This window comes from Oncorhynchus clarkii, chromosome 1 (assembly GCF_045791955.1).
Source record: "Oncorhynchus clarkii lewisi isolate Uvic-CL-2024 chromosome 1, UVic_Ocla_1.0, whole genome shotgun sequence".
Classification (NCBI taxonomy): domain Eukaryota; kingdom Metazoa; phylum Chordata; class Actinopteri; order Salmoniformes; family Salmonidae; genus Oncorhynchus; species Oncorhynchus clarkii.
In genome coordinates, this window is record NC_092147.1 from 7,886,903 (window position 1) to 7,953,641 (window position 66,739).

The following is a 66,739-nucleotide window of genomic DNA, read 5'->3' on the forward strand; positions in this document are numbered from 1 at the left end:
ATTTAATTGTGGAACAAATGTATTTAGGGTGTCAGACTCATATGTTGTATTTCAAATTCAGGGCCACTTCTGAAATATTTTGGAGCACCCTCTGGCATTGGCCAGGATGAGGAGCCATCTACCTCCTCAGCCACACAGGCCTCTTCAGAAATGATCTCGGAGCCTCAGGATGAGGAGCCATCCACCTCCTCAGCCACACAGGTGTCTTCACAAATGTTGTCTGAGCCTGAGGATGAAGATCCATTTGATTCCACTTCTCCCCAGCAGGATTCCTCAGGTGTGTTTGTGCGCACACGCATGTGTGTTTATGTGTGCATCCCTGCATAACATAAACAAAATAAATAATTTCCCTTTTGCAAAGTTTTAAGTTTCCATATTGTAGGTAACAATGATGGTTTTATTATTAATGGGTTTGTATGTGGGATGTTCCACCACTATAAATGCTGTGAATAACATGTGTAAACTAATGCCCTTGTGCTCTCCATTAGAAATGCCTGTAGCATCATCCCCACCAAACCCTGCTGCTGAGGATGAACCACTGTCTACAGACCCTGCTACTGAGGATGAACCACTGTCTACAGACCCTGTCTACAGACCCTGTTGCTGAGGATGAACCAGTGTCTACAGACCCTGTTGCTGAGGATGAACCACTGTCTACAGACCCTGCTGCTGAGGATGAACCACTGTCTACAGACCCTGTCTACAGACCCTGTTGCTGAGGATGAACCAGTGTCTACAGACCCTGTTGCTGAGGATGAACCACTGTCTACAGACCCTGCTGCTGAGGATGAACCACTGTCTACAGACCCTGTCTACAGACCCTGTTGCTGAGGATGAACCATTGTCTACAGACCCTGCTACTGAGGATGACCCACTGTCTACAGACCCTGCTACTGAGGATGACCCACTGTCTACAGACCCTGCTGCTGAGGATGAACCACTGTCTACAGACCCTGCTGCTGAGGATGAACCACTGTCTATAGACCCTGCTGCTGAGGATGAACCACTGTCCACAGACCCTGTCTACAGACCCTGTTGCTGAGGATGAACCACTGTCTACAGACCCTGCTGCTGAGGATGAACCACTGTCTACAGACCCTGCTGCTGAGGATGAACCACTGTCTACAGACCCTGTTGCTGAGGATAAACCACTGTCTACAGACCCTGCTGCTGAGGATGAACCACTGTCTACAGACCCTGCTGCTGAGGATAAACCACTGTCTACAGACCCTGTCTACAGACCCTGCTGCTGAGGATAAACCACTGTCTACAGACCCTGCTGCTGAGGATGAACCACTGTCAACAGACCCTGCTGCTGAGGATGAACCACTGTCCACAGACCCTGCTGCTGGCCTTCAGTTCTGACTGACAGAATTAGGACACAACTAGTTTGCAGAGGACCAAGAGAGGTACCACCTAACTTTGTTTTCCAAGGAATGAGGAATGAGAGTGATGGAAGAAGATGCCACCACCAGTATTTCAGGAAGACCTTAGTGAGTGGTGAAACAATCCCTAGGAGTTGGTTGATGTATTCTGAAAGAAACAACAGCCTCTTCTGCTTCTGTTATAAACTTTTTTCTAAGAATAACTTTTATTTAACAAACTCAGGACTGACAGACTGGAAACATGCGTCCTGACCATAGAGAGCCCTTATTTTCTGTGGTAGAGTAGGTCAGGGCGTGACTGGGGGTTAGTCTAGTTTATATTTTCTATGTGGGGTTCTAGTTTTGTTTTTCTATGTTGGTGATTTTGTATAATTCCCATTTAGAGGCAGCTGGTAATCGTTGTCTCTAATCATATTTAGGTAGCTTTTTTCCACCTGTGTTTTGTGGGATATTGTTTATGTGTAGTTGCATGTTAGCACGCCGTTGTCGTCACGGTTTCGTTTAGTCTTTATTGTTTTGTTGTGTGGTTCACTTACATCTAATAAAAGATGTGGAAGCCAGATCACGCTGCACGTTGGTCCGAGTGTGCTTCCAACGATTGTGACACAGGCAAGTTCTTTGCTGACTTCACACGACAGCAGTCCAGAACACCAAAACTGCATGAAAACATGGAAAGAACTGGCAATGCAGATCAAAAAAGTGGAAACAATTGATCAGCATGAGATGGCACTTATGCAGGCTGAGAGGATAAGATGGAGAGAGGTGTTGACACGTCTGACTGCTTTTGTGCAGTCTCTGGCCATTACAAATCTGGCACTAAGGGGACACACAGAAACACTGTACTCTCCATCAAATGGGAATTTCCTCAAAGAGGTTGAACTGACGGCACAATTTGATCCAGTCAGGAAATAGAACCTTAACCGTGTCTAAAAAGGGACCTCGAGTCACACCTCCAGCTACCTTGGCCACCAAATACAGAATGAACTCATTGATTTGTTGAGGAGCAAGGTCATTTCAGTAATGGTGAGTGACATCAAGCTGGCAAAATTCTTCTCTGTCATTCTAGATTGCACCTCAGATGTCAGCCACACTGAACAGTTGTCAGTTGTGATTAGAATTGTGTCACTGAAGGAGGAGCCCCACATAAAGGAACATTCTATTGTTTTTTTTGGAGGCAGAGGAGTCCACGGACCAACATTTGGCATCCCTGATTCTCAAAAGATTAGAGGAGCTAAACATTCCTTTTGAGGACTGCAGAGGACAGTCTTATGATAATGGGGCCAACATGAGAGGCAAAAACAAAGGTGTCCAAGCCAGACTCCTGGAAACAAATTCCAGAGCTCTATTTGTGCCATGTGGGGCTCACACATTGAACCTGGTTGTGGATGATGCTGCTAAAAGTCCTGTTAATGCCACAGGTTAGATTGGCATGTTACACAAACTGTACACCTTGTTCTCAGCCTCCACACAGCGACGGGCCATCCTGAAAAAAACATGTGGACATCACTTTGAAGATGTGGACTGAGACAAGGTGGGAGAGTAAAGTTAAGAGTGTCGAGCCACTGAGGTGTCAGACAGCAGCGGTGAGAGAGACACTGATTGAAGTGAGGGATCAAACCAAAGACCATGTGATAAAGATTGAGGCCCAGTCCTTGTCAGAGGAGGTGGGATCATACCGCTTCAGCATCTGTACAGTGATGTGGTATGACATCTGGAGCCAGATCCAACAGGTGAGCAAGCTGATGCAGTCTCCCAGTATGCATGTGGATGTTGCAGTCAGTCTTCTCAGAAAGACAGAGAGAGGTCTCAGCAACTACAGGGCGACCGGCTTTATGACTGCACAAACGTCAGCCAAGGATATTTGCGAGGGTATGAATGTAGAGGCCGTTCTTCAACAAAAAAGGCTGAGGTCCACAATGCAGCACTTTTCCTACGAATAATTTTATCAGATCAAATCAAATCAAACTTTTTGTCACATGCGCCGAATACAACAAGTGTAGACTTTACCGTGAAATGCTTTACTGACAAGCCCTTAAACAACAGCGCAGTTCCAGTAGAGTAAATAAAATATTTACCAAGTAGACTTAAATAAAAAGTAATAATAAAAAGTAACACAATGAGAATAACAATAACGCGGCTATATACAGGGGGAAGGAAAGATTCTCCTCATTGGAAAATGTGGGAGAGAAGTTTGGAGTGCTGTCAACCTTCCAAAGTCTCTCCAATGAGGAGCTGACAGAACAATGTGAGGCCCTGAGTATGACACTGCACTATGAAGAACACTCAGACTTGGATGGCAGAGAGCTTGCACAGGAACTGAAGAACTTGTCTGACTTGCCATCGAAGACCATGACCCTGGTTGAGCTGCTGCTATTTAAACACGAAAGGGAGCTCTCAGCAATGTATCCGTATTTGTGGACTGCTCTCAGAATGTGTGTTACTCTTCCAGTGACCGTAGCTGAAGCAGAGAGGAGCTTTTCAAAGCTGAAGCTCATCAAATCCTACCTGACGTCCACCATGTGACAGGAACGCCTCAGTGGCCTTGCTGTCATCAGTATTAACCATTCAACTGCTGGGCAGATTTCTTATGATGATGTCATTGATGACTTTGCATCAAGGAAGGCAAGAAAGGTCAGGGTTCAGATGGCAGTTGTGCAATTTAGTTTTTGTGATTCTTGTTTTGAAGTTCAATAGTGTAATAATCAGGTTCTTTATAATCTCTTCTTTATAAGTGTGTTATTCTATTTGTGTATTTGTGTCATAGAGGATTTGTACAATTTAGTTTTATTTGTGTTTTTTGTTTGCAATAGGGTAATAATGTAATAATTAAATTCGCTTTTTATTTCTATTTATATACTACAATTTGTTTCTATTTGTCTTTACTACTTTTTGATATTTATGAATCTTATTTTTGTATATATTTTTATATTTATATAGTTTTAAATGTTATGATTATTTATTTGTGTTGTTCCAAATGTCTGAATAAAAATGACATTTAGTGCAGAATGGTGCTTTTTGAAAGGGGGAGCCCAGGGCTCCCCTACAAGCTAGAACGGCCACTGCATGTGAAATGGTTAAAGTACAAAAGGAGAAAATAAATAAACATAAATATGGGTTGTATTTACAATGGTGTTTGTTCTTCACTGGTTGTATTTACAATGGTGTTTGTTCTTCACTGGTTGTATTTACAATGGTGTTTGTTCTTCACTGGTTGCCCTTTTCTTGTGGCAACAGGTCACAAATCTTGCTGCTGTGATGGCACACTTTGTGGTATTTCCCCCAGTAGATATGGGAGTTTATCAAAATTGGGTCACTCTCACACAGAAACACACACAAACGAACATAAAAATATCCTCCTGTATTTTGCAAGCTTTTCATCCTTGTACCATGTGTGAACTTTATTCACTGTTACTAGCCGGTTACCACCTGGTAGTCTACCCTGCACATTAGGCCTGGCCTTGGTACATAGAGTCATTGAACACTGGTCACTAATAATGTTTACATACTCTTCTACCCACTTCATATGTATAGACTGTATTCTAGACAAGACTCATCCTATATAACTACTGCTGTACACACCTTTTCTATTCATTTACCGTCCATAAATGTTTATATTCCGGACTCTGACATTGCTCGTTGAATATTGTTATATTTCTTCGTAACTTTCTGTTAATAATTTGTTGGATTTTAATTTTTTTATATGAAGTATTTCTGGATCGTTGGCGCTAGGAACATAACGTAACATACACCCGTGATAACATCTGCACAATATGTTTGCGCGACCAATACAATTTGATTTGAATAGCTATTCCTACGCTGTAAGGGACACTGGCACTTTGTGCCCATCACTTGTTGCATGCTCTGCTCAATAAACTGTTGATATGCGTACTTCGCACACATACACGCGCGTATGGGCACACACACAAAGGATTGTGTCTAGGAGCCACACACATAATGAGAGGATTTGACATATTTACCTACAGGGCATTGCGTCTCGTTACTGGCCAGTAGTATAGCGATCCTAGCTACATGACCAACGTTACAAAACGTTAATCCTTCTGGCACAATGCGTAGGGTGTTTTGGCCTTTGACGGGGTCCACTTCCCTACCACGGTGATCACTACATTGGTGTAAGAAGTGCCATCGGAACGCATGGCCCAGATGTGTGAGGGAGCTGAGTAGTCAACGTGCCTTCTCGTTTAGAGGTAGCTGTGTGAGCCATGTTACAATTCCCACCAAGTGGGTTATTCACCTGGCACTTCCTACTTTGGTGACAAGAAATAAGAAAGGGCTATTAGTGTTATGTATCATATTTCTCCAGTAACTCTTAATCAACTTAATTCAGTAAGTTTATTTTGAGAAACTGTGTGACTTTCTAAAGACCACATAAAGAAACACATACAAAGATACTCACGTGGTGGCAACATCTATCTTTTGTATCTAGGGAAAAGGTCATGGATTTGTGTCAAATGTTTTACAAAGTTCCCACATGATAGCGCTATGGAGTCATGGCTCAATAAACTGGTCTAATAAACTGGTCTATGTAGAGACAGTAGTTGCTGTGGAGACAGTAGTTGCTGTGGAGACAGTGGTTGCTGTGGAGACAGTGGTTGCTGTGGAGACAGTAGTTGCTGTGGAGACAGTGGTTGCTGTGGAGGCAGGTTGGGAAAGGGTGGACATAAAGTCAGTTGCACAAGTGAATGCATTCAACCGAAATGTGTCATCCACATTTAACCCAAACATCAGGCCTATTCAAGTATGTGCATGAGAGACTGTAATGAACAGTGAAGTCTTTGACTAGCCGGTTTCTCCACTGAAAGTGTGCCTTAGTCATGGGCCTGTATTCACAAAGCGTCTTAGAGTAGGAGTGCTGATCTAGAATCAGTTTTGCCATATTACATTATAATGAATGTACCTTTGGGTACCTGGTCCTAGATCAGCACTCTTACGCTGAGGAACTGAATGAATATGGTGCCAGGACCATCCACTCAGACGTGCTCAAGGCCACACATCTTGAGGTGTTATGGACTACTGAGTGTTGAAAGACTTACACAATGATTTACACAACATTCACAGACACGTCCATGACAGTGTGAACGGTCACGTACTGTAATATAAGATTTTCTGCCATAATTACTGCATCCAACTTCCTTCCTCTATTGCTGTCAAAATACTTTTTGTACTATCATATAGTTTTCATAATACTATATTGTACCTAATGGTATCAACTGGCATGACAATCACCTTTATTCACCCAATACATTTGCATGTACAGGAATTTGACTGGGTGAAATGGTGTCGCCACAATAAACAGGATATACAGCCAGACTATAAACAGGATATACAGCCAGACTATAAACAGGATATACCGCCAGACTATAAACAGGATATACAGCCAGACTATAAACAGGATATACCGCCAGACTATAAACAGGATATACAGCCAGACTATAAACAGGATATACCGCCAGACTATAAACAGGATATACAGCCAGACTATAAACAGGATATACAGACTGACTATAAACAGGATATACAGCCAGACTATAAACAGGATATACAGCCAGACTATAAACAGGATATACCGCCAGACTATAAACAGGATATACAGCCAGACTATAAACAGGATATACAGACTGACTATAAACAGGATATACAGCCAGACTATAAACAGGATATACAGCCAGACTATAAACAGGATATACAGCCAGACTATAAACAGGATATACAGCCAGACTATAAACAGGATATACAGACTGACTATAAACAGGATATACAGCCAGACTATAAACAGGATATACAGCCAGACTATAAACAGGATATACAGACTGACTATAAACAGGATATACAGCCAGACTATAAACAGGATATACAGCCAGACTATAAACAGGATATACCGCCAGACTATAAACAGGATATACAGACTGACTATAAACAGGATATACAGCCAGACTATAAACAGGATATACAGTCAGACTATAAACAGGATATACAGCCAGACTATAAACAGGATATACAGTCTGACTATAAACAGGATATACAGCCAGACTATAAACAGGATATACAGCCAGACTATAAACAGGATATACAACCAGACTATAAACAGTATATACAGACAGACTATAAACATAATATACAACCAGACTATAAACAGGATATACAGACAGACTAGCATAAGGCAAACGATTCTGTGGTTTGATGAGACAAAAATGTATCTCTTTGCACTGAATGCAGAGCCCTATGTCTGGAGAAAACCAGGCACAGCTCATCACCGTCTAACACCATCCCTAAGTGAAGCACGGTGGTGGCAGAATCATGCTATGAGGATGCTTTTCGGCGGCAGGCACTGGGAGACTGGTAAGGATAGAGGGAACAATGAATGGATCCAAATACAGGCAAATTCTTGATCACGACCTGCTTCAGAGTGCAAACTACCTTTACGTTCCAACAGGATAATGAAAGTCTTTGAGTGGCCCAGCCAAAGTCCAGACTTGAATCACATTGAAAAACTGTGGAAAGACTTGAAGATTACTGTTCACCACCACTCCCCATCTAATTTAACAGAGCTTGAGAAAATCTGCACAGAATAATGGGAGAAAATCCCCAAATCCAGATGTGCCAAACTGATACAGACGTAACCAAGACAACTGAACGCTGTGTTTCTACAAAGTATTGATTCAGGAGTGTGAAAACTTATGTCAATTACATATGTCAGTGTTTCATTTTCAATACATTTGCTAAAATTTCTAGAAACATGTTTTTACTTTCTCATTATGGGGCATTGGTTCAGGCTGTAACACAATACAATGTGCAATAAATCAATAGGTGTGAATACCTTCTGAAGACACTGTATATATATGTAGAGTCAGGTGTATAGGAATGTGTGCAAAGAGTAATATGCAGTTCTAGGATGAGAATATCATGGTGGACCAGGTGGCCAGTTGGTGAGGGCCACGGCGCTGGGGAAGAAGCTGTTCAGGTGACGGGAGGTTTTAGTCGCGATTGACCTGAACGGTCCGTTTGCCAAAGGGGAGTCTTTGGAAGACAGGGTGTCCGGGGTGGAAGGGGTCGGTGATGATCTTTCCTACACGCCTCCATGCCCTGGAGTCGTACAGGACTCTCGATGGAGGGCAGATGGCAGCCGATGACCCTCTAAGTAGGACGGACAATCCGTTACAGTTTGCCCCGTGACCCCGTGGCACCGTGGCCCCGTGGCAGACTCATTCCGGAATCACACAGTGATCGAAGAGGTGAGGATGAACTCGATGATGGTTGTGTAGAATCGAATCGGTATTGTCCGTGAGAGTATTAATTTCTTCGGCTGACGCCTCATGGCTGGTGTCTAGATAGGGTCCTTGAAAAATAAATCTGCCATTTGTTGGAAGAGAACACAGATTATCTATCCATTGTCCATGTGGTAAAGTGATGTGGATAATTTATATAATATTATCAATTAGTCCATGAAATACCGAGACAATACTTTTGTGTAGTCCATGAAATACTGAGACAATACGTTTGTGTAGTCCATGAAATACCGAGAAAATACTTTTGTGTAGTCCATGAAATACCGAGACAATACTTTTGTGTAGTCCATGAAATACCGAGACAATACTTTTGTGTAGTCCATGAAATACCGAGACAATACTTTTGTGTAGTCCATGAAATACTGAGACAATACTTTTGTGCAAGTGATATTACCTTCATGAAAAATATGTTTAACTTTCCTGATTTTCCTCACTTTCGTAAAAATAATTGGAATACATTTTTTCTTCTCTATTGAGGATACATGGCCTCTCATCTGTCCCAGTGTGACATATCATTTAACCTATATATCCTATGTGTTTTGTGTAGAATAAGTGTGGTTTGTAATTATCATAACATCCAATGCTTCTACGTACTGTACCTGTGCAGTACAATACAGTCTGCTATTAGCGAGTCGGTCTGGATGAAAGCGCCTGCCTTCTACTGCGAGTCGGTCTGGATGAGCGCGTCTGCCTTCTACTGCCAGTCGGTCTGGATGAAAGCGTCTGCCTTCTACTGCCAGTCGGTCTGGATAAAAGCGTCTGCCTTCTACTGCGAGTCGGTCTGGATGAAAGCGTCTGCCTTCTACTGCGAGTCGGTCTGGATAAAAGCGTCTGCCTTCTACTGCGAGTCGGTCTGGATGAAAGCGTCTGCCTTCTACTGCGAGTCGGTCTGGATAAAAGCGTCTGCCTTCTACTGCGAGTCGGTCTGGATGAAAGCGTCTGCCTTGTACTGCGAGTCGGTCTGGATAAAAGCGTCTGCCTTGTACTGCGAGTCGGTCTGGATGAAAGCGTCTGCCTTGTACTGCGAGTCGGTCTGGATAAAAGCGTCTGCCTTGTACTGCGAGTCGGTCTGGATGAAAGCGTCTGCTAAATGACATCAACGGTAAACACACCCACAGCATAGGTAAGTCAGGTGCATAGGTGAGACAGGTGCATAGGTGAGTCAGAGAGACCTGTCTTGACACGTGCACCTAGGTGGAAACTAGGTTAGTGAAGGATGTGTAGCTACAGTCAAAACTCAACGGAAATATACCCATGTGCATTAGAAATGTTTCCTATATCAGGAAACCCTTAGTGGCCGACCTATTAACTGCAGAGTTTACTACAACCTCATTTCACTGGCATATATTTAGAAATCCCAGAGTACAATGGTCATTACACTGTGGAGTTTCGTTTCTCTGGGACGCAATGAAACAAGCAACACGTTGCAACCATTTGGTACCAGGAAATGACCGTGTTGCATTCTTAGAAGTATGATACAGTTAGGCACACATTACCACATAATTTCTTAGGAAATTCTAAGGAAATACTAGCTAGTTATAACAATAACTCATCACACCATTCAGTTACAAATGTAAAAACCCAAAAAAATGGTATGTTCAATGTAACCCTCTGGGCAGATATATAACAAAAGTATGTGGACACCCCTTCAAATTGGTGGATTCGGCTATTTCAGCCACACCTGTTGCTGACAGGTGTATAACATTGAGCACACAGCCATGCAATCTCCATTAACATTGGCAGTAGAATGGTCTTACTGAAGAACGCAGTCACTTTCAATGTGGCACTGTCATAGGATGCCACATTGCAAACAAGTCAATTTATCAAATTGTCTGCCCTGCTAGAGCTGTCGCGTACAACTGTACGTGCTGTTTTTGTGAAGTGGAAATGTCTTGGATCAACAACGGCTCAGCCGCAAAGTGGTAGGCCACACAAGCTCACAGAACGGTCCACCGAGTGCTGAAGTGCGTAGTGCGTAAAAAAAATAGTCTGTCCTTAGTTGCAATACTCACTACCAAGTCCCAAACTGCCTCTGGAAGCAACGTCAGCACAAGAACTGTAAGTCGAGAGCTTCAGGAATGGGTTTCCATGGCCGAGCAGCCGCACACAAGCCTAAGACCACCAAGAGCAATGCCAAGCCTCGGCCGGGGAGTTGTAAAGCTCACCGCCATTCGACTCGGGAGCAGTCAAAACGCGTTCTCTAGAGTGATGAATCACACTTCACTTTCTGGTAGTCCGACAAACTAATCTGGGTTTGGCGAATGCCAGAACACAACCTTCCCGAAGGAATAATACCCAACTGTAAAGTTTGGTGGAGGAATAATGGTCTGCGGCTGTTTTTCATGGTTCGGGCTAGGCCCTTTAATTCCAGTGAAGGGAAATCTTAATTCTACAGCATGCAATAACATTTTAGACAATTATGTGCTTCCAACTTGGTGGCAACAGTTTGGAGAAGGCCCTTTCCTGTTTCATCATGACAGTAACCCCGTGCACAAAGTGAGGTCCATGCAGAAATGGTTTGTCGAGATCGGTGTGGAAGAACATGACTGGCCTGCACAGAGACCTGACCTCCACTCCATCGAACACCTTTGGGATGAACTGCAGCAACACTCCAACGTCTAGTGGAAACCCTTCCCAGAAGAGTGGAGACTGTTAAAACAAAGGCGGGGGGGGGGGGGCAACTCCATATTACTGCCCATGATTTTGGTATGAGATGGTCTTGGTTATGTAGTGTACATTGGAAGCAGGCATGAACCCCTCTGGGCACTTTCCTATTCTGCTTTTAGTGCCAACTTTACCATATTTCGACGTGTGTGCAGACCAGACATTTGTCTTATTGGCTCAATCAGGATCCTATTTCAGAATCTAAGTCAACACACACAAATCAACCTAGCTGCGAAACAAGAGATTATCACACCTATATAAGCAAATATATCCTAGCCAAGTGTTAGTGTCAATTCAAAGTAAGATCGTACGGCATCATGTGTCCTTGTTGATCCTAGAGTGAAGTACATCAAGCAGAGACTGAGGTGAGATAGTTGACCGCTATATACCCTGGACACAGTATGTTTCGTACTTGTACGTCAACCAGCTTAAATCAATCTAAGCTGATCATTAGTCATTCATTGGAAGATAAAAAAAAAAAACATGTTTTTTTAAATGCACTGGGCGAGACATTGACATTCTTAATAAAACAGTAATTTATTTTTTTTACTGAAAACTGAAACTGTCAGAACAGCACATTACAAGGGCATTGTTAAGATATTTTCTCCAAGGCTCAGTGATAAATCACTTTCATACAGTACACCTGGCATGTGCACAGCATCTCCTTCAAATAAACAAAAAATAAAAAAAACCCCAACTGAAGTTGAAATCTAAATTCATCCTGCTAAAGATGACCGATTGTACAATTATAAGCCACAAAGAATAAACCAGGTCGCCCGACAACCGGCGATGGTGCAGGAGGCACAAAATACATGTAACACAGACAGGACATACGCTCATACAAGAATTTACCGGGTTCAAGCTGGAGTTGTGAAATGTGTACAAAGTTTCCGTTAAGTTAGAACGTTTCTTTATTGAAGGACAGATTGGTAAACTACAATCAGAATCTAAATGTTTGCATTCATCAAATACATTAAAACGTAACAAAAACTGTCTGCATATGAAATAAAATAAAAAATAAAAACACTGTTTACATGAACAAAAAGATGGGTCAAACTTCATTTTCTGCTAATGTGAGCTTCTGACTCTCCCTTCCTCTTATTCCCCTCATTCGCTCCCCCTCCCGCCCCCCCGTCCATTGCCCATCGTTCAGACTGAATAACTAACTATGCGTTACAATAAGAGCGTTGGATAAAAACCATGAGGTAAGAAAGTGGTTTGATTATAGATCATGCAGAACATGCTAAACAGCATCCCCAAAAAAAAACATTTGATGTGAAGGAGGAAGTGTAAAAAAAAAAAAAAATTTAAGTCAAAATACATAGAAGTGTGCATTCAAAAATAATAAAAATATATAGGAATTACACAGCTTTGCGTCTTTGGTTACAAAGTAGGTTGAACAATTTCACAGCTTTTTTTATTGTTTTTTACCCCCAGCCCAGAAATCAAATATGCGCAATAGAATTTTCAAAAAGGTTGGGGGAAGTATGGCAATTTTCTCTACATTTTTTTTCCCCAAAAAAGAAACTATAGCAAAGGAAATGAACAGTGTTCATCAAAATATAACCACCGAAAATTCATTGAAGAATATATATATTTGAAGAACTGGTGTTCACCTGTACAAACCCTCTACGCTCTCAATACTTTACACTCTCTACAAAATGTACATTCAACCTGGATTTCATCTCATTTAAATGAACTGCCTTTTAGTGTTAGCGGTGCTATGCCATAGGAAATTGCCATTTTAAAAGAACCTATTGCCTGTACGGAACTACTTGTTGCATTAGACTACCAAAAATGTCTGACCGATAATCATAAACAGAAAGTTATTATTTTCTCTTCTTTTTTTTGTTTTTAAATATAAGACATTTCTGTTACATTGTTCATTTACATTATGAAAATAGCAGCCCCAAAATAAATAAATGCAAACAGTAAAACTGAACTAATGAAGGTATGTTTTTTTTTTTTTTTTTTTTTTTTTACTTGGGTCAAAGTGTGGTGGCTCTGGGAAAACTAGTCTCGCTCTTCTCACGGTGAGAGACACATTCCTCTTATGGTAGGGTGAGAATCCTCTTCCCCACCTCAGTCTCTTTGTCCCTCTCATTTCCCCCGTTCTTTTCCACTCACCACCAACAGCCCAGTGTTGATTTTGGGGGCCCTTTGGCCCACCTCCAGTTATCCCGCCACAATACAGCCCATCACCTCTCTCCCCTGCGTGGGGACACAGGCTGCGATGTACTCGCCCCTGGCCAGTTCCCCTTCCACTGAACACGGGACGCCCGGACAAAACAATGCTTTCACAGGATGATGATGGTCTAATACTGGGAAGGCCCGACGACAGCAGCAGCACACTGAAGCATGACTCTTAACGCCACTCAAAAAGACAAGGGTGGCAAACAAAGGCCGATTTTGCTTCTCAAAAAAACATCATCAAGTGTTGATTATGTTATGGTTGGTTAGTTGGGGACTCCTCCTCGCGTATTTCGGGGAGGTGTTTTACAGAGGCAGGTGATCACGCCGAGGTGACGTTGGGCTGCTGGAGCAGGCTGAGAGCCTGGGCTGCACCCTCCAAGTGGGGTTTGGTATTGGCGGGGGGTTGCTGCTGAGGCGGGGAGGTGCTGCCGGCCGGGCTGATTTGGGTGGACGACAGCTGGGTGAGCTGATCAGTGTTGGCCAGGGACTTGAGCACAGCATTCTCCCGCTCCAGCTGAGAGTTCCTCTCATACAGCTCCTTGATCTGCTCCTTCAGAACCTCCACCTCCTCCCTCACCGCATACATCAGGTGGCTCTTCACTAGGTCCTGAGGAGAAAGAGAGGGGGAGAGCGTTAGTACAACAACTCAGGAGCATATAACACTACAGAGATGTGAGGGGTCAGAGAGCTAGCAAGACAGAGATACTGCCATATCATGGGAGGGGATACATCAGAGTGCTAGCAAGACAGAGATACTATCATGGGAGGGGATACATCAGAGTGCTAGCAAGACAGAGATACTACCATATCATGGGAGGGGATACATCAGAGTGCTAGCAAGACAGAGATACTATCATATCATGGGAGGGGATACATCAGAGTGCTAGCAAGACAGAGATACTATCATATCATGGGAGGGGATACATCAGAGTGCTAGCAAGACAGAGATACTATCATGGGAGGGGATACATCAGAGTGCTAGCAAGACAGAGATACTATCATGGGAGGGGATACATCAGAGTGCTAGCAAGACAGAGATACTATCATGGGAGGGGATACATCAGAGTGCTAGCAAGACAGAGATACTATCATATCATGGGAGGGGATACATCAGAGTGCTAGCAAGACAGAGATACTATCATATCATGGGAGGGGATACATCAGAGTGCTAGCAAGACAGAGATACTATCATGGGAGGGGATACATCAGAGTGCTAGCAAGACAGAGATACTATCATGGGAGGGGATACATCAGAGTGCTAGCAAGACAGAGATACTATCATGGGAGGGGATACATCAGAGTGCTAGCAAGACAGAGATACTATCATGGGAGGGGATACATCAGAGTGCTAGCAAGACAGAGATACTATCATGGGAGGGGATACATCAGAGTGCTAGCAAGACAGAGATAGTATCATGGGAGGGGATACATCAGAGTGCTAGCAAGAGAGATACTACCATGTCATACGATGTGAGGGGTCAGAGGGCTAGCAAGACAGAGATACTATCATGTCATACGATGTGAGGGGTCAGAGGGCTAGCAAGACAGAGATACTACCATGTCATACGATGTGAGGGGTCAGAGGGCTAGCAAGACAGAGATACTACCATGTCATACGATGTGAGGGGTCAGAGGGCTAGCAAGACAGAGATACTACCATGTCATACGATGTGAGGGGTCAGAGGGCTAGCAAGACAGAGATACTACCATGTCATACGATGTGAGGGGTCAGAGGGCTAGCAAGACAGAGATACTACCATGTCATACGATGTGAGGGGTCAGAGGGCTAGCAAGACAGAGATACCATACCATAGTCATACGATGTGAGGGGTCAGAGGGCTAGCAAGACAGAGATACTACCATGTCATACGATGTGAGGGGTCAGAGGGCTAGCAAGACAGAGATACTACCATGTCATACGATGTGAGGGGTCAGAGGGCTAGCAAGACAGAGATACTACCATGTCATACGATGTGAGGGGTCAGAGGGCTAGCAAGACAGAGATACTACCATGTCAAGCTTTACCACTGATATCAGGTCAAAGGGTATCGCCATCAACTTTTCAATACGTTAGTAGTGCCTAGGCTAGTGGGTAGAATGGTGCAGAACTAGAGATGCACTCACCATCGCTTGCTCGATCTTGTTATCGATGGCTACAACACTGGCTCCAGAAGAACTGTGGAGAAAGAGTCAAGAGAGAAAATAATGTCAACATACCGAAGGAATGAGGAAAAAGCCCCCCCAATTGCTTTGAAGAGAATCATCAATCCTCTACTACACATTCCAATGTATGTTTCTGTTTCCCCATGCAGGGTAATGCAGGAATTTAGGCACAATCCTGTTTTTTTTTTAAAAACATTTGGACATCTGTTGCTTTTCCAGCATGTAGAAGAATGCTGCCATGTCTCTTAATACTGTTTTAAAAAACAGGCTAATTGGGATTTAGGCTAGTTGAACATAAAGGGTTTAAGCAGCACAGATGTTTGGGGGGGAGATTAGGTTTATAGCACAGAACCCAGTGCTGGAAGGGCTATGCAAAATGACGCTCCATTGTGTGGAAAGTCATCGTTTCACGATACTGTACACTTCCAATAGGCCCAGGGCCAAAGTGAGCCGCACATGATGCATTTCAGCGGCACATTTACTCCAATATGATATCTAATCAAGTGTAAACATATCCTAAGGATAAGGGAATAAGCACATTTGCATAAAATTGTTCTACTGTAGAATATAAAAATGCGTGGGCAACTGGTCGCTGCATTCTAGCGACAGAATAACATGCCATACAAAACAGAACTGATCCCGTTATTTGAAAACATTATTTACGTTTATAATGTATAGCTCACAAAAGGTGCATTTCATGTTGATGCACGTGTAAAAACTGCGCATTGGTCACAACACCGTGTGACGTGAAAAAAAAAACGTTTTTAAACACCATCCTCCAAATAATTATGTCAGATGTATATAAATATCATGTTGTTTTGACATGCTCTTGTCTCGACATTGATTTGAGGATAGTATTTGTTTTCGCAATGTTTTGTTGTCTAGGCGACACACAGCATACTGTGTGTCCTTTTATGGCGGTTACCACCACTTCTCCTCCCTTGCTCCGTTTAGCGTATTACCCTTGTAGAAAATGCGTTATACTCACGTCGTTCAGTGGCCAACGTCTCGTAGACACATTAAATAATCTCACAAATCTCTATTTAAACCCCCAAAATGTTGCGTTTCTGATCCTTTTAGCAACGCCCGGTCGATGCCTGTCGTCCACTGACTACACCGCCCCATCTGAACAAAGGCGCTTTCACGCAACGCGCCGCTAGAAGGTGCACTGGCAAGCCAATATATTGTCCACGTCTGTAATTGTGTATTTTAAATATTTTACCGATCCTGTGGAATAAAATTTATTGTATTATTCCTCTATATGCATGTGTGAGGTGAAACTATACGATCTATTCTGCTCCAAATAACAGTGAAAGTTTTAGGTTTCCTCGCTATACTTCAAAACATGAACAGGATACAGAACATTCATTTGCTGATCTATGTTCATATGTATTAAATGTCCCTTTATAGTTAGGACTTCTAGCGCACCGTCGGCATAGGATAACTGTCTACATGTGATACATATTTGTGTGTGAGAGAGTTTGAGTGAGAGTGTGTGTCGGCATATCATAATTCAACAATTGCCCAAAATTATGCTGTCGCGCAATTTAACTAACAATTCGCCAAACGGTTGACAAGATAATTTTCAAATTAGGTCCTGATTACGCCATTAATGTCTTTGGCTCCTCCATTCAATGTAAACAAATCATCGATCAATGGTCTACGACCACTGAATCCCCACGGCTATGTAGACTACGTGACTGGCTGCAGCTCAGCAAGGCGACGAGAGGACGTGCAGAGAGGGAGCACTGTACCCCTAAGGCTATGTAGCCTACATGACCGACTGTAGCGCAACAAGACGATGTGCAGAGAGGGCGCACTGTACCCCTAAGGCTATGTAGCCTACATGACCGACTGCAGCGCAACAAGACGACGTGCAGAGAGGGAGCACTGTACCCTACATGACCGACTGCAGCTCAACAAGATGACATGCAGAGAGGGAGCACTGTACCCCTCAGGCTATGTAGCCTACATGAGACACTGCAGCGCAACAAGACGACGTGCAGAGAGGGCGCACTGTACCCCTAAGGCTATGTAGCCTACATGACCGACTGCAGCTCAACAAGACGACGTGCAGAGAGGGAGCACTGTACCCCTCAGGCTATGTAGCCTACATGAGACACTGCAGCGCAACAAGACGACGTGCAGAGGGCGCACTGTACCCCTAAGGCTATGTAGCCTACACGACCGACTGCAGCGCAACAAGACGACGTGCAGAGAGGGCGCACTGTACCCCTAAGGCTATGTAGCCTACACGACCGACTGCAGCGCAACAAGACGACGTGCAGAGAGGGCGCACTGTACCCCTAAGGCTATGTAGCCTACATGACCGACTGCAGCTCAACAAGACGACGTGCAGAGAGGGCGCACTGTACCCCTAAGGCTATGTAGCCTACATGACCGACTGCAGCTCAACAAGACGACGTGCAGAGAGGGCGCACTGTACCCCTAAGGCTATGTAGCCTACATGAGCGACTGCAGCGCAACAAGACGACGTGCAGAGGGCGCATTGTACCCCTAAGGCTATGTAGCCTACATGACCGACTGCAGCTCAACAAGGCGACGAGAGGACGTGCAGAGAGACAATCACAACTGCCCAGTCAAAACACCACATTGAAGCTACTAAATGCTACAAAGTAGCCAAAGCACTTACATCACTGCGGCTCTCAAACTTCATACAATTGCTAACAACGCCGTGAAGATAAGAGGTACCAACAAGCAGATACAGCAACTATTATCCAGGGTGCACTCGCAACTATGTCCTTCTAACTGACAATATAGAGAGCATGCGTCTAAATACAATCGTAAAGACAGCTACACAATGATGAGGGAATAGCCTCCAAATACTCAACACTATTACCTGCATCGTGCTCTGTAACGAACCACACGTCCTGAATTTGTGGGTGAGGATCCTGGCGAGTAGGGAAGAGTGTAGCTCATTTCGCAACGCATGATGACCAAAACTTCCCAAATTACAACTCTCGGAAAAGAGTTGAACAAGAGTCCACGTTCTCTCTCTGACTCGTAGGTGTACTTTCAGTGTTTTGATGGGAGTGAGTGTCTCCAGTCTTTAAAAGCCTTTTACGTCACATGGGACTTGCCTGGAAGAATGTTAGGGGAGGAGTTTGGTGCGTCTACATTCTAATTTGTCTACTCAGTGACAGGCTTATATAAATCATATTTACTTACTGCTGTTGCAAAACATAATCTCACACTGCATGTGTTAAACCACACCTTTATCAAATCAACTTAAGTTTACTCATGCTTTGCTTTATCTTGGCCAGGTCGCAGTTGTAAAATGGGAACTTGTTCTCAACTAGTTTACCTGGTTAAATAAAAGGTGAAAGAAATAAAATATATGTTTGTATGCATGTTTGATTTGTATCAAACCCAAATTATAGCAATTACTTTTGAATAACTATAGTTATCAAATATCAAGATGGTATTTCAGGGTGATACTATTTTCAGGTTGTGTGGGCCTGATCATTTCCATTGCCTAAACTTGACTTAATACCCCCTAAGGTCAATGTCCACGCCCCTGCGGAAATATTATATATAATTTTTAAAAGAAATCTAATCAATTTAAGATAGATCTGTTTCTTTGCATTGGATTCGTTTCAATCCACAGCATCCGCCTATGTAACACTTCTACTTCTGAGGTGAAAGGTGACAGAGCTAGAGCGGTATTTGTCAGACCATGAGACATGGCGAAAATCAGTCTTCTCACAAAATAGTCTGTAGCGTCCGAACGGTTATGACCCCAAACTTTAATGACCCCTTTACAGAAAGATGACTCTCTCGAACACGATGGCGTTCCCCGTTTCGCTCTACAACCCCCACAAGCGTCTTGGGACTTGTCTGAAGTCGGTACAGCCGATCTGCCAACTTCTGTCTGTAGCATCTGAACAGTTTGGGCTACACACTAATTTAACCCCTAATGCTTTGAGTAAAGAACATGTTATTTGTAAAAAACATTCAAGGTCTTGTTAATGACTACATGTTCAATTCGTATCACTTTAAAAAAAGGTGTAATGCAGAAATCACTCCGCCATTTCCTGGTTGGGTAATTGAGTAATTTGAGATGGGAGTTCCATCTCTAGCAGTAGCCGCTAGATGTGGTTGTAAACAGAGGTTTCTGTTTTCTTCCTACAAATGTGTCTCTTTTCAATGGTTTAAGCTACAAAATATTATGACATTATCACCGAGAGAGAAAACTCTCAGGAATACGTACATACAGTTAGGGTCAGAAGTTTACATACACCTTAGCCAATTACATTTAAACTCAGTTTCACAATTCCTGACATTTAATCCTAGTAAAAACTCCGTCTTAGGTCAGTTAGGATCACCACTTTATTTTAAGAATGTGAAATGTCAGAATAATAGCAGAGAGAATTATTTATTTCAGCTATTATGTCTTTCATCACTTTCCCAGTGGGTCAGAAGTTTACATACACTCAAATAGTATTTGGTAGCATTGTCTTTAAATTGTTTAACTTGGGTCAAACATTTCAGGTAGCCGTCCACAAGCTCCCCACAATAAGTTGGGTGAATTTTGGCCCACTAGTCCTGACAGAGCTGGTGGTAACAGTCAGGTTTGTAGGCCTCCTTGCTTGCACACGCTTTTTCAGTTCTGCCCACAAATTTTCTATAGGATTGAGGTCAGGACTTTGTGATGGCCACTCCAATACCTTGACTTTGTTGTTCTTAAGCCATTTTGACACAACTTTGGAAGTATGCTTGGGGTCATTGTTCATTATGAAGGCCCATTTGCGACCAAGCTTTAACTGAAGTCTTGAAATGTTGCTTCAATATATCCATATCGTTTTCCAACCTCATGATGCCATCTATTTTACGACGTGCACCAGCCCTTCCTGCAGCAAAGCACCCCCACAGCATGATGCTGCCACCCCCGTGCTTCACGGTTGGGATGGTGTTCTTCGGCTTGCAAGCCTCTCCCCTTTTCCTCCAAACATAACGATGGTCATTATGCCCAAACAGTTCAATTTCTCCAAAAAGTACGATCTTTGTCCCCATGTGCATTTGCAAACCGTAGTATTTTTTTATGGCGGCTTCCGGAGCAGTGGCTTCTCCCTTGCTGAGCGGCCTTTCAGGTTATGTCGATATAGGACTCGTTTTACTGTGGATATAGATACTTTTTTACCCGTTTCCTCCAGCATCTTCACAAGGTCCTTTGCTGTTGTTCTGGGATCGATTTGCACTTTTTGCACCAAAGTACATTAAATCTCTAGGAGACAGAACACGTATCCTTCCTGAGCGGTATGACGGCTGCGTGGTCCCATGGTGTTTATACTTGCGTACTATTGTTTGGATGTGGTACCTTCAGGAGTTTGGAAATTGCTCCCAAGCATGAACCAGACTTGTGGAGGTCTACAATTGTTTTTCCTGAGGTCTTGACTGATTTCTTTTGATTTTCCCATGATGTCAAGCAAAGAGGCACTGAGTTTGAAAGGTAGGCCTTGAAATACATCCACAGGTACACCTCCAATTGACTCAGATGATGTCAATTAGCTTAACAGAAGCTTCTAAAGCCATGACATCCTTTTCTGGAATTTTCCAAGATGTTTAAAGGCACAGTTAACTTAGTGCATGTAAACTTCTGACCCACTGGAATTGTCATACAGTGAATTATAAGTGAAACAATCGGTCTGTAAACAATTGTTGGAAAAATGACTTGTGTCATGCACAAAGTAGATGTCCAAACCGACATACCAAAACTATAGTTTGTTAACTAAAAATTTGTGGAGTGGTTGAAAAAGGAGTTTTAATGACTCCAACCTAAGTGTATGTAAACTTCCGACTTCAACTGTACCTACTGCTTCCTTCTACTATGTCTGCAAGCTGTTAGAACAAGACCAGGCACTGAATCTGACAGGGGGAAATAGCATTCATATTTGATGTTATTTTCTACACAGAAGATCACACAACATTGTCTAAATGATCTTCTGAATTTCCCAATACCTTTTATGATGCATCAGTCACTTCAAACCATCTTGAGATTAACAATATTGTCCAACTGATTTTTAATAGACTCACAGCCCAAATTGTAAAAAAGTAAACTTTGGCCGTTAATTACATATTTTTTTTGTACATGGTGGGGGGGGGGGGGGTCACAGAAACATTTTGCTATCAAAATGGAGTTGCAGGACAAAAAAAAAGTTTGGGAACCCCTGAATTAAACAAATCAAATATCCAACAGCTTTCCTCATATCACCAAGGTCCTTACCCTCCAGTCTTCTGTGGCTAAGCATCCAACTATCAAAAATCAGGTATCAAAATATGGAAAAAAATTGTGAAAATGTGGATCGTTACCTTTCCCAGTGTCTCTAGTCAATAGTGGACAACTGGGGAGCCATACATCTTGCTGTGATTACGTACTGTAAACATGTTTGGTATGCATTGGGCTTTAGGTTGGCTACGCATACTACAGCTATACAGACCAGGGACTGAGAGGAATGCGATGCCAACAGGTCCATGATAACTCGCGAGAGAGCTAAATGAAGTGACCGCATTCCACGCAGGGGCCTGAGTTAGATTTAAATCTGACTGGTTGATAAACAAGGAGAGAACAGCACATTCTTCCCCCCCCTTTGAACCGACCAATTAACACATCCAGGACAAAAGGAGGAAACAGAATGCCCAACGGCTGAGTATGGAATGCATTTATCCATAACACATGGACAGCAGGGGAAGGATGATGGACAGGGAGTGGTAAACAGGAGGGGAGACACTGGCAGACAAATCTAAAAGGAAACCAAGGGGGCCGGTACATTTCATTAAGGGAGGGGACCTATGGGCCGTTTATATAAAAGAGACACGGCTTGCTCTGTGTGCCACACACAACAAGGACCTGTTCTGACCACAACAGTGCACGTGCGTATGTGTGCCCCCCCCGCCAGGAACACAACAGCAGACAACATTCCAGTCACCCCCAGACCCCCAACACAACGCACCCACACGTGTATCACCCCCGCGACGCAAACCCAAATATCCAAGTCACCTCACTCCCGACGGGGAATCGGCAGAACCACAACACCCCACATTTGGGTCAGGGGTGCTGACCGGATACCAGGGACACAAAAACAGAGAACACATGCTTTCAGAGATGAACAATCTAATTAGTTCTTCAACAGGGGACAGATGCACAGGCACACGTCGCCCTGTAAAACCATATAAAACACCACACCAGGCGGCGGCAGCTGAACAAATCATACTTCAACCCCTCGGCCAATGGAGGGGGGGGGGGGGGGGGGTTAAGAGATTACTGACTGACGCAGTCTCTCAAATAGCCGCCTGTCCCTTTTAATAGCTGGCACACGTGTCAGCAAATAAACACTGGTCTAAATGAATTGTTTACGAGTTAACTTCAGTGAGTACTCTAAAGGTTGAGCAACAGAAGAGAGAAAGAATACCAACATCATTGCCATGGATGAAACAGCAGTGCGGTTTGACAATCGTCGGCTCGACTAGCAACAAGATCTCACTTCGGTATTCAATGTTTGTCCAGTGGGATAAACATCTGTGGGTGAAGTGAAAGTAGGTAAATGGTTAAAGTTGTTAAAACAGAAAATAACTTCACGGTTAAGCATAAAAAATTTTAAATGACAGTTAAGTTGCACCTAGTGGACGGTATTAAAAAAAGGCATCATCCAATGTCCTGGGGACGAGGGACAAACATCGAATACTGAAGTCTATCTGGTGTGATCGAGTTGCAACTACGGGGGGATACAAGGCACAAGAGAGAGACTGAAGCGTGAAACCTGGGGTGTATGATAGGGAAAGGGCGATACACCCAGTCACTTGTACGAATGCAACAAGACGGCGCCGGAGAACAAGGCTGACATCAGAACTGCGATTACTCACCATGGACCTGCAGAATCCTTTTTTTCCTTTAACAAGTCTGACGAGCCCGGCCTGAACGGTATACTGCTTTCTCAGGAACAGGCCCAGATTCCCATCATTTGCGTAAAGAGAAAGCAGAGAAAAAGGGGCCAGAGGGTGGGCTGCCTTCTGAGAATTCGTAGGCCATCGAATAAACCCCCAATTCCTTCTATTCTGCTAGCAAACGTGCTCTTTTTGAACAATAAAATAGGTGACATACGCAGAAGATTAATCTACCAACGGGACATTCAAAACTAATATCTTATGCTTCACAGAGTCGTGGCTGAACGACGACACTATCAACATACAACTGGCTGGTTACACGCTGTATCGGCTAGATAGCACAGCGGCGTCTGGTAAGACAAGGGGCGGCGGACAATGCATTTGTGTAAATAACAGCTGGTACACTAAGGAAGTTTAAAGGTTTTGCTCACCTGAGGTAGAATATCTCATGATAAGCTGTAGACCACAATATCTACCAAGAGAGTTTATCTGTATTTTTTGTAGCTGTCTACATTCCACCACAGAGCGAGGTTGGCACTAAGAACTCACTGAATGAGCTGTATTCCGCCATAAGCAAACAGGAAAACGCTCATCCAGAGGCAGCGCTTCTAGTAGTCGGGGACTTTAATACAGGGAAACTTAAATCTGTTTTACCAAATTTCTATCAGCATGTTAAAATGTGCAACCAGAGGGGAAAACAACCTCTGGACCACCTTTACACCACACAGAGACGCATACAAAGCTCTCCCTCGCCCTCCATTTGGGCAAATCTGACCATAATTCTATCCTTCTGATTCCTGCTTACAAGCGAAAATTAAAGCAGGAAGTACCAGTGACTCGGTCAGTAAAAATGTGTTCAGATGAAGCTGATGCTAAGCTACAGGACTGTGTTGTTTGCACAGACTAGAATATGTGCCAGAATTCCTCCGATGGCATTGAGGAGTAGACCACATCAGTCATTGGCTTCATCAATAAGTACAGGGGCCACTCAGGGGTGCGTGCTGAGTCCCATCCTGTACTCTGTTCACTCATGACTGCATAGCCAGGCACAACTCCAACACCATCATTAAGTCTTCTGAGGACAATAGTGGTAGGCCTGATCACCGACAACGATGAGACAGCTTATAGGGAGGTCAGAAACCTGGTTGTGTGGTGCCAGGACAACAACCTCTCCCTTAACATGATCAAGACAAAGGAGAGGATTGTGGACTACAGGAAAAAGAGGACCGAGCACGCCCCCATTCTCATCGACAGGGCTGTAGTGGAGCAGGTTGAGAGCTTCAAGTTCCTTGGTGTCCACATCACCAACAAACTAACATGGTCCCAGCATACCAAGACAGTCGTGAAGAGAGCACAAAACCTATTCAGAGGGTAGTGCGTACGGCCCAGTACATCACTGGGGTCAAGCTTCCTGCCATCCAGGACCTCTATACCATGCGGTGTAAGAGGAAGGCCCTAAAAATTGTCAAAGACTCCAGCTACCCTAGTCGGCAAACGGTACCGGAGCGCCAAGTCTAGGTCCAAGAGGCTTCTAAACAGCTTCTAGCCCCAAGGCTCCTGAACATCTAATCAAATGGCCGCACCCCCCCTCTTTACACCACTGCTACTCTGTTTTAATCTACGCACAGTCACTAATAACTCTACCAACATGTACATATTAGCTCAACTAACGGTGCATTTCACTGTACACCTGTTGTATTCGGTGCATGTGACGAATAAAATTAGATTTCATCAACTGAAATGTGTCTTCCGCATTTAACCCAACCCCTTTGTATTAGAGAGGTGGGGGGGGGGGGGGGGGGGGGGGGGCAACGTTCCTACCCGCTATAGCAGCCTAGTCTTTGCAAGTATGATCTGCAATGTATTTGTTATGTTTATACTCCTCACACCAGCTAGTATAAAAAAGTATAAAAAAACATTTTATTGAGCAAAAGCAATGAAATGTGTTGTTTTACCAGGTCAGCCATAGTAGTACGGGGCCACTGGCTCAAATTAGGGCCTTGAAGGGCCCATCGACAGAGTTTACAGCATATTGGGGTAACCTTACTTATACTAGGAGTTTACCGCATATGGGCCTCTCTACTCTTCTCAACAGCTGCACTACAGTCGCTAAACCAGATGATGTCAGCAGAGTTATTAGCCATTATCCTCACTTTAACCAGATGTCGTCAGCAGAGTGAGTTATTAGCCATTATCCTCACTTTAACCAGATGTCGTCAGCAGAGTGAGTTATTAGCCATTATCCTCACCTAAATCAAAGTCGACAAAACTACTTCAGCCGACTATGAACTGTGTCAAACAGAACAGAAGCCTAGTTAATCAGGTATGTTAATGTTAAAAAGACCATTCATGTCTAGCCATTTGTTCACCCAAGACCAGACGACTAAAAGGGACAATGGTCCTGCAGGGTAAATATAAAATCATCAAGCAAGACAAAAAAAATAAACCAGCTTTGCTCCTCCACTATCTTAATTGATGGTGCCCATTATGTAAGTAAACAGCCCAGTATAAACCTGCCCAGAGGGCAGTCTCCTAGGGGTATAGTGAGGGCTATTGTTTACCTTTACAAACAGATAGAGAGCCAGGGGGGAACATTTAGAGCTTATTCAGATTGAAGAGAGTTGAAGCAGAGGCATCGCAACAAAGTTTCAATGTTAATTTGTTTCCGTCTTTCATGGAAGGATTTTTTTGATCCATAAAATGAAGTGGGCTGAGAACAAACCCCTCTTCACATTATTTAAGATATCATTTCAAAATAGAATTTAAATATTAAGTAAATGTAAAAACAATACGCACCATGAAAGTATAACAAATTGAAAATTAATCTTGATATGCAAGGTATATATATATATATATATCTTTGTTTTTTTGTGTGCATAAAACATATTTTTTTTTAAATACGTTTCAATTTACATAAGCAAGGGGAATGTCATGTACCGAGAGGGGGTTTGGGGGGCTTGAAGCGGCATGTACGCACGCAGCCCCATGACCTAGAAGGCGTATAAACTCGCTGGCTGACGTATTTTGCTTTACCTTAGATCCTACATGGCGCTCTCCAGGGAACAAGTGCTGCTGATGGTATAAAATGTTGACATTCCTGTTTGGTAGGGTTTTATAATGAATAGCAACATTGACACATGGCCTTAAAGAGGTACATTCAGGAGACAAGTACATGCAATTTTGGCTACAGGTGCAGTCGAGTGGCTACAGGTAAGTCTGTTCTACCCGCCAAGATGTACACTACATGACCAAAAGTATGTGGACACCTGCTTGTCGAACATCTCATTCCAAAATCATGGGCATTCATATGGAGTTGGTCCCCCCCTTTGCTGCTATAACAGCCTCCACTCTTCTAGGAAGGCTTTCCTCTAGATGTTGGAACATTGCTGCGGGGACTTGTTTCCATTCAGCCAGTAGAGCATTAGTGAGGCCTAGCCCGAACCATGAATAACAGCCCCAGACCATTATTCCTCCTCCACCAAACTTTACAGTTGGCACTGTGCATTCAGGCAGGGCACGTTCTCCTGGCATCTGCCAAACCCAGATTTGTTCGTCAGATTGCCAGATGGTAAAGTGTGATTCATCACGCCATAGAATGTGTTTCCACTGCTCCAGAGTCCACTGGTGGCGAGCTTTACACCACTCCAGCCGATGCTTGGCAATGTGCATGGTGATCTTCGGCTTGTGTGCGGCTGCTCGGGCCATGGAAACCCATTTCACAAAGCTCCCGACGAATAGTTATTGTGCTGACATTGCTTCCAGAGACAGTTTGGAACCCAGTAGTGACTGTTGTGACGACAGAAGATTTTAATACGTTTATGTAGCCTACCACTTCACGACTGAGCCGTTGTTGCTCCTAGACGTTTCCACTTCACAATAACAGCACTTACAGTTGACCGGGGAAGCTTTAGCAGGGCATAAATTTGACAAACTGACTTGTTGGAAAGGTGGCATCCTATGACAGTGCCACGTTGAAAGTCACTGAGCTCTTCAGTAAAGCCATTCTACTACCATCGTGTGTCTCTGGAGATTGCACGTCTTTGTGTTTGATTGTTATTATTTTTTTTTTTTTACACCCGCCAGCAACGAGTGTGGCTGAAATGACCTGAATCTACTAATTTGAAAGGGTGTCCACATACTTTTGTATATATGCACACTGTATGCTTTGCTACTGCGCTCAAGTTGAAGGATAACCCAGAGATGCACAGAGGACACCGCCCGGGGATTCAGGCAACTTTGATCTTGGATTCCCGCAATGTGTAGGTGCCATAGTCGGGTCCCATTTACACGTCATTAGTCCACCACTCGCACAGTCACACAGACTACTTATATCAGGTGTCCCGCCACCCCCTCTTTTACACTACTGCTACTCTCTGTTCATCATATATGTCACTTTAACCATATCAACATGTACATACTACCTCAATCAGCCTGACTAACCAGTACCTGTATATAGCCTCGCTACTGTTATTTTTCAGTCTTTTTACTGTTGTTTTTATTTATTTAATTATCTATTGTTCACCTAATACCTTTTTTGCACTATTGGTTAGAGCCTGTAAGTAAGCGTTTCATTGTAAGGTCTACTACACCTGTTGTATTCAGCATTTCACTGTAAGGTCTACTACACCTGTTGTATTCAGCATTTCACTGTAAGGTCTACTACACCTGTTGTATTCAGCATTTCACTGTAAGGTCGACTACACCTGTTGTATTCAGCATTTCACTGTAAGGTCTACTACACCTGTTGTATTCAGAATTTCACTGTAAGGTCTACTACACCTGTTGTATTCAGCATTTCACTGTAAGGTCTACTACACCTGTTGTATTCAGCATTTCACTGTAAGGTCTACTACACCTGTTGTATTCAGCATTTCACTGTAAGGTCTACTACACCTGTTGTATTCAGCATTTCACTGTAAGGTCTACTACTCCTGTTGTATTCAGAATTTCACTGTAAGGTCTACTACACCTGTTGTATTCAGCATTTCACTGTAAGGTCTACTACACCTGTTGTATTCAGCATTTCACTGTAAGGTCTACTACACCTGTTGTATTCAGCATTTCACTGTAAGGTCTACTACACCTGTTGTATTCAGCATTTCACTGTAAGGTCTACTACACCTGTTGTATTCAGCATTTCACTGTAAGGTCTACTACACCTGTTGTATTCAGCATTTCACTGTAAGGTCTACTACACCTGTTGTATTCAGCATTTCACTGTAAGGTCTACTACACCTGTTGTATTCAGCATTTCACTGTAAGGTCTACTACACCTGTTGTATTCAGCATTTCACTGTAAGGTCTACTACACCTGTTGTATTCAGCATTTCACTGTAAGGTCTACTACACCTGTTGTATTCAGCATTTCACTGTGAGGTCTACTACACCTGTTGTATTCAGCATTTCACTGTAAGGTCTACTACACCTGTTGTATTCAGAATTTCACTGTAAGGTCTACTACACCTGTTGTATTCAGCATTTCACTGTAAGGTCTACTACACCTGTTGTATTCAGCATTTCACTGTAAGGTCTACTACACCTGTTGTATTCAGAATTTCACTGAGGTCTACTACACCTGTTGTATTCAGCATTTCACTGTAAGGTCTACTACACCTGTTGTAATTCAGCATTTCACTGTGAGGTCTACTACACCTGTTGTATTCAGCATTTCACTGTGAGGTCTACTACACCTGTTGTATTCAGCATTTCACTGTAAGGTCTACTACACCTGTTGTATTCAGCATTTCACTGTAAGGTCTACTACACCTGTTGTATTCAGCATTTCACTGTGAGGTCTACTACACCTGTTGTATTCAGCATTTCACTGTAAGGTCTACTACACCTGTTGTATTCGGTGCACGTGACAAATAAACTGACTATTATTCAACACGGGGTCATCGACCACCAGTCAAGGTCAAACTTGTTAGTAAAATGCCAAGAGTGTGCAGAGCTGTCGTCAAGGCAACGGGTGGTTACTTTGAAGAATCTCACATGAAATATATTTAGACTTTTTTCGGTTACTACATGATTCCATGGGTGTCATTTCATAGTTTTCATAGTTTTGACGTCTTCACTATTATTCTACAATGTAGAAAATAGTAAAAAATAAGGAAACTCTTAAGTCTGGAAACACCTCATTCAACTAGCACTGTATATACATGTTTCTTTAATGCATTATGAGAATAACATGCAGTCGTTTCAGCTTTCACTTTCTTCAGTGTGTTGTCTGTTCAGGGTGAAATGGGGAAACAAGCAATAATAATAATAATAATAAGTTGTTGTCGTTGTTGTTTCCCAGGCTGGATTGTCTTTGAGATGGTGGTCTGAAGCCATACAGGATTGCTGCTGTACGCTGGTGTAACAGTAGAGATTTTACGTCCGTCCCCTCGCCCCGACCTGGGCGCGAACCTGCACACGTCAACAGTCGCCCTCGAAGCATCGTTACCCATCGCTCCACAAAAGCCGCGGCCCTTGCAGAGCAAGGGGAACCACTACTTCAAGGTCTCAGAACAAGTGACGTCACCGATTGATACACCACTAGCGCGCACCACCGCTAACTAGCTAGCCATTTCACATTGGCTACACTGGCTCCTGACCCTGCAGCAGTGACATCCTGGATTGGCTCTGCACAGGGGCCTGCTGAGGAGCAGGTACATCAGGCTAGCGCTTCCGAGCATAACGGCAGAAAAGTTGAACACAAGCTGCCAGTTCATCTCGACCTGCCTTTGAGACCACATGGTGAATTCACCAAGCTCCTTTATATTCTCCCTCGCAGCCTTTTCTCTGTGTTGTTACCGCCCATATGGCATCTTTCTGGATGCTCTGCCACCTGGAGTGAGAGCACCTCGAGTCAAGAGATGAGTTGGTTGAACTTGAGAGGGAAACTAGGGGCAGACTGCTCAGAGTTGGGGCTACCGACGGGACCCGAGGCTGGTGTTGCTGCATGGCTTTTCGTCAGAGTCTGTGTGGGAGAGATTGATAAGCAAAGTTAACCAACAGGATACATTCACTATGAACAGTGATTTTTGTAAGCAAGCAGCTAGCATTCCCCGATGTAAAGTTGTGGTGAAATAACTCAACAGCAACTAGCTCATAGTCGTTACAAGCATTTGGGTGGGAGTGATAAGCAAAGTTTACAAAAACAGGCTAGCAATGTTTTGTTAGCAGCCAGCTATAGCAGACAACAACGTTAAGTAGTGAGTGATACTTTAGATTCATATAACTTAGAACTAGCTAGCCGTCTGGCTAATACATTAGGACAGTGTCCGGATGACTTTTCTAAGTTAATTTTACACAAATAAAAAGTACTTGCCAAATTCTTGCTCTTCATCTGCTGCAGTTACCCTGGACTCCATAATGTGGGGCGGGATGGAGGCAGGTTGCGTGATGAGGAAATTGTCCAATTCCCTATTGAATGGACAGGCCTCTCTGCCAATACCACTCAGTCCATTCTCATGTCTGGCGCTGCTTCCACAAAAGGATGGTAGCCACGTTCAAGCAACGCCGCAGACGCCGAGGTAGACGTCTTTCTTTCTGTAATTAGTGCAACAACCTCTCTAGAATCCGATCGCTTGACCAAATGGAGATCAAAAGCTTGGTCTCCGCACCGGAACAAGTCGTTTTGCTACGGTGTTGTCGATATCGATACGGATATGTACAAACAACAAGCGTAGGGGTTTCTCTGGCAAACGTCAGTTTATACGTTGTGCCCGGAAACGTCCTTCAACCTTAAAACCTCGTACATCATCGCTCACGTGACTACCATACACATGGGCCGGTGCATCTCTTCACACCGCAATGCTCGGAGTGGAGGTGAATCTCAAGCAAAGCTCGTCCGCAGCCTTCAAAAGGTGGCGTAGAAGACAAGATTGCAAATTTACATTTCAAGTAAAAAGTCTAGCTGAGGGTATTTTCTGGAAACCTCTGCCTCGCTCTCGTAGTGTGAACACCTAAGTAACGAGCCCAGTATAAACCTGGTCTATTGGGCTAATATTCAGCCAGGGGGAACATTAACATAAGAGTTGTTATATTAACAACATACAGTAGCTTGGATGAATAAGGTGCCCAGAGGAAACTGCCTGCTACTCAGGCCCAGTTGCGAATATATGCATATGATTAGTATATTTGTATAGAAAACCCTGAAGTTTCTAAAACTGTTTGAATGGTGTCTGTGAGTATAACAGAACTCATATGGTAGGCAAAAACCTGAGAAAAAAAATCCAACCAGGAAGTGGGAAATCTGAGGTTGGTCGTTTTTCAACTCATTCCCTATTGAAGATACAGTGGGATATGGGTCATTGCACTTCCTAAGGCTTCCACTAGATGTCAACAGTCTTTAGAACCTAGTTTGATGCTTCTACTGTGAAGTGGGGCCGAATGAGAGGGGAATGAGTCAGAGGTCTGGCAGAATGCTTTGAGCTCGTGGCGCGCGGTCATGTGAGTTAGCTCTCGTTCCATTGCTTTTCTACAGACAAAGGAATTCTCCGGTTGGAACATTATTGAAGATTTATGTTAAAAACATCCTAAAGATTGATTCTATACTTAGTTTGACATGTTTCTACGGACTGTAACGGACCTTTTTGGGCTTTGTCCGGCCTTTCGGGCTGGACTTGCACGCGCGTTTGGATTTTGTTTACCAAACGCCCTAACAAAGGAAGGTATTTGGACATAAATTATGAACTTTATCGAACAAATCAAACATTTGTGGAATTCCTGGGAGTGGATTCTAACGAAGATCAAAAAGGTATTTCTGACTAATGTCGACTACACAACATGGCGGATATCTCTTTGGCTGTTTGTCTCTGAGCGACGTACTCAGATTATTACATGGTGTGCTTTTTCCCGTAAAGTTTTTTTGAAATCTGACACAGCGTTTGCATTAAGGAGAAGTTTATCTAAAGTTCCATGTATAATAGTTGTATCTTTTATCAATGTTTATTATGAGTATTTCTGTGAATTGATGTGGCTCTCTGCAAAATCACTGCATGTTTTGGAACTACTGAACATAACACGCCAATGTAAAATTAGATTTTTGGACATAATGCACTTTATCGAACAAAACATACATGTACTGTGTAACATGAAGTCCTATGAGTGTCATCTGATGAAGATCAAAGGTTAGTGATTCATTGTATCTACATTTCTGCGACTCCTCTCTTTGGCTGGAAAAAGGGCTGTGTTTTTCTGTGACTTGGCGAGTTTCAGACATTTATGCACAATTTTTTTTTTTTATTAAAAATTAAAAAACTTTGCGACTGAATGCCCGACTAAAAAAGATCTGTCGACCAATAGCCTATTGACCAAACAATCGACCAGTTGACTAAATGGGGTCAGCCCTACTACAGGACGAAGCGTGCATAGTTCAATCTAGGTAATCTGTCCTTACAAACATGTGCCACAAAAAAATATAATAATTATATGCCTACATGTTGAAGGGATGTTATATCGGTTAGCTGCCGAAAATACATCTGACCGGTCATGCTTATCGGTCTATAGGTTCATTTGCATAATTTAGTGGAATTAAATTGGCATGTGTGTATTTTCCTAAGTAGTACTGCATACAGAGCCTAATTTGAGGAGTGGCATAGTGCTGTCAGCGTGAGAGCAGCTCCTCAAAAAGCTGGTACTGGAGTGAAACAAGTGTTTGTAAGCCCAATTATTGCACAACAAATACAACCGAGCGCTATTTTTTTTTTAATACATTTTTTTTTAACTGTTGAGAGCCACAATAAAAAAAATAACTACAATTTTTTTTTCTCTCAATTTCAATTGGTAATTAAAGTGTGCCTCTGCTATCGCTACCGGGAGGCAGGCTATCAGCTTGGCACCCACCACATCGCGATGGGAGCTTGTGTTTGAAACCTGAAATTGTTTTATACTTTACTTCAAATAATCAGGCATCTCTTACCTTGCTTCAAATTGTAGCCTATTCAAAATCCAACCCATAGAAACGTGGAGGCAATTATTTTAGAAAGACTTCCTCGTGCCGTTTCCCAGCATTTCTCTCCTGTTCTAATTGGTTTTCATATTAACTTTCTTTCGTTGTCCAGAAGCCAAAGCCACAATCGTAGTCATAGCACACCATCCTAGTTGTTGCTATTAGATACCCCCTATTTCTAAGTGGAACACCACATGGAACAGCTCTCATTAGGTGCACTATTCAGAACAGATTCCATTTTGGCAAATGTTTGAAAATGGCATTTTATTAGCCACTTCCTTATAGGAGTTCCATGTTCAATGATAGTCAAAAAAGGCCTTTTGACGAAGACAGCCTTGCTATTTATTGTTTCCATTAAGCTCTCAATGAAAAAAATGTTGGTTCCATGTATAGTATTTTCTCAGCTACAATTATTTGAATAATTCAAAGGCTGTTTTGTGCACCCTGGTGATGACTAAAGTGTCTTAGGATTTTGTTTTTTGTTTTTTTGTAATTGTACCCCCTTTGCCTCTCTAATTTCATGACATCCAATCGGTAGTTACGATCTTGTCTCGTCGCTGCAACTACTCAACGGGTTCGGCAGAGGTGAAGGTCGAGACATGCGTCCTCCAAAACATGACCCACCAAGCCGCGCTGCCTCTTAACACACTGCTTGCTTAATCCGGTAGCCACCCGCACTAATGGGTCGGAGGAAACAGTTCGACTGACAACAGAGGTCAGCTTACAGGCGCCCTTGCCCGCCACAAGGAGTCACTGGAGGGCGATGAGCTAAGGAACCCCCCCCCCCCCCCCCCCACCAACACAGAAGGCGCTAGGCCAATTATGCGCTGCCCTATGGGGCTACCAGCCAGCTGTGACAGCCTGGGATCGACTTGGGCAGCTCTATTAAGAATGTTCAAATCTGACTTCTCTATGTGGCCGTCTATGTGGAAATGGTCTTTCTGGCCCGGGCGTTAGTTAAACTGCAGTACCGTGCTTCTACAACGGAACCCTGGCCCCTTCTTCCTTGGAAAGACGGCATGAATTGAGACGATAACAATTGAAGGATGTGGAATCTGGATGAACGGGTTCCTCTGAACAAGCTTCTTTTTTTTCTGAGGCTGCATTGTTAGGACGTCAACTACTGTAAATGGGGAATGGTTGACACAAAGAAACAAAAAGAGCCTCAACCGCCCAATGCCTGTACATCAGATCACTGGCCCATGCTATTTTCCAGTGCAAAATTAGTCATGGGCATTGTCCCTCCCAAGGCTATTCTGTAAACAGGCCTCAAAACGTCTTCAGGATCGGTGGGTCCCCTCCCTGTGGGACGTTGAGCTAACGTAAGATAATGCGATTAACAAGAGGTTGTAAGTAACAAGAACATTTCCCAGGACATAGACATATCTATTGGCAGAAAGCTTAAATTCTTGTTAATCTAACTGCACTGTCTAATTTACAGTAGCTATTACAGTGAAATAATACCATGCTATTGTTTGAGAGTGCACAGTTTTGAACATGAAAAGTTATTAATAAACAAATTAGGCACATTTGGGCAGTCTTAACACATTTAACAGAGATGCAATGGTTCATTGGATCAATCTAAAAACTTTGCACATACACTGCTGCCCTCTAGTGGCCAAAATCTTAATTGCAGCTGGGCCGGAAATACTACATGGCCTTTCTCCTTCATTTCAAAGAAATAACGTTTTTCTTTTTTCTTTTACCAAATCTATTGTGTTACATTCTCCTACATTCCTTTCACATTTCCACAAACTTCAAAGTTTTTCCTTTCAAATGGTACCAAGAATATGCATATCCTCGAGTTACAAGCAGTTAGATTTGGTTATGTCCTTTTAGGCAAAAATTGAAAAAAAGCGTCCGATCCTGAAGAGGTTTTAATAGAAACCCGATGCCGGCCAGCTCGTTCGCTGTCCTGTTGCATAATCCTCGGCCGGGTACACACACAGCTGCTCTGTCTGCACATGTTCCTTGCATGCTGCGCTGAGAGCTTATAGGTTGTCCTCCTTGAGACACACTGGGGGTCCTGGTAGGCAGGCTGGAATGAGAGTGTGTGTGTGTGTGTGTGTGTGTGTGTGTGGAAAGGTATACATAACTGTAGATGTTTTGGATCTGAGTGACGAGAGTTTACACACACACACACACACACACACACACACACACACACGTTAGACCCTACTGAAGTCTGACGGAGCTATATTATTGTAAATAAGAATGTTCTTAACCGACTTAAATGAAGGTTGAATAAATCAAAAACAAAATTAGGCTAAAATGTTCCACTAAAGTAACTTTCATCTAGGATGCTCGTTAAATGGAGGAGAATCATGGCTTGCCAAGGGGTGAGTGTTCACCCCCTGGAACTAATGGGCACATGAGATGGTAAAAAATCAAATCAATACAACTCGATTTGTGTGATTTCACCATCAAACGCCATGTGACAGAGTAAGTAGTGGTGCCAGGTCAGGTGCCAGGTCAGTAGTTAAGAGGACTAACGTAGCGCCTGGCCCCTAAAGATCCTCTGTATTCATTAGATCATTATCACAGAATCAGCGCCTCAATTAGGGGCTTCCCCACTGGTATGGAGGTGGCTCAGCTCCCCTTTCAACACGGAGACCAGGGGTTAGGCCCTAATCTACATCTCATCTGCTAGTAGTGCTACTTACTCCGTTTATGTAATGTTATTTATTTATTACCTTGATTAAACTAGGTAAGTCAGTTAAGAACAAATTCTTATTTTCAATGACGGCCTAGGAACAGTGGGTTAACTGCCTGTTCAGGGGCAGAACGACAGATTTGTACCTTGTCAGCTCGGGGATTCAAACTGGCAACCTTTTGGTTACTAGCACAGCGCTCTAACCAGTAGGCAAACCCTGCCGCCCCGTGTTGTTTCTTGCTGTGATGTGAGACCTTTTGTAAATAAGAATTTCTTCTTAATTAACTGACTTCATAGTTAAGGTCAAATCAAAAAAAAATTAAATACTTCTTGCCCTTATGATGCAACTGCTGACAACTGGGAGATTCTCCATATCTCAGAGCGCCTCGATTGGCCACAACAGGGTGTCAAGAAAAGGGCAGCAGTCACGTTGTGGAGACGTTTGCCAAGATTAACATTCTCACTCAGCTGGCAAGGAGGAGGCATATTCTAGGAACAGTGTCTCGTCTTACATATATATAGGTAAGACGAGACACATACATAATATATATAAATAATCACCCTTTGCCATGATGGCCAGCCCCCTTTCCTCCCCAAGTCGTAAAGCAAAAAAAATCAGAGTGCCAGGCTTGTGTCACGTCCATCAGGCCTCGCAGACCTGGCCCGCAGTGGAGGCACCATGTAATCCCCTCAAAATGACACACTTTCATGTGCTCCTTAATAAGATGCTTAGAAAAGGACAGTTAAATTAATCGTAGCTCGGGAGGCCTCCCTGTAGGAGAGTGGCCAGTGGGGGGCCCGGGGGGGTAATAGGTCCATCTTCTATTTTACTCCAGAAGTAGTAAGGAGGGTATATTATTTCTAATGATATCAGTAATAGAATAGTTTGTTTCTTGCCATAAATGTGGGCCACATACATGATCTAGGTCAAATCACCCTCTATACCAGACAGCAGGAGACACTTATGGCTCATAAATCATAAAAGTATTTTATTCAGGGCAGTAAAAATAGAGAAGGCATCTGCTACTTTAACTTGGCGAAAAGATCGTTTTTGGTGCTGCCGCCTTGTACACCGATCCCATTCGCGCCTTGTACACCGATCCCATTCGCGCCTTGTACACCGATCCCATTCGCGCCTTGTACACCGATCCCATTCGCGCCTTGTACACTGATCCCATTCACGCCTTGTACACCGATCCCATTCACGCCTTGTACACCGATCCCATTCAGCGCGCCAACCAGTAGCTTTCCCAGAATGTTTACAAACACGCAGTCAGTGTGATCACAGATTCGGTCATGGTGACCCAAAAATGTCATCATCAATCTGTTTTGGCTGTTTAAAAGGAAGCCCAAAACAGGTAGAGATGTGAATGGAGTCACTTAAGTTCAAACAACGACACCCCCTTTAAAAAAAATATATATTTATTTTTTATTTTACCTTTATTTAGCTAGGCAAGTCAGTTAAGAACAAATTCTTATTTTCAATGACGGCCCTAGGAACAGTGGATTAACTGCCTTGTTCAGGGGCAGAAAGACAGATTTGTACCTTGTCAGCTCTGGGATTTGAACGTTCTAACCACTAGGCTACCCTGCCGCCCCAAAATAGCCAAAGGAAACACGAGACCAGAGTTGTCGGCTTACTCCAGTTGTTTCACTATAAGAAAAGGTTGAATGGCTATGATGATACAACTTAGGGATAAAACCATCGGTGGCGACGCAAAACTATGACTGATCCGACCCACCTACAAGGTTTGCCATTTGTACATTGTATACTTTTTTAAAATCTATATTATTTCTTAGAAAGAGTAGGAAGGGAAGCGCTACTAAGGTACACAAAAGTACATTTTTGGTAGACAGAAGGTGCTCTTTGGTCATCAAAAAGAGGACCAAGGCACTTCATATAGCGGCAGGGTAGCCTAGTGGTTAGAGCGTTGGACTAGTAACCGAAAGGTTGCAAGTTCAAATCCCCGAGCTGAAAAGGTACAAATCTGTCGTTCTGCCCCTGAACAGGCAGTTGACCCACTGTTCCTAGGCCGTCATTGAAAATAAGAATTTGTTCTTAACTGACTTGCTTAAATAAAGGTAAAATCAATAAAAAAAATAATTAAAATGCCTTTTTGTTATGGCATATTCTATAGAAATAAAGTTAAAAAATCTGACGCGTTTCGGCTGCATGGCCTTCGTCAGGGAGAACAAAGAAATACAATGTCCTCTTTTGAACAGCTTTTCCAATTAGCCCTAATTGGAAGAGGGAGTGGTTACACAGTTGATTGGACACACCTAGTAAGCAATACTATACACATCTATACAAATCTATAAAACTAATTATTTTGAAGGAATGTTTTTTCTCCTAAAATTGCTTTAGAGCAAGTTAGCTTAGTGGGTGATATGGCCAAAATATCATATTACGGTATTTTTCTAATTTGACAGTATTTTGTGTTTTTGAATAATACAAATTCAAAAATGTGCTTTATAGAGTAGTGCATAAGCCAGGTTGACAACATATTTTAAGTGATTTCAATGGGTCTCTCACCATTCTGATTGTTTTATACTGTTCAATTAAACTTAAACCAACAATTGTCTTTATTTTTTCATCAATTTCTGCATTTCCTGCACTCATTTGAGAGCATTTCCCCACACGATATCGGCAAAAAAATCGAGGCCTTATTTTTATCCAAATGTTGCAAATGCGATTTGACTTGCAATTTAGATCAATACACTTGAACTTTTGGAATCATGGAAATTGAAAGATTATTATTGAACACCGTTTTGTTTGACACGACAACGAATGAAAATGCCAAGGAGGAGTTTGTGACAGGGTAGGAACCAAAATCTTAGTCCGTGTTTCCTAGGGGACCCTATAATCTTCGGCTACATTCAAATGTTCTCTTAGGTCACTTCATGTAGTTATCGTTTTCATGCTCTGCCCAATCCTCTTTGATTTAGAAGATACCTGTTGCACAAAAAAACTCCTGATTTAGGCCTACACCGTCACTGGTATCAGGATGTATAACTAGTTACGTTTGCGCTGACTCAGTACATTTATTAGCTAGCGATTAGCATTAGCGGATAACACGATTTAGCCACAACTTGCTAAGAACAGACAAACTAGCTGTTTGCAGATGTAAGAAACACAAGCTAATAGCAAAGTGAAAACATCATCGTAGTCATCAACATGGTTGCAGGTGCTGCATTGACAATAAAACACGCTACGCCACCACATTAGCCCCATTCCAACAAGTCAGTCAGTGCAAAGGAGTGAGAAGTTAGCCGACTCCAGACAAAAGGGAGGGTGGATGGTAGGCAGCTCTCAGGTTTACCTGCGGTTAGATTAAATCAGTTAGGAAAAAAGCCAAAACCGTTTGTCACTGCAGCCCAGGGGGCACTTCAGCTGGGTGGGGATCAAACACGTAAGTGGTGAGCCACAACTCTTACACAACACAGCTACTGTTGTTTACCCAAATCCAACAGCAGGGGCGGTCAACCGCCATCTCTCTCTTGCCAAGTGCACCAGTGTGTTGGTGCACTGGGAGTGTATATGGTAACTCGTGCTTTGATCACAATAGGCCATACTACGGGATGACAGCGGAGGGGAGGGGGGGGGTTGTTTTCAGGGTGGGCTGTGTTTTCTATGGCAGTGACCTTGCATGAACTTGAAAATAGAAATACCTGTTGAGAAAGACCTTAGGTATAGAGTGCCACCGAGGCGCATTCTTCAATGGTCGGCCGCTCCTTACATAAATCATGAGATCAGAGCGTTTGTATAGCTATGACGTCTTGACAAAACAGACCTGAATGAGACGCGTTACTGCCAGCTAACCTGTAAAACAAAAAAGGCACTAGCTCACAGGCAATACAGTACGTGGCGGAGAGAAAGCCCTGCAGGAGCATGAGACAGCACGTGGGAAAGTCTTTCATGTGCCTCAAACCTGATCAGAACAGGGGCATGAGTAATGCACGCTCGTCTCCGAACAAAGTACATTGCCGCCACGTAAATTGCATTTCATGGAATTATCCAACCCAATATTATCTCCATTTTAGTCATTTAGCAGAAACTCATATTTCAGAGAAACTTATAGTGAGCGCATACAATGTATACGGTCACCTCGTGGGAATCGAACCCACAACCCTGACGTTGCAAGCAACATGCTCTACCAACTTGAGCCGCACGGGACCTAATATTGTCACCTGTTTTGTCAAAAGTACCGCAGCCATTTCATTACAGAAGGATATTCACATGGTTGGTTATATAATATGTTTTAGTTCCAGATGGGATGGATGGGATACAACGTTGACCTATACTACCAAAAACAGGCACTTATTATATTGAGGTAGGCCTAAAGTTGTTACCGAGGCAACACACACACACACACACACACAGAGATTCAAGTATTATCCAAGTGTTTCAATAATGTGAGTTAAAAGTGAGTCAATATAATGCAAGTGAATGACTTAACTCCCATAGGAGTTAGAGGCGAGGTCACTTAAACAAGCCAAACCATGTGACTGCGTCACTTCAGTTGGTTATGTCCGTAACACCCAACAAAACTGAAGCTCCATAAATCACATCAACATACAAAATATCTGTCCTCCTACTGCCTGGTTTGTCTTAAGAGTTCAATATAACACTTGGCTCTTCAGCTTTTGTACATAATAATTTTATATGCTACAGAGATATTTTAGATAATCAACTCACTAAGGCTAATGGATGAGACAAAAATACTTTGCCTAAGCTAAACGAGGTGAAGGTATTCACCAATCTGCTCCTCTTCAGCTCTCCCTAACATTGCAACAACAAAAAACAAAACAAAAATCCAGCTTTCAAAATATTACATAAATCGCATCGTATTTCATGGGATATTACACTAAGTAATAGGTGATCTTCTATTTGGAGTGCTAAAACCCTGTGGTGCTACTCTGTACAGCTGCGGTGCCAAAGAAACTTAATCGCCGGGTCCTCGTGACTGATAGATTACCACACTGAAAGTGTCAACGGGTCCTGAAGTGTGAAATTCCGACCTGCCCCGACACTTCCCACAATGCCATGCTTCTAACCATGCAAACTTGGGGATCGCCAGCCATGGCTGGTCCACACACACACACATACATACATACATACACCCCCATCACTGACAAGCTTTGCCCCCCCCCCCCCCATAACTTGCTAGTAGGGAAGGCTTGGTAGAAAGCAGTGGACAGGTTCCTGCATATAAACATAGGAATAAAAAGAGAAACATGAGTTTGGAAAAAAAGCAGCTACCTAAAGAAAAGAAAGGAGGGAGAGAACTAGATTGTCAAGGAGTGAAGCTGAGGTTTAGTGAGGCTGAGCTCTCACATCAGAAATTCTATGATGTTCCACAGCTACAATCAATCAGCGCTAAAACATGCTTCCAGAATAAATAAACATCAGATCCGAATGGTATTTAATGCCAGTCAAGAGATCCAGGCATACAATTAGCTTTAAAAAAAATCTCATGCCAGATGCTTTGTTGCAAAGACTGGTGAAAAAAAATAATAATATTGGACCAAGGCTACATGTGCAAACAGAATCCTCTGTGAAAGGAATAGAATGATCCATTTACTGAGTGCCCGGACACAGCCCTTAGCCGTGGTATATTGGCCATATATCACAAACCCCGAGGTGCCTTATTGCTATTATAAACTTGTTACCAATGTAATTAGAGCAGTAAAAATGAAATGTTTTGTCAGACCTGTGGTATACGGTCTGATTTACCATGGCTGTCAGCATTCAGGGCTCGACCAACCCAGGTTATTAAAATGGTCAGTTTACTCATGTTACTCATGTACAACACAAGGTTGTTAAATCTGTTACAAAACACTTACCATTACCTACATGTACTTGGCTTTAACTGAACATGTTTCAGTTAAATGTTCTTTTCGTGTTCTTCTAGCGCTGCTATGTCCTGACTTGGAAATCTAGGTTAAAGGCCTAGGTAGGCCCTAAGGCTGAAATCGGTTCAACTACAGCCTGAAAAAGTTTGGCTGTCATTTGGTTGAGAGATACAGTATGTTCACTTTGTGAGATATACCAGTAATTGTTCCTTTGCAGGAGAACATCTCAAAATCGCCTTAGTGATTATTATCACCCAAATATCATGACGTTTGTACACCACACACTGCAAGGTATGAGTCCCTATTCCTTTCATGAGATGCACCCAAATTAATAATTTATAGAATGAGACTTCTTGTATTTTTTTTGCTAATTTCCTGCAATTATATAGGATTTTGCCATGGCTAATGCTGTGTTTTTCTCAAACATAATAAAATGTATTCTGCTAAAATGCACTGTCTAGCTTTTATTTTGGCGACTTAGCTCTCAGATATATATTTTTTTAAGTACATATATTTTTTATTTTTACTTTGTTGTTTGGACTTTTTTTTAGTTCCCCAAAAGAATGAACCCCCTTTTTCGCCACAATATCAATCTTGTCCCATCGCAGCAACTCCCCAACGGGGTCGGAAGGTCGAGTCATGCTTCCTCCGAAACATGACCCGCCTAACTGCGCTTCTTAACACCCGAAGCTAGGCCAATTGTGCGCCGTCCTATGGGACTCCTGATCCCGGCTGGTTGTGATACGGACCGGGATCGAACCTGGGTCTGTCGTGGTGCCTGTAGCACAAGATTTTAATGGCATTAAAAACATCCTTCAACGCATTGAGCATCTTTTTCCTAATACAACAAAGCCTTTTAAAATGATCTATAGACCGATTTATAGGATGACAAAAATGTTGTGAAAAATTGCGTAACACAAAAAAGAAATGTCCTCAGTGTCAACTGCATTTCTTTTCAGAAAACTTAACATGTCTAAATATTTGTATGAACATAAGATTCAACAACTTAACAAGTTCCACAGACATGTGACTAACAGAAATGGAATAGTGTGTCCCTGAACAGGGGGGGGGGGGGGGGGGGGGTCAAAATCAAAAGTAACAGTCAGTATCTGGTGTTGCCACCAGCTGTATTAGTGGTGTGGGGGCTGTGCTTTGGCAAAGTGGGTGGGGTTATATCCTTCCTGTTTGACCCTGTCCGGGGGTGTCCTCGGATGGGGCCACAGTGTCTCCTGACCCCTCCTGTCTCAGCCTCCAGTATTTATGCTGCAGTAGTTTATGTGTCGGGGGGCTAGGGTCAGTTTGTTATATCTGGAGTACTTCTCCTGTCCTATTCGGTGTCCTGTGTGAATCTAAGTGTGCGTTCTCTAATTCTCTCCTTCGCTCTTTCTTTCTCTCTCTCGGAGGACCTGAGCCCTAGGACCATGCCCCAGGACTACCTGACATGATGACTCCTTGCTGTCCCCAGTCCACCTGACCGTGCTGCTGCTCCAGTTTCAACTGTTCTGCCTTATTATTATTCGACCATGCTGGTCATTTATGAACATTTGAACATCTTGGCCATGTTCTGTTATAATCTCCACCCGGCACAGCCAGAAGAGGACTGGCCACCCCACATAGCCTGGTTCCTCTCTAGGTTTCTTCCTAGGTTTTGGCCTTTCTAGGGAGTTTTTCCTAGCCACCGTGCTTCTACACCTGCATTGCTTGCTGTTTGGGGTTTTAGGCTGGGTTTCTGTAAAGCACTTTGAGATATCAGCTGATGTACGAAGGGCTATATAAATAAATTTGATTTGATTTATTAAGTACTGCAGTGCATCTCCTCCTCATGAACTGCACCAGATTTGCCAGTTCTTGCTGTGAGATGTTAACCCACTTTTCCACCAAGGCACCTGCAAGTTCCAGGACATTTCTGGGGGGGAATGGCCCTAGCCCTCACCCTCCGATCCAACAGGTCCCAGACGTGCTCAATGAGATTGAGATCCGGGCTCCGCTGGCCATGGCAGAACACTCACATTCCTGTCTTGCAGGAAATCACGCACAGAATGAGCAATATGGTTGGTGGCATTGTCATGCTGGAGGGTCATGTCAGGATGAGCCTGCAGGAAGGGTACCACGAGGGAAGAGGACTGCAGTACTTAATACAGCTGGTGGCCACACCAGACTGTTACTTTTGTAGCGCAGTCTTAGGCGTCTCACAGTACAGACATTGCAATTTATTGCCCTGGGCATCTTTCTTTTGGTGTTTCTCCAGAGTCAGTAGAAAGGCCTCTTTAGTGTCCTACGTTTTCATAACTGTGACCTTAAACTCCAAGTGGGCTGGCATGTGCCTTTTGCTGAGGTGTAGCATCTGTCTGGCCATTCTACCATAAAGGTCTGATTGGTGGAGTGTTGCAGAGATGGGAGAATCTTCCGGAAGGACAACCATCTCCACAGAGGGACTCTGGAGCTTTGTCAGAGCGACCATCAGAGCGGTCACCTCCCTGACCAAGGCTCTTCTCCCCCGATTGTTCCGTTTGGCCAGGCAGCCAGCTTGTTCAGTTTGGCCGGGCGGCCAGCTCTTGGTGGTTCCAAACTTATTCCATTTTTAGAATGATGAAGGACACTGTGTTTTTGGGGACCTTCAATGCTGCAGACATTTTTTGGTACCCTTCCCCAGATCTGTGCCTCGACACAAACCCGTCTCAGAGCTCTGCGGACAATTCCTTCGACCTCAGGGCTTGGTTTTTGCTCTGACATGCACCGTCAACTGGGGGACCTTATATAGACAGGTGTGTGCCTTTCCAAATCATGTCCAATCAATTTAATTTACCACAGATGAACTAGAATCATGTTGTAGAAACATCAAGGATGATCAAAGGGTCTGAATAGTTATGTAAATAAGGTGTTTTTTTTCATTGTTAATACTTTTGCAAAAATGTCTACAAACCTGTTTTCGCTTTGTTGTTATGGGGTATTGTGTATAAATTGGAGGGTAAAAAAAAAACTAACTTGAATCCATTTCAGAATAAGGCTGTAATGTAACAAAATATATAAAAAGGGAAGGGGTATGAATACCTTCCGAATGCACTGTATATTTTAGCTCATGACAGATTTATTTTTCACAGTGCCTCTGAGTCTCGCTCATAACCCATGTTGTGGAATTACCTCAAGTAAGTGCTGCATTTTAGCTTGCAAGTTTCACCTCAACAAATACCTCAGAGAGCAGCTATGAAGAGGTCACTTGGTAACAACCAGAGTAAGAAACCAAATGACTGATTTTAAAGAACGGAGGCAGTCAGACACCCCTAGTGCCCAGAATGGAGTTCATTAACGGACGAATGAGACCAGACAGAAATGGAGAATACGTTCTAAGAGAGAAGGGGAGAAAAAGTCAATTCGGAGATAGTTAAAACTTGTAAAATAAAGAGATGTTTATTTTGATGGGCGAGGGAGAAATAACTTGTAGTATTGGTCACCGTGACCTGACAATTAGCTAACGTAACGACAAGCCAGTGGAAATTACCAGTGTTGTATCAAGGTGCTTCCCACTGAGCAGCTGTATCACGTCGTTGGTGGTAGCTAACATGGCCAATTTGTTCCATTCCACTTGATTATATTTAGAGTGGGAGAGCACCCTACACAAGAAATAGCCTCTCCCGCTTACATCAAACAGTAAACATTATTGGATTAAATATATGCCATAATGTAGAGACTGCAGTGAAATAATTGCTTTAGGTAAGTTTGTGAAGGTTTGGGAATGCTGCCATGCAGAGGCTACAAAATAACACTTACTATCTGGGTGACCTATAGCCCAGAGTCCACATGGGAAACGTCACCAGAAACTTTGTGCGTCCCTTTGGCATTGCCTTGTCAGATAATTACAAGAAAACAATTGTATTTAGAGCACTGCTGCACTTGACTGGCAGGTAAAATCACATTCATCAAAACAGAGTGATTGCAGACACCTACAAGTGCACTGAGAGCAGAAAAGTATTGGTCCTAGGATACAGCCTTGGGGTACACCTGTCCAGGCTAATATTATGTATTGGATCTGGCCCGAACCGTGGGTAAATCAAAACCGTACCAAGAAATACAAGGTCTTTATTGTGCTATTCACTGAAGAGCGCGCATCATAATGACAACCGTTAAAGAGAGTCTTGGCCCCATGATGCCTGCTTGACAGGGGATTTAGAAACGAGCACTTCAGTAAATAAGAAGCTTTGCACAACAATACCTTTATACAAATGAAAAAAATCTGTGTTCTTAAGGGTTTTACCCATTGGCAGCAGTTACCAAATACCTGAAATATTATATAAAAGGTGATGAGTGAAACGGTTCTTTTACATAATTTATGTATTGTATTTCAGATTAGGTTAAATAAAGAGAATATTTGATGTCCATTTCTTATTGAGTAACAGTTGTAAAACACAACCTAAACAAAACTAACTTGAATACATTTACCCTGACAGGTCAAATGCATCAACATGTTACCTGGAAAAAAACCTGAGGCGGAGTTAACATAATCAACATTATTTCTCTCATTTTGGGGGCCTAAACCTCTTTCGAAATGTGAGGTGAACAGAATATGAACGCAGCCACTCAAACTCAGGTCACTCAGCTGAGTGAATCCTCTGAAAAACTGGATGATTTCCCCCCCCCCAGAAAAACATAACCACAAGCCACATACACAAGACACTGTCCTCTTAAGCAGGAAAACATAAAACGATTCTGTACACAGAATGCAATGCAAGTGGCTTGAGGCCAGGTGGCCGCCTCCATTGTCTGTTGTTCCTCATCCAGCGTAGCGGCCTCCGCCATTCCCTGCGCTACTACTTCCTTGGGAAAATATCCATGCAGGATATGAACCAGAGGTAATGTGAGCTCAGTGCACAGAGACGGATGACTGAGGCAGAGTGAGTCAGCTGGATGGGGTGTCAAATAAAAACAGTGAACCCTGCAGTAGTACGGGCAGAGCCGATGCATTACGCTCTGGGAGATTGGATGGCTCAAGGACGTGACTCTCAGTAGGGGGCCCAGCTGTACCAGCTGTGCTGCTAGCCACCAACCATTCCTGCCTCTGTTCTTTAGGGGTCAGGACATGGAGGAGGGTGAGGTGGATCACCGTTGGCAGGGCGTGGACTGAGTCTTCTGACTCAACGGCACACAGTGTTACCAGACAGATGGCTCCCCAGGGTCTGGCTAAACGTTAATTCAGTGAAAGGTTGGCGCCAAAAATGCTCCACAGATTAGAAACAGCTCTGTGCCAAAAGGTGATGAATTTCTTGTGCATCTTTGCTGACACTGTCACAATGAGTCAATCCAAGAGAGAAAAACCGCTACTATATTAGGCCCACTCAGCCCAGCCCAACCCACTCAGCCCAGCCCAACCCACTCAGCCCAGCCCAACCCACTCAGCCCAGCCCAACCCACTCAGCCCAGCCCAACCCACTCAGCCCAACCCAACCCACTCAGCCCAACCCACTCAGCCCAGCCCAACCCACTCAGCCGGAGTGCAACAAGTAACTGATGACATGAGCACGGTAACCGGTATAAAAGACACGCCATCTGCTCCATTTCACCAAATCAGGGTCTAGTTCATGGACTCTGCCGGTTAGATAAAGCACAGAATAGGGTACTGAAGCATGAGCGTGACACACTGAACTCCCTGTGTGTGTCCCCCTCAGGTCTGCTCTAGCGTGTCCAGACAATTCCCTTTAAACACAGTCGGTCACTCTCCAGTAACTGCCTGGGGTCCAATGAGCAGGCCTGTTGCACAGCAGAGAGCTAATGAGAAGTGTAAGGCAGCCACTGTGCAGCAGAGCGCAGGCAAGAGAGCAGAGCGCAGGCAAGAGAGCAGAGCGCAGGCAAGAGAGCAGAGCGCAGGCAAGAGAGCAGAGCGCAGGCAAGAGAGCAGAGCGCAGGCAAGAGAGCAGAGTGCAGGCAAGAGAGGACAGAAACATGACAGACTGGGCTGATACAGCGCATCACAGTTCATCCCTGCTTGTGCCACATTATACAGTGGCAGCGAACGAACAGGACACCCAGTGAAACGCTTCAGTTAAAAAGGCTTTGTGCAGCCAGGCGGCATGTGACACTCCAACACATAACTTGTATCCGGAAATCTTTAAAGCTGTGCTTAGACAGCTAATAATGCAGGCCTGGACTGTACATAACATTACTAAATGGACTACAGGGCCCAAGAATCCCAGGCCTCATCTGCGCTGCAGCTAACATACGAGTGTGACAAGTCACACACAAAAAACCCTTTACATACCGTACAGGGTGACAGACCCTTTAGACAGCACACTGGATGCCCCGAGCCAACCTTTATGAAAATCAAAGCAACCATCACTTCAGGATTTAGGTGGCTGTCAACGTTGCAGTTCTGAATGAAAGGGACGACGCAGAGAGAGGGATTTGAGAATGAATGCACCGTGATTATGTTGTCAGGGTAGGTTTCATGTGGCGTCTTACCGCATCCTTTTTAAATGTTTTATTCATCCCTCGTAATGCTCCAAAACGGTCAATTATTTTATTGGACGTGGTCTCCTTCGATTTTCCACATTCGGGACATGACACTGACCGCCATTGGTCACGGATAGGGTAAAAACCATGTCTTGGATCTAGTGCGTAGAGGCAAGACTCAAGGGGATTAGTATACTTTAGCCACCACACACTTGAAGGCATAGAAGGTAGGTTGAAGGTCAGAGTTGATAAGAACCAACAGGGCATAACATTTTCCTAAATCTGTCCTCTCCCCCCTCCCCTTCTCATGGGACCTATAACTAAAAGGAGTGAGGAAATTGCTCTGTCACCAAATAACAGGCAGGATTTACACCAGCATTTACACCACTTGGTGAATGACAAAACACACACACACGCGCACTGATTAAATACTAGTCTGTTGTGCAACGGTGTCAGATTAGTGAATTAAACTGCTACATCTCTACTCCGCCAGTATGAGTCACGTCCGTTGCCCTGCAGAAGCTCAGCACAAGAGGGGGAACAGGAAGTGCACAACGCTGACAAGATGAAACATTAGAAACTAAAGTTTTTAAAAACGAGGATGTAGTTTGACAACAAACAAAAAAAGCAGACAAAGCAGGAAAGTAAATTCCTTTCAGACCGATCTGAGCAGAGAATAAAATGCACCCAGAATAATTTACATGTCTCTTTCAGCAATGTCAGATTTCAAATTGCTGAGAATAACCCTCAGTGTGGCCTCTATATTTTTCACCCTCTGTCACCACTCAATGTGAACCTAAAAAGCCCCAGAGGGTGGGAGGGTTCCCCTACACGGTTGACACAGCCTCCATCTCCTCTCGAACAAAGACTGTGGTTTGTAATCATCGCTGCGGTGATTTGGCATGCTGTATATTTTCTGTCTCAAGAGTCTAGTAGGTCCCCTGGCCCATAATCAGACACACAGAGAGAGACAGAGTGGGTTGATCAATATGACAAACGGTGCACGTCCAAAACAGTTCAGAGTGGGATTGATATAGCCCAAACCGCCTGACACTCACAAGAAGAGGAACTAAAAACAACCTGATCGAGTCGTTCCTCAACTCACACATACACTCAAAACATCTCTCAATCCAAGTGGCAGGTTCCTCTGACAACCCAATCATAGTTGTTGTTCAAGGAGGCCATCCACAATGAGGCTACGATAGAGGAAACATTTTTGTTTTTGTCCAAATGCCAACAAACGTATTTTTAGTGATATGGGGGGGGGGGGGGGGGGGGGGGTCAAAGAAACTGCCCGGGGTAAAATAACTGACAGTAACGGGCTACAGCATGGGGTAGGAAAAGGGCCACAGCGTAACTCGAGATAGGAGAGATGAGGAGAGATTAAATATGACGGAGGCCCACTGATTAAAGACTGCCCATCTCTCAACCACACCATGGATGCTTTCATGTGGCACTCACTCAACACTACCGCCGCTCACAGGAGGAGCCCGCTGTCAAAGCAGGGCGAAACAATTGTACAGGTGAACTACTCCAGTACATGTATAGTTTGCATGCATCAAGGAATACAATGTACAGGTTGCACTCTGACCTTTCCCCTCCAACCACTGTGTTGGTAAGGGTAGGCAGGTGGTAAGGGTAGGCAACAACACATCTGCCATGCTGATCCTCAACACAGGGGTCCCTCAGGGGTGCGTGCTTACTCCCCTCCTGTACTCCCTGTTCACCCACGACTGCGTGGCCAAGCGCGACTCCAACACTATCATTAAGTTTGCTGACGGTGGTAGGCCTGATCACCGACAACGATGAGACCTGGCAGAGTGGTGCTAGGATAACAAGCTCTCCTTCAACGTGAGCAAGACAAAGGAGATGATCATGAACTACAGGACAAGGAGGGCCGAACACGCCCCCATTAACATCGACAAGGCTGTAGTGAAGCGGGTCGAGAGGTAAGTTCCTTAGTTTATTGGTGTCCACAACACCAATAAACTATCAAAGTCCAAACACACCAAAACAGTCGTGAAGAGTGCACGACACCACCATTTCCCCCCACAGGAGAATGAAAAGATCTGGCATTGGTCCCCAGATCCTCCAAAAGTCCTACAGCTGCACCATCGAGAGAATCCTGACCGGTTGCGTCGCCGCCTGGTATGGCAACTGCTCGGCATCCAACTGCAAGGCGCTGCAGAGGGTAGTGCATACAGCCCAGTACATCACTGGGGACAAGCTTCCTGCCATCCAGGACCTATATACTAGGAGTGTCAGAGGAAGGGCCCAAAAATTGTACTGTTCTCTCCGCTACCGCACGGCAAGCAATGCCAGAGTGCCAAGTCTAGGTCTTCTAACACCAAGACATAAGACTGCATAACAATTAATAAAATTGTCACCCGGACTATTTGAGTTGGCACCCCCCCCCCCCATTGTTTTCCTGCGCTACTCACCGTTTATCTATGCATAGTCACTTTACCCCTACCTACATGTACAAATGACCTATAATATCATTTATATATAAAATAACCTATAATAAAAATGTATTTGTCCCATTCGCCAAATACAACAGGTGTGGTTAAAGGGAACACTAAAATAACACATCCTAGATCTGAATGAATGAAATATTTGTATTAAATACTTTTTTCTTTACATAGTTGAATGTGCTGACAAAATCACACAAAAATTATCAATGGAAATCAAATTTATCAACCCATGGAGGTCTGGATTTGGAATCACACTCAAAATTAAAGTGGAAAACCACACTACAGGCTGATCCAACTTTGATGTAATGTCCTTAAAACAAGTCAAAATGAGGCTCAGTAGTGTGTGTGGCCTCCACGTGCCTGTATGACCTCCCTACAACGCCTGGGCATGCTCCTGATGAGGTGGCGGATGGTCTCCTGAGGGATCTCCTCCCAGACCTGGACTAAAGCATCCGCCAACTCCTGTACAGTCTGTGGTGCAACGTGGCATTGGTGGATGGAGCGAGACATGATGTCCCAGATGTGCTCAATTGGATTCAGGTCTGGGGAATGGGCGGGCCAGTCCATAGCATCAATGCCTTCCTCTTGCAGGAACTGCTGACACACTCCAGCCACATGAGGTCTAGCATTGTCTTGCATTAGGAGGAACCCAGGGCCAACCGCACCAGCATATGGTCTCACAAGGGGTCTGAGGATTTCATCTCGGTACCTAATGGCAGTCAGGCTACCTCTGGCGAGCACATGGAGGGCTGTGCGGCCCCCCAAAGAAATGCCACCCCACACCATGACTGACCCACCGCCAAACCGGTCATGCTGGAGGATGTTGCAGGCAGCAGAACGTTCTCCACAGCGTATCCAGACTCTGTCACGTCTGGCACATGTGCTCAGTGTGAACCTGCTTTCATCTGTGAAGAGCACAGGGCGCCAGTGGCGAATTTGCCAATCTTGGTGTTCTCTGGCAAATGCCAAACGTCCTGCACGGTGTTGGGCTGTAAGCACAACCCCCACCTGTGGACGTCGGGCCCTCATACCACCCTCATGGAGTCTTGTTTCTGACTGTTTGAGCAGACATGCACATTTGTGGCCTGCTGGAGGTCATTTTGCAGGGCTCTGGCAGTGCTCCTCCTTGCACAAAGGCGGAGGTAGCGGTCCTGCTGCTGGGATGTTGCCCTCTTACGGCCTCCTCCACATCTCCTGATGTACTGGACTGTCTCCTGGTAGCGCCTCCATGCTCTGGACACTACGCTGACAGACACAGCAAACCTTCTTGCCACAGCTCGCATTGATGTGATCCATCCTGGATGAGCTGCACTACCTGAGCCACTTGTGTGGGTTGTAGACTCTCATGCTACCACTAGAGTGAAAGCACCGCCAGCATTCAAAAGTGACCAAAACATCAGCCAGGAAGCATAGGAACTGAGAAGTGGTCTGTGGTCACCACCTGCAGTACCACTCTTTTATTCGGGGTGTCTTCCTAATTGCCTATAATTTCCACCTGTTGTCTATTCCATTTGCACAACAGCATGTGAAATTTATTGTCAATCAGTGTTGCTTCCTAAGTGGACAGTTTGATTTCACAGAAGTGTGATTGACTTGGAGTTACATTGTGTTGTTTAAGTGTTCCCTTTATTTTTTTCAGCAGTGACACAGAAGGGGCGTGGCTCACATGCACACACTGAAACCAGTCACTTTGTTAAGTAGGGCCACCACAGGGGCACAGGACTATCAATGCTGGGTCCTGGAGTGACCACAACGGCATAAGGCCTGACTGTAGCTCAAGTCGGTGTTGCCTAGTTACTGGGTTTTCCTCTTAAGAGTAGCCCAGGTATTTATCTAAAAAAAAATCTGTGATAAAAACAGGTTAAATAATTGTTGCCGATTAAGATGTAGTCCTAAATTAGGATCCAACTACTACGCCCCCCTAACCTTGCAATTGAGAGTCCGGCTGAGGGGAACCTATCCAGGGAGTTATAATTCAGTTGAAGACCATACCATTCTGTTGAATGGAGCCAATTTGTCCCAAGGGCATCCTCACTGGTTTATTTGGCCTAAAGGACAGCATTGAGCATAGAAGATGCCAACCTTAAGACTCAATCTCTCCCCAGTCGCACTGCGCCACCCAGCGTTGTTTTAATAAAGACCAGAACAAACGATGAGACTTGGCCCTGACCTGGTTTCACATTGGAGTTGAAATTGTGTACAAAACAATGCGTCTCTGGCTGTAGGAGTAAACATATCTCTCCCTAGAAGATGTGACATGATTTTAGATGTGTTTCTTACATTTAGATCATTTTGAATTGTCAGGAAGTTTTATATATTTTATCTGAATATTAGCTGATACCATAATAATCTAGAGCCTAGCTGGCAAACAGAGCCAGCTATCTCCCCTTTAGGCTACACACAGGCTAGCCTCCCAGCACACACTCCAAGGTTAACCAAACTTCAGCACAGGAACATTCTACACAAGTGTTTGTGAGAATCTATAGGAAGCCTCTCAAGAGCCTCCAAAAGTCAATAAACAGTGAGAGCACAAGTGATCAAGAATCAGTCTGAAATGTGAACAATTTCAAGGACTGAGAAAATCCCATGTCAACATCAGCCAGGGCAGGCCATGATAGGACTGAGCTAGACCGTTGACAGAGACTCGACTCAATCCAGCCATGTCATCTCACCGTTGACTGGAGCCCACCTGTCGGCCTGTCCTCTCCACCAACGTCATGCTTCCCAAATGACACCCTATTCTCCATAGGACTCTGGTCAACGGTAGTGGACAAGGTGTAACTTGGGATGCAGACCTGCTGCCATTATGGCTCCATGGTCGTTTATATAGGGCTCCACTGATGTCAAGGCCAACATCCGAGAACGATTAGAAAATGGGCACGGGCTGTTCCCGATGACATTACACTGGCAACAACTTGCTCTGCCCATCATTATTTCTCCCTCTCTACCCCCTATTTATGAGGTGTCATGCTAGGAAGAGATCCAGAGTTACTCTACCCCAGAACAAAACACAGGGCTCCATGCTAGGAGAGTATTCACTTCAGTGAAAGTGTCAGCATTACTTTTAGTGTAATTTATTTAAGAGCCCTCAACACAAAAAGGAGGGGGGGGGGGTAAATATGGGGTTCTGAGTGTCTATAACAAAGTGGGTTGTTGTCCAGTGTTTTAGGGCCATCCCCAACCAAAAAATAATAACAATAAAATTGACCAATGGACTTGTCTGAATTTTATTTTTCCCATTTAAGGGAAATCGTCGATCCATGTCTTCGGCACCCGGGGAACAGTGGGTTAACTGCCTTGCTCAGGGGCAGAACAGATTTTTACCTTGTCAGCTCAGGGATTCAATCCAGCAACCTTTCGGAAGAAGTTTACAGAAGTTTACATACACTAAGTTGACTGTGCCTTAAACAGCTTGGAAAATTCCAGAAAATGTCATCGCTTTAGAAGCCTCTGATAGTCTAATTGACATAATTTGAGTCAATTGGAGGTGTACCTGTGGATGCATTTCAAGGCCTTCCTTCAAACTCAGTGCCTCAGCCAAGACCTCAGAAAAACAATTGTAGACCTCCACAAGTCTGGTTCATCCTTGGGAGCAATTTCCAAACGCCTGAAGGTACCACATTCATCTGTACAAACAATAGTATGCAAGTAAAAACACCATGGTACCATGCAGCTGTCATACTGCTCAGGAAGGAGACGTGTTCTGTCTCCTAGAGATGAATGTACTTTGTTGCGAAAAGTGCAAATCGATCCCAGAACAGCAGCAAAAGACCTTATGAAGATGCTGGAGGAAACAGGTACAAAAGTATCTATATACACAGTAAAACGAGTCCTATATCAACATAACCTGAAAGGCTGCTCAGCAGGGAAGAAGCCACTGCTCCAAAACCACCATAAAAATGCCAGACTACAGTTTGCAACTGCACATGGGGGAAAATATCGTACTATTTGGAGAAATGTCCTCTGGTCTGACGAAACAAAACTGGAACTGTTTGGCCATAATGACCATCATTATGTTTGGAGGAAAAAGGGGGAGGCTTGCAAGCTGAAGAACACCATCCCAACCGTGATGCACTGGGGTGGCAGCATCATGCTGTGGGGGTGCTTTGCTGCATGAAGGGCTGGTGCACGTCGTAAAATAGATGGCATCATGAGGTTGGAAAACGATATGGATATATTGAAGCAACATCTCAAGACTTCAGTTAAAGCTTGGTCGCAAATGGGTCTTCCAAACGGGCAATGACCCCAAGCATACTTCCAAAGTTGTGTCAAAATGGCTCAAGGACAACAAAGTCAGGGTATTGGAGTGGCCATCACAAAGATCTGACCTCAATCCTATAGAAAATGTGTCGGCAGAACTGAAAAAGCGTTTGAGAGCAAGGAGGCCTTCAAACCTGACACAGTTACACCAGCTCTGTCAGGAGGAATGGGCCAAAATTCACCCAACTTATTGTGGGAAGCTTGTGGAAGGCTACCCGAATCATTTAACCCAAGTTAAACAATTTAAAGGCAAAGCTACCAAATACTAATTGAGTGCATGTGAACTTCTGACCCACTGGGAATGTGATGAAAGAAATAAATCACTCTACTATTATTCTGGCATTTCACATTATTAAAATAAAGTGGTGATCCTAAAATAACCTAAGACAGTATTTTTACTCTGATTAAATATCAGGACTTGTGAAAAACTGAGTTTAAATGTATTTGCTATGGTGTATGTAAACTTCCGACTTCAACTGCAGCCTCGCTACTGTTATTTTGTTTATTTATTTATTTCCTTAAATTATTTGTTATATATTTATTTATTTTCTTAAAATCTGTATTGTTGGTTAAGGACTTGTAAGCAAGCATTTCACTGTAAGGTTTACCTACACCTGTTGTATTTCAGCACGTGACAAATAAAAATGTGATTTCTATTGCCAACCATGTCAAAAATAACCTACATAATGCCAACAAATAAAAACATGGCAGCCTGCAGGTAGAAAATATCCTGATAAAAATACAGCTACACATGGCCTGTCTGCAAGGAACTTCAAACACTGCATAAAATATTCTGGACCCTCAGTTTCTGCGCCAGTGCGCTCCAGACAGACACAGCTGTATTTGCGCAAAGGATAACTAATGAGCTAGGCCTATTTGATGACGTTTCCACTGATTCTGAGCGTGACTTTTTTTTTCAGAAATACTATCAGATCTCCAAATGAGCACATTTATAAGCCTACATTTGCATGCAGGCCAGGTAGTCTAGGCATAATTCTGTGCGTAATCAGGTGCGAGTCCTTACTCAACATTGACAGGAGCGTTCCAAACAAAACACAATGAATAAATTGACAAGTCGGAAATGGAATGAAAAACTAAAACTTGTTTATCACAAGCGTAGCCTAAGTTGTGCACTCCGCAAACAACGTGTCCACAACGACAATGACAACTTTAAAAAGAATAATAAGAAAAATAATCAATGAAATGCCTTTCACAGAAATTACAGTAACCAAACAAACATTGGATATCTGAAATTATGGGAATTAACGGCAAATGCACTACTGGTGATACTGGTGAGCCATTCCTGCAGTGTTGACTAAAAGTAATTTAAAAAAAAATGTTTTATATATTTATATATATATATTTTTTTTTTAAATCAACCAGTCAACTAAAACGGGGTCAGCCCTAGTAGGCACTAATGAAACACATTAAAAATGATTCCTCCCTCCACGCCAGTTCTCTCTGGCGCAGTTCTCCCCCCTGCCCTCCCGCCCCCCCCCCCCGCCCTTCCCCAAACTCCACATTTACCTTCTGAACACAACCGCGAGAGATGTTTTTACATACAAGTAAACATTTCCAGGAATAGCATACCTCACACTAGCCTTGGCAAGAGGAAGCCTTCACTACACAACATTGAGTATGACCGCACTGCTGCAGAATGCCACGGGAATGTATAACATGATGGCAGTCTTCCAGAAACAGCCCTCAGTGCTACTCAGTTTTCTAACACTTGAGTTTTGTTTACATCTTAACATGATGCCCATTGACACCCCATTGAGAGTGAATTGATAAACACCTTGGCTGGACACTACACTCACTACACAGATAAGGTTTGAACATTGAGCTAGGCCCCCCAACATTTGAAGTGAATTTAAAACAAATCTCTTACCCATCCTCATCTCCATCCATGGGAATGGCTATCCCGAACAGGCTGTTGACGGTGGGAGTGGCCAGCTGCAAGCTCTCAGGGATGAAAGGCCTCATGACATCTTTTCCAGGGGTTGCATTGGGCTGAGGAAGGGTGTCCGACCTCCTGCGGCTGTCGTCCCCCTGGCTGGCCGTGGGAAGGCCCTGCCCGGCTGCTCCAGCTGTGGTCTCACCGCGAGCTACCTGGGCCAGGTGGAGTCCTCCTGGGTCAGGGGCCTGGCTTGGCATGCCTGGGGGGGTGTTGGTGGCACTGGGCACTGTGGCAGGCACATTCTGGACAACGGAGGCCCTGCCCACTCCTCCTGAAGGCTGAGGATGACTCACCGGCTGCTGTAGGGCAGGAGACATAACGGCCCCGCTGGCTACCTGCAGCAACAGGCCATGGGTCGAGGCTAATGGACCGCCGTGCAAAGACCCAGACAGCTCCCCAGCCTGAGGGGTGTTGACAGACGAGGGGCCCTGACTCGACAGAGGCCCCACAGAGAGGGAGGCCATGGGGTGGGTTTGAGGGTTGGAGCCCTGAGGCTGTAGAGGGGTTAAGTGCTGCTGTCGGTAGTCCAGCTGACTGGGGTGCATTCCAGAGGGATGAGCGGAGTAGGCAAACTGCTGGGCCTGCGTGGCAAGAGGCACAAGGGGGGATTTTTGCAGCATGCCACCTTGGGGCACGCCATTGAGGCCAATAGGTTGAAGCATTTGGGGGACAGCGGGCTGCACGTTGACCTGTGCCAGCGATACCGTCGCTGAGTACCCTGTGGGCTGTAAGGCATTCGCCCCACTCCCTGTCTGGGGCTCTTGGCTGTAGCCTTGCTGCTGAAGCTCCGGAGGGTGGCCATGGTGGAAAGTGTAGTAGCCACTATCACCTGTGGACTCCTGAGCCTGTGTGGAGAGAGTACTAGGAGCAACCACATTGCTTCCTGTGGTCCCTAGCCCACTGTCTGCATTGTGGTCAATGGTGACAGCGTGTTTTATGCTATCCACAGTCCTGCTCATGCTAGAGCCCTCAGAATCTCTCTCGTAGAACTCAATACATGTCCATCTGCCCCGTCTGAAGGGCTCTCCTGTACTGTGGTCAAGTTTAATGACCCTGAAACGTGAACTACAGCTTGTCGTCGTTGTAGAGCTAGGTGCCGCGGGGGGCGTTTGAGATACACTTGGGGAAACATTCGCAGCAGGGCCAGCGTTGACTGCTGTCGACTGCTGGGTGGCCGAGGTTGGAATGGAGGGCTGACTCGCAGCTGGTACAGGAACACTACCCCCTAAAAATTGTGGGTTGATATGGCTCAGGCCTGTACTTCTATGAGCATGGCTCCCATTAAAAGGACCTGTTGCAGCTACTGGCTGCCCCTCTTGAAGTAAATGTAAGGCCATGACAGCTGCCTCCGCCTCCCCTGCATTGTTTAAAGTCTCCTCGGATGAACTTCGATCACATACTCCAGGATCGGCCAGGGACACGTCGAATATTTTGGATGACACATCCTCGGTCCTGGATTCGTCCGGGTCGTCCAGACTCTCGGTGTCATCCGTGATGCTACTGGCCGCCACCTGAGCCTGTGTCACACTCGTGATCTGAAAACAACTTTTCTTCTTTGCTGGCATTTTTGACATGTTGAATATCTTTGCTAGTCACTCAAGTGACTGTCTATTTCCTTGATACGCGTTTCGTCTGAGCTCAATAAGTGATAGCTTTTAACGAGCTAGCTAAAGAATTGACAGATTATAGCAGGCAAGTATGCGACATATTCCTTGTTCCCCTCTCCTGTTGCAGATTGTCTGTTAAAAAAAAAAAAAAAACAGGCCACCGTCCGAAATCGGACAGGGTAACGTTAGCTTGTCGCTGTGTGACAAGTATCCCGATATCACCACCTCCTCTCCTCCAGTTCTTCCCGAACCTGGCCTCCTGCGTGCGTTATTGTCCCGGCCCCGGAGTTGTAAGCAGCCCCCTGTTGCAGTTACCGCTCACCAGCTGCTACCAACACTTTAGTCTGAGGCGGGCTCCGTTCACCACTCTCCCTTTTAGCTGGCTAGCTAATGTAGCTCAAAGCTAACCAAATAATAGCTATCGGTGTCGTTAGTTCGATCCTTACCTATAAACAAGCCTGTACGACATCATGTAAACAAGTCCTAATGTTCTTCCAAATCTTCACATTGAATCTATATCCTCCGATAGACAGATATTCCTGAATTTAATAAAGTTTATCTTCCTCGTCCTCTGGTTCTCTCACTATTTAGAGCTGCAGCTATGTCACAAACCTACTTACTAGCAGCAAGCTAACTGCCGCTCTGCTCTTCCTCTTACCACTCGACAAGATGGCAAAAAAGAAAACGAACAGCACTCTGGGAGGGTTGCGCATTGACTTACGTAAATCATTGGAGAATTCGAATGGGATACGCTGATTTACTTTTTAAATCGTAAAAATGAATGAAAACGAAAATGTGCTTTTTTTGTTGTCTTAATTTAAGTTTGGTTGTTAGGCATAATGTTAGAAGTTTGGTTAAGGATTAGGTTTAAAATCAGATTTTATGAAAATATATTGTAGAAATCGGTGGGGTTTATGACTTTGTGGCTGTGGTAACTAGTGACGACCATTCTGAAGGGACACATCATACCACAAATAGAACAAACCCTTTAACCGTGCTGTGCTGTATTTGGTCACACTCTTTTCGATACAGTTACGAACGGAAATTTTTTTCGTAGCAGGTTAGGAGAGCATTTTCGCTAACCTTAACCTAGTTCTCCTAACCTGCTATGAAAAAGTAACTTCCTGTTGTAGCTGTATCAAAGTGCCGTGAAAAGAGCGTTTATCGTATTCTGAAAGAATTTGATATCCCAAACCGGGACACACTTTTTTCATGCCACTTCGATTCAGCTACGACCTGGAGTGATTTTTATAACAGGTAAGGTGAACATTTCCCTAACTTGAACTTCCGGCTGTGGTGGTCTCAATGGCGTGAAAATAGTGTTTCTCATCTCAAACCAGTGTCAAATGCTGCGTTCATGTGCTATCGGAAACTCAGAAGTTAAAATGAACATAAGTTATTTACGTAAATTAACAAACGTTATTTATGTAGAGCGCATGTGTCAAACTCAGTGGAGGCTGCTGAGGAGAGGATGACTCAATAATGTCTGGAACAGAGCGAATCAAACATATGGAAACCATGTATTTGATGCATTCCACTAATTCCTGCCATGAACACAAGTTCATTCTCCCCAATTAAGGTGCCACCAACCTGCGGTCAAACTCATTCCACGGGGGGCCGAGTGGTTTTCACTCCTCCCTTGTACTTTATTAATTAAGGTCACTAATTAGTAAGGAACTCCACTCATCTGGTTTTTTAAGGTCTTAATTGAAAGGAATAAACAAAAACCTGCAAACACTTGGCCTTCCATGGAATGCGTTTGACACTCCTGGCATAGAGCTTCCTATTGGTTGATTCTGATACTTACCAAGAAATTCAGGATCATCTTTCTACAACGATAAGCACGTCCTAATTTTCGGCGTTCCGACTAGCACATGAATGTGGCATGACTTGCTTACTCGTTGTTAAAATGCCGCCTTCCCATTGCGTTGGAAACTCTGACGTTTCCAATTTTCTAATCTAGGTGGAAGATTTGGATCCCTAGTTTTCCACTTGGGCGGTATCAGAATAAACCAATAGGAAGCTCTACATAAATCATTTACGTTCCAATTTACTCGGAGGTCCCGAGTGTCCAACATGACATGAATGCGGTAAAAGATGATGCCCGAGTTTACCACTTGAGAAGTATCAGAATCAACAAATAGGAAGCTCAACGCAAATAACTTACATTCATTTTAACTCTGAGGTCCTGAGTTTCTGACATGACGTGAACTCGGCATCAAACACTGTTGTGTTTGAACTGTTGTGTTTGTACTGTTGTGTTTGAGATCCAACATATGTTGGATCTCAAATAAATGTTCTCTACTGAGCCACCCATGTCTCGGAGTTGAGCAAGCTAGACACGTGAAAGTGTGTGCCACAGTCAATGGAGGCTGCTGGGGGGAGGACGGCTCATAATAATGGCTGGAATGGAAACCATGTGTTTGATGTATTTTATACCGTTCTACTGATTCCCCTCCAGCCATTACCACGAGCCGGTCCTCCCCAACCTCCTGTGGCCACAATGAATCCAGGTACGATGATTCAGCTTGACTTCAATCTTTTGTTCAATAGAAAAATGACTCATGACCATGAATCACAGATCAAGATGAATGTAATAATTTTCTTGAATGAATCATTGTTTTTTGTATTGTCAGTTTCTTTTCCCATGCAGCCTGATTGGACATATCCATTATAGATATTCCAATGTCAAAGCTATGAAAATGCAATATAGATTAAAAAAAAGTATTGAAATGATTTTATCAACCTAGTATGACACACATCATTTAGATTAGGCCACTAAGCATTTAACATCAGTCAAGGTCCTTATGGATGTCTTTTGTTGGTCCTCTGTCATTTTGGGGTCTTTTTTTTGGTGCAGTCCAGACCGACCTTGATTTCTCAACGTCAACAGATGCAGATTTTTGGTCCAGTTCAGACCAGACTAGATCTGAACCAATCATAGATGTCCACAGATGTCCAGTCTATATTTGGTCCAAACTTAGACGTTCAGATTTGGTCCGGACTGGCCATGATTTATTCCAAAAATAGACATCTATAATTATATAACATAGACATGTCAATTATTTACATATTTTATCATATTTAATATGCAAATACTTTTTGATAAACTTTAAATGTTTTATAGCTTAATAGAATGCAGATTAAGTCTTCATATCATGTATTGGATTTTTTCTCTAAATTGACAAAAAAACAGTGTTGTCAACAAAAGTTAGATAGCTAATGCTAGTGCTCGCTATCCGGTGTGTGTTTTCATTTGAATTACACTTACTGACTCTGGGTTGTTTTTCACCAACAGTGACTCAAGAGGAGGGTTTGCATACAGAGGTGGCAGTGGGACATCTTTTTTGTTGCTCAGGAGGATCATTCTGAAGTAAGGAGTGGGCTGTACTCTGTGGGGAGCTAAAACTTAATCACAGAGTCCCAATACAGAGAATCTGCAAACAGACTTGCTGACCTGACCACCAGCTCCGACCACCAGCTCCGACCACCACTTCCGCTGACCATCTAGCTATGAGCTTCCAGATCCTCTCATGACCACAGCTGTCCGGCTGCTGGAGGCTTCAAGAAGCACACGGTATAAAAGTTGAATAAAGTATTATTATTAATGATGGTGATTGGTTCAGATTTCCGGGGCATTTCTGAACCAATCACAGACATCTATGTTTCACAAGTTTGGACAGCGCAGCACAGTACAGTAGAGCACAGCAGAGTTCAGCACAGTACAGTAGATCACAGCAGAGTACAGCACAGTACAGTAGAGCACAGCAGAGTACAGCACAGTACAGTAGAGCACAGCAGAGTACAGCACAGTAGAGCACAGCACATTAGAGCACAGTGCAGTAGAGCACAGCAGAGTACAGCACAGTACAGTAGAGCACAGCAGAGTACAGCACAGTACAGTAGAGCACAGCAGAGTACAGCACAGTAGAGCACAGCACATTAGAGCACAGCACAGTACAGCAGAGTACAGCACAGTACAGTAGAGCACAGCAGAGTACAGCACAGTACAGTAGAGCACAGTAGAGTACAGCACAGTAGAGCACAGCACATTAGAGCACAGCACAGTACAGCAGAGTACAGCACAGTACAGTAGAGCACAGCAGAGTACAGCACAGTACAGTAGAGCACAGCAGAGTACAGCACAGTAGAGCACAGCACATTAGAGCACAGCACAGTACAGCAGAGTACAGCACAGTACAGTAGAGCACAGCAGAGTACAGCACAGTACAGTAGAGCACAGCAGAGTACAGCACAGTAGAGCACAGCACATTAGAGCACAGCACAGTACAGCAGAATACAGCACAGTACAGTAGAGCACAGCAGAGTACAGCACAGTACAGTAGAGCACAGCAGAGTACAGCACAGTACAGTAGAGCACAGCAGAGTACAGCACAGTAGAGCACAGCACATTAGAGCACAGCACAGTACAGCAGAGTACAGCACAGTACAGTAGAGCACAGCAGAGTACAGCACAGTACAGTAGAGCACAGCAGAGTACAGCACAGTACAGTAGAGCACAGCAGAGTACAGCACAGTACAGTAGAGCACAGCAGAGTACAGCACAGTACAGCACAGTACATTAGAGCACAGCACAGTACAGCAGAGTACATTAGAGCACAGCAGAGTACAGCACACTAAAGCACAGCACAGAACATACAGTAGAGTACAGTCAGTGGTGTAAAGTACTTAAGTAAAAAATACTTGAAAGTACGACTTAAGTCTTTTTGGGTTTTTTTATACTTTCCTTTGCTATTTATATTTTTGACAACTTTTACATTTACTTCACTACATTCCGGAAGAAAATAATGTACTTTTCTCTCCATACATTTTCTCTGACAACCAAAAGTACTCGTTGCATTTCGAATGCTTAGCAGGACAGGAAAATTGTCAAATTCACACACTTATCAAGAGAACATCCCTGGTCATCCCTATTGCCTCTGATCTGTAAGACTCCCTAAACACATGATTTGTTTGTAAATGATGTCTGAGTGTTGGAGCGTACCCCTGGCTATCTGTAAATTAAAATAAACAAGAAAATAATGCAGTCTGGTTTGCTTAATAAGGAATTTGAAATTATTAATACTTTTACTTTACGTATTAAATTATATTTTAGCAACTACAAATACTCAAGTAGTATATTACTGGGTGACTTTCAATTTTACTTGAGTCATTTTCTGTTAAGGTATCTTTACTTTTACTCAGATATGACAATTGGGTACTTTTTCCACCACTGAGTACAGTAGAGCACAGCACAGTACATTAGAACACAGCACAATACAGTACAGTAGAGCCCAGCAGAGTACAGTACAGTACAGTACAGTACAGTAGAGTACAGCAGAGTACAGTACAGTACAGAACAGTAGAGCCCAGCAGAGCACAGTACAGTAGAGTAGAGCACAGTAGAGTAGAGTACAGTAGAGCACAGCAGAGTACAGTACAGTACAGAACAGAACGGTACAGCACAGTAGAGTACAGTACAGTACAGTAGAGCACAGCAGAGCACAGTACAGTAGAGCCCAGGAGAGTAGAGTACAGTAGAGTACAGTACAGTACAGACCGGTACAGCACAGTAGAGTACAGTACAGTACAGACCGGTACAGCACAGTAGAGTACAGTACAGTACAGACCGGTACAGCACAGTAGAGTACAGTACAGTACAGAACGGTACAGCACAGCAGAGCACAGTACAGTAGAGCCCAGCAGAGTATAGTAATGAAAAGTAGTATAGTACAGTAGAGTACAGTACAGTACAATACAGTATAGCACACTAGAGTACAGTAAGGTAAAGACAATTATAGTGTACTGTATTGCACTCTACTCTAATGTACTCTACTAGGGCAGCGAGCCTAGCGGTTGCAAGCGTTGGGACAGTAGCCAAAAGGTTGCTGGTTCAAATCCCCAAGCTGACTTGGATGAAAAATATGTTGATGTGCACTTGAGCAAGACGACTTAAACCTACAAGTCGCTCTGGATAAGTGTGTCTGCTAAAATGTGTACTCTACCGCACACTGCTTTACTGTCCGATACACGTATTGTACTGTGTTCTATTGTACTAAACCATGCTTTACATTGCTGTTCAATCTTTTGAAACATAGCCTAGACATCTATGATAAGTTTTAATCTGACTCTGGTCCACATCGACCAAATCTGTTCTGGTTTGCTGGCAAAGCTCATTAGAATAAAAAGCGTTTTTTTTTTTTGTTCATTCAGCAGATGCTCTTATCCAGAGTGACTTTACAATCAGTGCATTCAACTAAGGTAGATAAACAACACCATATGACAGTCTTAGCAAGAAAGAAAATGATCTGTAACTGTTACTCAAAATGTTATTGTAGTTTGAAGTGGTCTGTTGGTTTATTCTGTAGGTTGGACGACTTTAGACATCAAAGCTTTTGAAACAGCTACAATAAGTGCATGTGATAGATGGGAGCAATAATAAAAAACATTGTTGTTGTAGTGGGTTCGATTCCCGCAGTGGGTTCGATTCCCGCAGTGGGTTCGATTCCCGCAGTGGGTTCGATTCCCGCAGTGGGTTCGATTCCCGCAGTGGGTTCGATTCCCGCAGTGGGTTCGATTCCCACAGTGGGTTCGATTCCCAGTTCGATATTGTAATACAAACGTAAGGTGCTCTGGATAAGGGCGTATGCGACTATATCTAAATGTTGTCTCCTCTTTCCTATTAAGAGTTGTGAAAAACTGTTATTTTGAAATAATGTATACTTAATTGAGAATGTATTTTATTTGAAATATTGACTATAGTATCAATGAGGGTAAAATACTTTTCAATGTCTGTAAATTATATATTTTTAACGTCCGGAAAATATATATTTTAACCTTTCATTCAGCACTAAAAAGGCACCTTGTTTCAATGTCTGAAAAATAATTGTGTTCATCGTTGAGAAAATATATATTTTCATCGTCTGGAAAATATGTATTTTTGACGTCCATATAAGACACTTCTAAACTTTCATTCACCGCCTGAAATTATGTCAACGTCACGGAAAAGACATCTAAAATACGTATTTTCAATGTCATTTTGCTTACTGGGACTCTATTAAACATTCAATTTTATTAGCAAACATTATGACACACCACCACAGTCTGTAGAAAAGCTACTGCCCAACTACAGTAGTTGTGCCGGCAAGTATTTAACACAGACTCCAGATCTGCTCCAAATAGCCATAAAAATGTTCTCTGTTGCAAAGCGAAGTTTTGTGCCAATAATCTGTTATATTCATCTGAAGCGAATGAAAAACTGTTTGTTTTTTTTCTGCAAAAAACAACTGTAGGCCGAGTTCAATTTTTCTGATGTATCTGAATATAGTTAGTCAGATTTATATAAAACTTTCCCTGATGAAGCACAATGGTACTTATAGTTGATATTTGAAGAAAACAAAGTGTGTGAGTGTTTGCATTAGACTTATAACATGGAGGTCCCAGCAGCGGTCAGTCCAACATCTTAGCCATAAAATAGATGTAACTTCCTGACAAGGTCGCTAAGGGTTGTACTAAGGTTTCTACACTCCACGGTTGCTGTACTAAGGTTGCTACTGCATCTAGTCTAACCAGTGTTTTACAAGTGGTCTTTAATCTTGTGAACTGCATGATTCTAGTAGTGCCTGTCCTCAAATAACCAAGAAGGAATGGAACCGGTACTTCAATTGATCAGATGTCCTCAAGCAATGTGGCATGGAAGTGGTTTGCCCAGGGCCCTGGGTTGAACAAGAAGGACAGATTTAATTATAGCTGTCAGTTTTTTTCTCAAATGCTGATTTACTGTATCTTGTAAAATGTGAGTGAAAGGTTAAGATAGGCCATTTGTCAGCTTCGGGGGAAATATTATAAACACACACACAAACATAAACACACACACAAATGACCAGGCATCCTGCCAATGAATTTCCCTGTCGTTCCCCTCCCATGCACAGAATGCAGTGTAGCAT

The 66,739-nt window shown here is 43.7% G+C and overlaps 1 protein-coding gene across 1 annotated transcript; it reads right to left on the minus strand.

Moving 5' to 3' along the window:
• Nucleotides 1-11,867: 11,867 nt before the first annotated feature.
• LOC139418021 (TSC22 domain family protein 2-like) lies at nt 11,868-59,467 on the minus strand. Its single transcript, XM_071167152.1, has 3 exons — nt 57,118-59,467; nt 15,671-15,722; nt 11,868-14,153 (listed from the first exon to the last, which is right to left on the minus strand). Exons 1-3 carry the CDS (start codon nt 58,758-58,760, stop codon nt 13,866-13,868), a joined length of 1,983 nt encoding a protein of 660 aa, XP_071023253.1. The 5' UTR covers nt 58,761-59,467; the 3' UTR covers nt 11,868-13,865.
• Between the last annotated feature and the right edge of the window lie 7,272 nt (nt 59,468-66,739).

Coding starts and splice junctions, on each gene's coding strand:
- LOC139418021 (XM_071167152.1), bottom strand. CDS start 58,760: ATGTCAAAAATGCCAGCAAAGAAGAAAAGTTGTTTTCAGATCACGAGT. Junction 15,723..57,117: donor ATGGATGGAGATGAGGATGG/GTAAGAGATTTG, acceptor CTTTCTCCACAG/TTCTTCTGGAGCCAGTGTTG. Junction 14,154..15,670: donor ACAAGATCGAGCAAGCGATG/GTGAGTGCATCT, acceptor CTTTCTCCTCAG/GACCTAGTGAAGAGCCACCT.